Here is a 72089-nt window from a genome sequence, read left to right as displayed (position 1 = left end):
AGAAAGAACGTACATACGTACGAAAGTACGAACGTAATTACGTACGTACGAACGAATGAACGAACGAACGTACGTACGTACGAACGAACGAACGAAAGAACGATCGAACGAACGAACGTAAGTACGAACGTACGCACGTACGTACGTAGGAACGAACGAACGAATGAACGAGCGAACGAACGTACGCACGTATGTACGTACGTATGTACGTACGTACGAAACAACGAACGAACGAATGAAAGAACGTACGTACGTGCGTACGAACAAACGAACGAACGAATAAACGAAAGAAGGAACGAACTATCGAACAAACGAATTAACGAACAAACGTAGGTACATACGTACGAACTAACGAACAACCGTACGTACGAAGGAACAAACGAACGAACGAACGTACGTATGTATGTAGGAACGAACGAACAATTGAACCAACAAACGAAAGAAGTAACGAACGAAGGAACAAAAGAACGAACTAACGAACGAAAGTACGAACAAACGAACGAAAGAACTAACGAATGAGGGAACGAACGAACGTCCGAACTATGTACGTACGTAAGAACGAACGAACAAACGATCGAACAAACGAACAAAGAAACGGACGAACGTAAGTAGGTACATATGTACGTACGAACAAACTAACGAAGGAACGAACGAAATAATGTACGTACAAAGGAATGAACATACGTAAGTACGAACTCACGTACGTACGAAATAACGAATTTACTAACGAACGTAAGTACTTACAATGAACAAACGAATGAACGTACGTACGCAAGTACGAACGAACGAACTTACGATCGAACGAACTTACGTACGTATCTATGGACGATCGAAAGAACAAAAGAACGAACGTTCCTTACGTCCGTACGTACGTAAAAATGACTGATCGATCGAACAAATGTAAGTACGAACGAACTTACCGACCTACGTACGAACGTATGTACGTACGTATATACGAACTAACGAACCAGCGAAAGAATTAACGAAGGAATGAACGAATTACCGAACAAATGTACGTACGAACAAGCGTACGTACGTACGCAGGAACGAACGAAAGTAGTAAATAGTACGAACGAGCGAACAAACGTAAGTACATACTAACGAACTTACCGACCTACGGACGTGCGTACGTATATACGAACGAACGAACAAAAGAATTAACGAAGGAATGAACGGAAGAAAAATCGAACGAACGAATTACCGAACAAATGTACGTACGTACGAACAAGCATACGTACGTACGCAGGAACGAACGAAAGCATGTAAATACGTACGTACGAACGACCTAAAGAATGAACGTACGTACGAACGAACGTATGTACGTACGAACGAACATATATACGTACGAACGAAAAAATGAACAAACGATCGAATGAACGAACGTACGTAAGTAGGTACGTACGTATGAACGAACGAACAAACTAACGAACGTAAGTACGTACGAATGATCAATCCAACGTATGTACGTAGGTTTGTACGTCGGCACGAAATATCGAACGAAGGAACGAACGTACGTGCGAGCGAACGAAAGAATGAACGTACGTACGAACGTAAGTAAATACGAAAGAACGAAGGTACGTACGTATGTACGAACGAACAAACGAAAGTGCGAACGATCGTACGTACGTACGTACGTACGTACGGAAGAACGAAACAAACGAACGAAGGTACATACGAAAGAAAGGAAGAACGAGCAAACGAAAACGTACGAACGAACGAATGAAAAATCGAACGAATGAAAAATCGAACGAATGAAAAATCGAACGTACGTACGAAGGAACGAATAGCACGAACGTACGTACGTATGTACATAGGCAAGAAATATCAAACGAACGTACGCACACACAAACGTATGAACGATCGAACAAACTTACGTACGAATGAACGAACAAACGAATGAACGTACGAAAGAACGATCGAACGAACGTACGTACATAGTCTATACGTATGAACGAACGAATGGAACAAACGTATGTTCGTACGTACATATTTATGAATGAACGAACGTACGTATGTTCGTACGCACATATGTATGAATAAACGAAGGAATGTACGTAAGTACGTACGAACGAACGATCGAACAAACGTACGAACGAACAAAGGAACGGACGAACGTACGTAAGTACGTAAAAAAAAACGAGCGAACAAAGAAATGAACGTATGTATGTACGAACAAAAGAACGATCGAAAGTACGAATGAACGTTCGTATGTATGTACGTACGAACAGACGTACGTAAGTAGGTACATATGTACGTACGTACGAACGAAAGAAAGAAAGATCAACGAATAGACGAAGGTACGTACATACAACCTAAGTGAGAACGAATGAAAGAATGAACTAACGAACGAACGTACGAGGTACGTACATAAGAACGTGCGTACGAACGAACGTGCGTGCGAACAAACTACGTACGAACAAACGATAGAACGAATGAATGTACGTACGTACGTAAGTAAGTACGTACGAACGAACGTACGTCCGAAAGAAAGAACGTAACTGCTTACGTCCGTTCGTACGAACAAACGAACCAATGTATGTACGAAAGAACGTAAGAACGAACTAACAAATGAACGTACGTAAGTGCGAACGAACTCACGTACGTGCGTACGTACAAAATAACGAACGAACGAACGAAGAAACCTGACGAACATATGTACATACGTACGTACGAATGAACTTACATACGAATGAACGATCGAAAGAACGAACTTACGTACGTACGTACGTACCGAAGAATAAATGATCAAACGAACATACGTATGTACGAACGATCGAACAAACGTAAGTACGTACGAACGAACGAACAAAGAAATGAACGTACGTATGTACGAACGAACAGACGAACGAAAGAACGATCGAAAGTGCGAAAGAACGAACGATCGAATGAACGAACGTACGTATGTACGTACGAACGAACGCACGTAAATAGGTACATATGTACATACGTACGTACGTATGAACGAACGAACAAACTAACGAACGTACGTACGAACGAACGAACGATTGAACGAAAGAACGTACGTACATACGAAAAAACAAACGAACGAATGAACGAACGTACGTACGTACAAACGAAAGATCGATCAAACGGACGAAGGAACGAACGAACGTACGTACCTAGGTTTGTACGTCGGCACGAGATATGGAACGAACAAATGAACGAATGAACGAACAAGCGAATGAACGTCCGAAAGAACGAAGGAACATACGTACGCACAAAGGAACGAACGTACGTAAGTACGTACGAACAAACGAACGTACGTACGAACGAGCGAACGACAAAAATGAAGGAACGGACGTACGTCCGAAAGAACGTACGAACGAACGAAACTATGTACGTACGTACGAACGAAAGAACGTACATACGTACGAACGAACTAACGTACATACGTTACGAACAAAGGAACGAACGAAAGAATGAACGGACGTAAGTACGTACGAACGAAGGAACGAACGTACGCAAGTAAGTACGTACGAACGAACAATCGAAAGAACGAACATGCGTACGTACGAAGGGACGAACATACGTACGTATGTACGAAAGAATCTAACATACGTACGTACCTATGTACGTACGAACGAACGAACGAACGAACGAAGGTGCGAACGTACGAACGATCGTACGCACGTAAAGAAGAACGAAACAAACGAACGAAGAACAAACGATCGAACGAAACAAACAAACGAACGAACGAGCAAACGAAAGAACGTACGTACGTACGAGTGAACGAACGAACGAACGAAAGAACGAATGAACAAACGAACGAACGAATGAAAATCGAAAATACATACGTACGTACGTAGAAACGAACGATAGAACGTACGTACGTAAGTATATACATAGGCAAAAAATATCAAACGAACTTACGCACGCACAAACGAATGAACGAACGTACAAACGTACGAAGGAACGAACGATCGAACGAAACAAACAAACGAAAGAACGAACGAAAGAACGATCGAGCAAACGAAAGAACGTACGTACGTACGTAGAAACGAACGATAGAACGTACGTACGTAAGTATATACATAGGCAAAAAATATCAAACGAACTTACGCACGCACAAACGAATGAACGAACGTACAAACGTACGAAGGAACGAACGATCGAACGAAACAAACAAACGAAAGAACGAACGAAAGAACGATCGAGCAAACGAAAGAACGTACGTACGTACGAACGAATGAATGAAAAATCGAACGTATATACGTACGTACGTAGGAACGAACGAACGAACGACGCACTCACAAACGAACGAACGAATGAACGTATGTACGTACGATGGAACGAATGAACGTAGGTACGTAAGTACGTACGTGCGTACGTACGAACGATGGAACGAACGAACGTACGAAAAAACGATCAAACGAAGGAACGTACGTACATGCGTCTATACGTATGAACGAAAGAACGAACGAACGTACGTACGTACGAATGAACGTACGTACGTACGCACGTACGAACGAACGAACGAAACGAGCGAACGAACGAACAAACGACATAACGTTTGAACGAACGAACGAACAAACGTGCGAACAAAGAAACGGACAAACGTATTTACATACGTACGAACGAAAGAAAGAACGAACGAACGTACGTACGCAAAAAAAACAACAACGAACAAAGAAATGAACGTACGTATGTACGATCGAACAAACGAACGAACAAACTAACGCACGTACGTACGAACGAACGAACAAATGAACGTACGTAAGTACGAACGAACTCACGTACGTGCGTACGTACGTACGAAATTACGAACGATCGAACGAACAAAACAACGTACGTACGTACGAACGAACGTACCTACGTAAGTACGATTGAACGAAGTACGTACGTACGTAAGAACGAACGAAGTACGTACGTAAGTACGTACGATCGAACGAACGTACATACGTACGAACGAACTTACCGACCTGAGTACGAACGAATGCACGTACGTAAGTACGTATATACGAACATACGTACGTGCAAACGAACGAAAGAATTAACGAAGGAATGAACGAAAGAAAATCCAACGAACAATTTTCCGAACAAATGTACGTACATACGTACGAACAAGCGTACGTAAGTACGCAGGAACGAACGAAAGTACGTAAATACGTACGTAGAAACGAACGAAAGATCGAAAGAACGAACATACGTGCGTAGGTACCTACGGACGAACGAACGAACTAACGAACGAACGTCCGTACGTATGTACGTACGATCGAACGAACGAACGAACGAACAAAGAAACGCAAGAACGTATGTACATACGTACGTACGAACGTAAGAACGATTGAACGAACGAACGTACGAAAACAAAACGAACGAACAAAGAAATGAATGGACGAAAGAACGATCGAAAGTACGAATGAACGAATGTACGTACGAACGAACGTACGTAAATAGGTACATATGTATGTAAGTACGTACGTATGAGCAAACGAACAAACTAACGAAGGTACGTAGGAACGAACGAACGATTGAGCGAAAGAACGTACGTAAGTACGAAAGAACAAACGAACGAATGATCAATCGAACGGACGAAGGAACGTACGTACGTAGGTTTGTACGTCGGCACGAGATATCGAACGAACGTACGTAAGTACGAACAAACGAACGAAAGAACTATCGAAAGTAGGAACGAACGAACGATCAAACGAGCGAATGAACGAACGTTCGTATGGATGTACGTACGAACGAACGAACGTACGTAAGTAGGTACATATGTATGTACGTACGCACGTACAAACGAACGAACAAACGAACAAATTAACGAACGTACGCACGTACGTACGGACGTACGAACGAACGATTGAACGAAAGAACGAACGTACGTAAGAACGAACGAACAAGCGAACGAACGAAGGAACAAACGAACGAAAGAACGAACGTAGGTACGTAGGAAGGAACGAATGAAATTACGTACGTCCGTAGTACGTACGTAAGAACGAACAAACGAACGAACGTACGTACGAACAAAAGAAAGGTCGAACGAACAGATAACGGAACGTACGTACGAACGAGCGAATGAAGGAACATGCGTACATACGTCCGTACGTACGAACGAACGAACGACCGAAGGTACGTACATACAACGAACGGATGAACGTACGTACGTACGAACGAACGAGCAATAGAATGAACTAACGAATGAACGTACTTAGGAACGTGCGTACGTACGTACGAACGAACGAACTAACGTACGTACGTAAGAACGAACGAAATTAAGGAACGAATGAACGAAAGAAAGAACGAACGAACGAATGAACGAACGAATGAAAGAACAAAGAAACGAATGAACGTACGTACTTACGTATGAACGAAAGAACGAACGTATGTGCGAAAGTACGAACGAACGAAGGTACGTACGTGCGTACGTAAGTACGAACAAACGAACGTAATTACGTACGTACGAAAGAACGTACGTACGAACGAACGAACGAACGTACAAACGTCCGTATGTACGTACCAACGAAGGAACGAACGAACGAACATACGCACGTAGGAACGAACGAACGAACGAATGTACGCACATATGTACGTTCGTACGAAACAACGAACAAACGAATGAAAGTACGTAATTACGTACGTACGAAAAAAAGAACGAAAGAATTAACGAACGAACGAATGAACGAAAGAAGGACGAACGATCGAACAAACGAATTAACTAACAAATGTAAGTACATACGTACGAACAAACGAACTAACGAAAAAACGAGCGAACGAAAGAACTAACAAACGAACGAACGAACGAACGAACGTACGTACGTGCGTACGTACGAAAGAGCGAACAAACGAACGAAAGAACGAAACAACGAACAAACGAACGTACGTTTGTACTTATTTTCATACGTACGAATGAACGAATGAACGAAAGAACGAAAGAAAAATCGAAAGTACGAATGAACGGACAAACGAACGATCCAATGAACGAATGAACAAACGTACGTAAGTAGGTACATATGTACGTGCGTACGTACGAACGAACGGACAAACAAACAAACTAACGAACGTACTCTCGTACCTACGAACGAACGAACGGACGTACGGACGGACGTACGGACGGACGTACGGACGGACGTACGTACGTACGACCGAACGAACAAACGAACGAACGAAGGAACAAACGAAAGAACGAACGTACATATACACCACCACTACCTCCACCGCCTTCATACACCACCACCACCACCGCACTCTTACAACACCACCACCACCTCCGCCGCCCTCATACACCACCACCAGCACCTCCGCCGCCCTCTTAAACCACCACCACCTCCTCAGCCGCCCTCTTAAACCACCACTACGTCCACCGCCCTCTTATACCAACACCACCATGTCCACCGCCCTCTTACACCACCACAACCACATCCGCCGCCCTCATACAAAACCACCACCAGCTCAGCCGCCCTCAGAGGCCACCACCACCACCTCCACCGCCCTCTTATACCACCCTCTTACACCACCACCTCCGCCGACCTCATACACCACCACCACCTCCACCGCCCTCTTACACCACCACTACCGCCGCCGCCCTCATACACCACCACCGCCTCCAACGCCTTCATACACAACCACCACCTCCGCCGCTCTCTTACACCACCACCACAACCTCCGCCAACCTCACACACCACCACCACCACATCCGCCGCTCTCTTACACCACCACCAACTCCTCCGCCGCCTTCATACACCACCACCGCCAACTCGGCCTCACTCATACACCACCACCACCACCACCACCTCCGCCGCCCTCTTACACCACCACCACAACCTCCGCAGCCCTCATACACAACCACCACCTCCTCCGCCCTCATACACCACCGCCACCTCCGACGCCCTCATACACAACCACCACCACCGCCGCCGACGTCTTACACCACCACCACCTCAACCGCCCGCATACACCACCAACATCGCCACCGCCGCCCTCTTACACCACCACCTCCGCCGCCCTCATACAAAACCGTCAAACGACGATTTACTCCTTTCACTCGCAGGGAACGACGATTTACTCCTCGCACTCGCAGGGAACGACGATTTACTCCTCCCACTCGCAGGGAACGAAGATTTATTCCTCGCACTCGCAGGGAACGACGATTTACTCCTCGCACTCGCAAGGAACGACGTTTTACTCCTCGCACTCGCAGGGAACGACGATTTACTCTCCGCACTCGCAGGGAACGACGATTTAAACCTCTCACTCGCATGGAATGACGATTTATTCCTCACACTCAGGGAAGGACGATCTACTACTCTAAATCGCAGGGAACGACGATTTACGCCTCTCCCTCGCAGGGAACGACGATTTACTCCACTCAAACGAAAGGAACGACGATTTCCTCCCCTTGCTCGCAAGGAAAGACGATTTACTCTCCGCACTCGCAGGGAACGTCAATTTACGCTCCGCACTCACAGTGAACGACAATTTACACTCCACACGCGTAGGGAACGATGATATACGCCTCTCTCTCACAGGGAACGAAGATTTACTCCTCTCAATCGCAGGGAACGACGATTTACACTCCACACTCGCAGGAAACGACGATTTACGACTCTCCCACGCAGGGAACGACGATTTACGCCTCTAACCCGCAGGGAACGACAATTTACTCTCCGCAAACGCAGGCAACGACGATTTACTCTCCGCGCTTGCAGGGAACGACGATTTACTCTCCGTACATGCAGAGAACGACAATTTACTCTCCGCACACGCAAAGAACGACAATTTACTCTCCTCAGTCGCAGAAAACAAAAATTTACTCTGCGCACCCGCAGGGAACGACAATTTACAATCTGCACAAGCAGGGAACGACAATTTACTCTCCGCACTCGCAGGGAACGACGATTTACGCCTCTCCCTCGCAGGGAACGATGATTTACTCCTCTCAAACGCAGGGAACGACAATTTACTCTCCGCACACGCAAAGAACGACAATTTACTCTCCGCACTCGCAGAAAACGACAATTTACTCTCCGCACTCGCAGAAAACGACAATTTAATCTCCGCACTCGCAGAGAACGACGATTTACGCCTCTCCCTCGCAGGGAACGACAATTTACTCTCCGCAATCACACGCAACGACGATTTACTCACCGCACTTACAGGGAACGACGATTTACTCTCCGCACACGCAGGAACGACAATTTACTCTCCGCACACGCAAAGAACGACAATTTACTCTCCGCACTCGCCGAAAACGACAATTTACTCTCCGCACTCGCAGGGAACGACAATTTACTCTCCGCACACGCAGAGAACGATAATTTAGTCTCCGCACTCGCAGAAAACGACAATTTACTCTCCGAACTCGTAGGGAACGACAATTTACTCTCCGCACTCGCAGGGAACGACGATTTACGCCTCTCCCTCGCAGGGAACGACCATTTACTCATCTCAAACGCAGTGTACGACGATTTACGCCTCTCAAACACAGGGAACGACGATTTACTCCTCTCAAACGCAGGGAACGACGATTTACTCTCTGCACTCGCAGGAAACGACGATTTACGACTCTCCCACGCAGGGAACGACGATTTCTTCCCGTTACTCGCAGGGAAAGACGATTTACTCCCCGCACACGCAAGGAACGACAATGTACTTCCCGCACTCGCAGGGAACGCACATTTACTCTCCGCACTCGCAGGAAACGACGATTTACGACTCTCCCACGAAGGGAACGACGATTTACGCTCCTAACCCTCAGGGAACGACGATTTATCCCTCTCAATCGCAGGGAACGACGATTTACTCCCCGCACTCGCAGGAAACGACGATTTACTCTCCTCACTCGAAGGGAACGACGATTTACTGTTCGCACTCGCAGGGAACGACGATTTACTCCCCGCACTCGCAGGAAACGACGATTTACTCTCCTCACTCGAAGGGAACGACGATTTACTGTTCGCACTCGCAGGGAACGACGATTTACTCCCCGCACTCGCAGGAAACGACGATTTACTCTCCTCACTCGCAGGGAACGAAGATTTACTCCTCTCAATCGCAGGGAACGACAATTTACTCACCGCACTTGCAGGGAACGTCAATTTACGCTCCGCACTCACAGTGAACGACAATTTACACTCCACACGCGTAGGGAACGATGATATACGCCTCTCTCTCACAAGGAACGAAGATTTACTCCTCTCAATCGCAGGGAACGACGATTTACACTCCGCACTCGCAGGAAACGACGATTTACGACTCTCCCACGCAGGGAACGACGATTTACGCCTCTAACCCGCAGGGAACGACAATTTACTCTCCGCACACGTAGAGAACGACAATTTACTCTCCGCAATCGCAGGCAACGACGATTTACTCTCCGCACTTGCAGGGAACGACGATTTACTCTCCGTACATGCAGAGAACGACAATTTACTCTGCGCATCCGCAGGGAACGACAATTTACAATCTGCACAAGCAGGGAACGACAATTTACTCTACGCACTCGCAGGGAACGACGATTTACGCCTCTCCCTCGCAGGGAACGATGATTTACTCCTCTCAAACGCAGGGAACGACAATTTACTCTCCGTACACGCAAAGAACGACAATTTACTCTCCGCACTCGCAGAAAACGACAATTTACTCTACGCACCCGCAGAAAACGACAATTTACTGTCCGCACTCGTAGGGAACGACGATTTACGCCTCTCCCTCGCAGGGAACGACAATTTACTCTCCGCAATCGCACGCAACGACGATTTACTCACCGCACTTACAGGGAACGACGATTTACTCTCCGCACACGCAGAGAACGACAATTTACTCTCCGGACACGCAGGAACGACAGTTTACTGTCCGCACACGCAAAGAACGACAATTTACTCTCCGCACACGCAGAGAACGATAATTTAGTCTCCGCACTCGCAGAAAACGACAATTTACTCTCCGAACTCGTAGGGAACGACAATTTACTCTCCGCACTCGCAGGGAACGACGATTTACGCCTCTCCCTCGCAGGGAACGACCATTTACTCATCTCAAACGCAGTGTACGACGATTTACGCCTCTCAAACACAGGGAACGACGATTTACTCCTCTCAAACGCAGGGAACGACGATTTACTCCCCGCACACGCAGGGAACGACAATGTACTTCCCGCACTCGCAGGGAACGCACATTTACTCTCCGCACTCGCAGGGAACGACGATTTACGACTCTCCCACGAAGGGAACGACGATTTACGCTCCTAACCCTCAGGGAACGACGATTTATCCCTCTCAATCGCAGGGAACGACGATTTACTCCCCGCACTCGCAGGAAACGACGATTTACTCTCCTCACTCGCAGGGAACGAAGATTTACTCCTCTCAATCGCAGGGAACGACAATTTACTCACCGCACTTGCAGGGAACGTCAATTTACTCTCCGCAAAAGCAGGAACGACAATTTACTCTCCGCACACGCAAAAAACGACAATTTACTCTAGGCACTCGCAGAAAACGACAATTTACTCTCCGCACTCGAAGAAAACGACAATTTCCTTTCCGCACTCGCACGGAACGACGATTTACGCCTCTCCCTCGCAGGGAACGACAGTTTACTCTCTGCAATCGCAGGCAGCGACGATTTACTCACCGCACTTGCAGGGTACGACGATTTACTCTCCGCACACGCAGAGAATGACAATTTATTCTGCGCAGACGCAGGAACGACAATTTACTCTCCGCACTCGCAGAAAACGACAATTTACTCTACGCACCCGCAGAAAACGACAATTTACTGTCCGCACTCGCACGGAACGACGATTTACGCCTCTCCCTCGCAGGGAACGACAATTTACTCTCCGCAATCGCACGCAACGACGATTTACTCACCGCACTTACAGGGAACGACGATTTACTCTCCGCACACGCAGAGAGCGACAATTTACTCTCCGGACACGCAGGAACGACAATTTACTGTCCGCACACGCAAAGAACGACAATTTACACTCCGCACTCGCAGGGAACGACAATTTACTCTCCGCACACGCAGAGAACGATAATTTAGTCTCCGCACTCGCAGAAAACGACAATTTACTCTCCGAACTCGTAGGGAACGACAATTTACTCTCCGCACTCGCAGGGAACGACGATTTACGCCTCTCCCTCGCAGGGAACGACCATTTACTCATCTCAAACGCAGTGTACGACGATTTACGCCTCTCAAACACAGGGAACGACGATTTACTCCTCTCAAACGCAGGGAACGACGATTTACTCCCCGCACACGCAGGGAACGACAATGTACTTCCCGCACTCGCAGGGAACGCACATTTACTCTCCGCACTCGCAGGGAACGACGATTTACGACTCTCCGCACTCGCAGGGAACGACGATTTACGACTCTCCCACGAAGGGAACGACGATTTACGCTCCTAACCCTCAGGGAACGACGATTTATCCCTCTCAATCGCAGGGAACGACGATTTACTCCCCGCACTCGCAGGAAACGACGATTTACTCTCCTCACTCGCAGGGAACGAAGATTTACTCCTCTCAATCGCAGGGAACGACAATTTACTCACCGCACTTGCAGGGAACGTCAATTTACTCTCCGCAAAAGCAGGAACGACAATTTACTCTCCGCACACGCAAAGAACGACATTTTACTCTAGGCACTCGCAGAAAACGACAATTTACTCTCCGCACTCGCAGAAAACGACAATTTCCTTTCCGCACTCGCAGGGAGCGACGATTTACGCCTCTCCCTCGCAGGGAACGACAATTTACTCTCTGCAATCGCAGGCCGCGACGATTTACTCACCGCACTTGCAGGGTACGACGATTTACTCTCCGCACACGCAGAGAATGACAATTTATTCTGCGCAGACGCAGGAACGACAATTTACTCTCCGCACACGCAAATAACGACAATTTACGCTCCGTACTCGCAGAAAACGACAATTTCCTTTCCGCACTCGCAGGGAACGACGATTTACGCCTCTCCCTCGCAGGGAACGACAATTTACTCTCCGCAATCGCAGGCAACGACGATTTACTCACCGCACTTGCAGGGAACGACGATTTACTCTCCGCACACGCAGAGAGCGACAATTTACTCTCCGCACACGCAGGAACGACAATTTACTCTCCGCACACGCAGAGAACGACAATTTACTCTCCGCACTCGCAATAAACGACAATTTACTCTCCGCACTCGCAGGGAACGACAATTTACTCTCCGCACACGCAGAGAACGACAATTTATTCTCCGGACTCGCAGAAAACGACAATTTACTCTCCGCACTCGCAGGGAACGACAATTTACTCTCCGCAAACGCAGAGAACGACAACTTACTCTCCGCACTCGCAGGGAACGACGATTTACGCCTCTCCCTCGCAGGGAACGACGATTTACTCCTCTCAAACGCAGGGTACGACAATTTACTCTCCGCTCACGCAGGAACCATAATTTACTCTCCGCTCACGCAAAGAACGACAATTTACTCTCCGTACTCGCAGAAAACGACAATTTACTCTCCGCACACGCAGAGAACGACGATTTATTCTCCGGACTCGCAGAAAACGACAATTTACTCTCCGCACTCGCAGGGAATGACAATTTACTCTCCGCACACGCAGCATCGACAATTTACTCTCCGCACACGCAGAGAACAACACTTTACTCTCCGCACTCGCAGAAAACGACAATTTACACTCCACACTCGCAGGGAACGACAATTTATTCTCCGCACACGCAGAGAACGACAATTTACTCTCCTCACTCGTAGGGAACGACAGTTTACTCTCTGCACTCGAAGGAACGACAATATGCTCACCTCACTAGCAGGGAACAAGAATTTACTCTCCGCATTCGAAGGAACGACAATTTACTCTCCGCACTCGAACGAACGACAATTTACTCTCCGCACTCGCTAGAAACGACGATTTACTCTCCGCACTTACACGGAACGACAATTTACTCTCCGCATTTGCAGGGAACGACGATTTACTCTCCACACTCACAGGGAACGACGATTTACTCTCCGCACACGTAGGGAACGATAATGTACTCGCCGCAATCGCAGGCAACGACGATTAACTCTCCGCACTAGCAGTGAACGACGATTTACTGTCCGCACACGCAGAGAACGACAATTTACTCTCCGCACACGGAGGAACGACAATTTACTCTCCGCACTCGCCAAAAACGAAAATTTACTCTCCGCACTAACAGAAAACGTCAATTTAGTCTCCGCACTCGCAGAAAACGACAATTTACTCTCCGCACTCGCAGGGAACGACAATTTACTCTCCGCACTCGCAGAAAACGACAATTTACTCTCCCTACTCGTAGGGAACGACAATTTACTCTCCGCACTCGCCAAAAACGAAAATTTACTCTCCGCACTAACAGAGAACGTCAATTTAGTCTCCGCACTCGCAGAAAACGACAATTTACTCTCCGCACACGCAGAGAACAACACTTTACTCTCCGCACTCGCAGAAAACGACAATTTACACTCCACACTCGCAGGGAACGACAATTTATTCTCCGCACACGCAGAGAACGACAATTTACTCTCCTCACTCGTAGGGAACGACAGTTTACTCTCTGCACTCGAAGGAACGACAATATGCTCACCTCACTAGCAGGGAACAAGAATTTACTCTCCGCATTCGAAGGAACGACAATTTACTCTCCGCACTCGAACGAACGACAATTTACTCTCCGCACTCGCTAGAAACGACGATTTACTCTCCGCACTTACACGGAACGACAATTTACTCTCCGCATTTGCAGGGAACGACGATTTACTCTCCACACTCACAGGGAACGACGATTTACTCTCCGCACACGTAGGGAACGATAATGTACTCGCCGCAATCGCAGGCAACGACGATTAACTCTCCGCACTAGCAGTGAACGACGATTTACTGTCCGCACACGCAGAGAACGACAATTTACTCTCCGCACACGGAGGAACGACAATTTACTCTCCGCACTCGCCAAAAACGAAAATTTACTCTCCGCACTAACAGAGAACGTCAATTTAGTCTCCGCACTCGCAGAAAACGACAATTTACTCTCCGCACTCGCAGGGAACGACAATTTACTCTCCGCACTCGCAGAAAACGACAATTTACTCTCCCTACTCGTAGGGAACGACAATTCACACTACGCACTCGCAGGGAACGACGATTTTCGCCTCTCCCTCGCAGGGCACGACGATTTACTCCTCTCAAACGCAGGGTACGACGATTTACGCCTCTTAAACGCAGGGAACGACGATTTATCCATCTCAATCGCAGGGAACGACGATTTTCTCCCCGTACTCGCAGAGAACGACTATTTATTCGCCGCACACGCAGGAACGACAATTTACTCTCCGTACTCGCCGAAAACGATAATTTACTCCCAGCACACGCAGGGAACGACAATTTGCTCTCCTCACACGCAGAGAACGACAATTTACACTCCGGACTCGCAGGGAACGACGATTTACGTCTCTCTCTCGCAGGGAACGACGATTTAGTCCCCGCACTCGCAGGAAACGACGATTTACTCTCCTCACTCGCAGGGAACGACGATTTACTGTTCGCACATGCAGGGAACGACAATTTACGCTCCGCGCACACAGTGAACGACAATTTACTCTCCACACACGTAGGGAACGATGATATACGCCTCTCCCTCGCAGGGAACGAAGATTTACTCCTCTCAATCGCAGGGAAAGAAAATTTACTCACCGCACTAGCAGGGAACAAGAATTTACTGTCCGCATTCGAATCAACGACAATTTACTCTCCGCACTCCCAGGGAACGACAATTTACTCTCCACACTCGCAGGGACCGACGATTCACTCTCCACACTCACAGGGAACAACGATTTACTCTCCGCACACGTAGAGAACGATAATTTACTCTCCGCAATCGCAGGCAACGACGATTTACTCTCCGCACTCGCAGGGAACGACAATTTACTCTCCGCACTCGCAGGGACCGACTATTCACTCTCCACACTCACAGGGAACGACGATTTACTCTCCGCACACGTAGGGAACGATAATTTACTCTCCGCACTCGCAGAAAACGACAATTTACTCTCCGCACTCGCAGAAAACGACAATTTACTCTTCGCACTTGTAGGGAACGATAATTTACTGTCCGCACTCGCAGGGAACGACGATATACGCCTCTCCCTCGCAGGGAACGAAGATTTACTTCTCTCAATCGTAGGGAACAAAATTTACTCACCGCACTCGCAGGGAACGACAATTTACTCTCCGCACTCGTAGAAAACGACAATTTACTCCCCGCACGCGCAGTAAACGACAATTTACTTTCCGCACTCGCAGGGAACGACGATTTACGCCTCTCCCTCGCAGGGCACCATGATTTACTCCTATCAAACGCAGGGTACGACGATTTACGCCTCTCAAACGCAGGGAACGACGATTTACTCTCCGCACTCGCAGGAAACGACAATTTACTCTCCGCACACGCAGGAACGATAATTTACTCTCCGCACACGCAAAGAACGACAATTTACTCTCCGTACTCACCGAAAACGACAATTTACTCTCCGCACTCGCAGGGAATGACAATTTACTCTCCGCACACGCAGTATCGACAATTTACTCTCCGCACACGCAGAGAACAACACTTTACTCTTCGCACTCGCAGAAAACGACAATTTACACTCCACACTCGCAGGGAACGACAATTTACTCTCCGCACACGCAGAGAACGACAATTTACTCTCCTCACTCGTAGGGAACGACAATTTAGTCTCTGGAATCGAAGGAACGACAACATGCTCACCGCACTAGCAGGGAACAATAACTTACTCTCCGCATTCGAATCAACGACAATTTACTCTCCGCACTCCCAGGGAACGACAATTTACTTTCCGCACTCGCAGGGACCGACGATTCACTCTCCACACTCACAGGGAACGACGATTTACTCTCCGCATACGTAGGGAACGATAATTTACTCTCCGCAATCGCAGGCAACGACGATTTACTCTCCGCACTCGCAGGGAACGACAATTTACTCTCCGCACTCGCAGGGACCGACGATTCACTCTCCACACTCACAGGGAACGACGATTTACTCTCCGCACACATAGGGAACGATAATGTACTCTCCGCACTCGCAGAAAACGACAATTTACTCTCCGCACCCGTAGGGAACGACAATTTACTCTCCCCACTCGCATGGAACGACAATTTACTCTCCCCACTCGCAGAGAACGACTATTTATTCTCCGCAGAGGCAAAGAACTATAATTTACTCTCTGCACTCACAGAAAACGACAATTTACTCTCCGCACTCTCAGAGAACGACAATTTACTCTCCGCACTCGTAGGGAACGTCAATTTACTCTCCGCACTCGCAGGGTACGAAGGTTTACGCCTCTCAAACGCAGGGAACGACGATTTACTCCCCGCACTCGCTGGAAACGACGATTTACTCTGCTCACTCGCAGGGAACGACGATTTACTGTTCGTACTTTTAGAGAACGACAATTTACGCTCCGCACACACAGTGAACGACAATTTATTCTCCACACACGTAGGGAACGACGATATACGCCTCTCCCTCGCAGGGAACGAAGATTTAACCCTCTAAATCGAAGGAAACGACAATTTACTCACCGTACTTGCACGGAACGACAATTTACTCTCCGCACACGCAGAGAACAACAATTTACTCTCCGCACTCGCAGAAAAGGACAATTTACTCTCCGCACTCATTGGGAACGACAATTTACTCTCCGCACTCGCAGGGTACGAAGATTTACGCCTCTCAAACGCAGGGAACGACGATTTACTCCCCGCACTCGCAGGAAACGACGATTTACTCTCCTCACTCGCAGGGAACGACGATTTACTGCTCGCACTCGCAGGGAACGACAATTTACTCTCCGCACACGCAGAGAACGACAATTTACTCTCCACACACGTAGGGAACGATGATATACTCCTCTCCCTCGCAGGGAACGAAGATTTACTCCTCTCAATCGCAGGGAACGAAAATTTACTCACCGCACTCGTAGGGAACGACAATTTAGTCTCTGGACTCGAAGGAACGACAACATGCTCACCGCACTAGCAGGGAAAAAGAATTTACTCTCCGCATTCGAATCAACGACAATTTACTCTCCGCACTCCCAGGGAACGACAATTTACTCTCCACACTCGCAGGGACCGACGATTCACTCTCCACACTCACAGGGAACAACGATTTACTCTCCGCACACGTAGAGAACGATAATTTACTCTCCGCAATCGCAGGCAACGACGATTTACTCTCCGCACTCGCAGGGAACGACAATTTACTCTCCGCACTCGCAGGGACCGACTATTCACTCTCCACACTCACAGGGAACGACGATTTACTCTCCGCACACGTAGGGAACGATAATTTACTCTCCGCACTCGCAGAAAACGACAATTTACTCTCCGCACTCGCAGGGAACGACAATTTACTCTCCGCACTAGTAGGGAACGACAATTTACTCTCCGCACTCGCAGAAAACGACAATTTACTCTTCGCACTTGTAGGGAACGATAATTTACTGTCCGCACTCGCAGGGAACGACGATATACGCCTCTCCCTCGCAGGGAACGAAGATTTACTTCTCTCAATCGCAGGGAACAAAATTTACTCACCGCACTCGCAGGGAACGACAATTTACTCTCCGCACTCGTAGAAAACGACAATTTACTCCCCGCACGCGCAGTAAACGACAATTTACTTTCCGCACTCGCAGGGAACGACGATTTACGCCTCTCCCTCGCAGGGCACCATGATTTACTCCTATCAAACGCAGGGTACGACGATTTACGCCTCTCAAACGCAGGGAACGACGATTTACTCTCCGCACTCGCAGGAAACGACGATTTATGACTCTCCCACGCAGGGAACGACGATTTACGTCTCTGACCCGCAGGGAACGACAATTTATGCATCTCAATCGCAGGGAACGACGATGCAATCCCCGCACTCGCAGGAAACGACAATTTACTCTCCGCACACGCAGGAACGATAATTTACTCTCCGCACACGCAAAGAACGACAATTTACTCTCCGTACTCACCGAAAACGACAATTTACTCTCCGCACTCGCAGGGAATGACAATTTACTCTCCGCACACGCAGTATCGACAATTTACTCTCCGCACACGCAGAGAACAACACTTTACTCTTCGCACTCGCAGAAAACGACAATTTACACTCCACACTCGCAGGGAACGACAATTTACTCTCCGCACACGCAGAGAACGACAATTTACTCTCCTCACTCGTAGGGAACGACAATTTAGTCTCTGGAATCGAAGGAACGACAACATGCTCACCGCACTAGCAGGGAACAATAACTTACTCTCCGCATTCGAATCAACGACAATTTACTCTCCGCACTCCCAGGGAACGACAATTTACTTTCCGCACTCGCAGGGACCGACGATTCACTCTCCACACTCACAGGGAACGACGATTTACTCTCCGCATACGTAGGGAACGATAATTTACTCTCCGCAATCGCAGGCAACGACGATTTACTCTCCGCACTCGCAGGGAAGGACAATTTACTCTCCGCACTCGCAGGGACCGACGATTCACTCTCCACACTCACAGGGAACGACGATTTACTCTCCGCACACATAGGGAACGATAATGTACTCTCCGCACTCGCAGAAAACGACAATTTACTCTCCGCACACGTAGGGAACGACAATTTACTCTCCCCACTCGCATGGAACGACAATTTACTCTCCCCACTCGCAGAGAACGACTATTTATTCTCCGCAGAGGCAAAGAACCATAATTTACTCTCTGCACTCACAGAAAACGACAATTTACTCTCCGCACTCGCAGAGAACGACAATTTACTCTCCGCACTCGTAGGGAACGTCAATTTACTCTCCGCACTCGCAGGGTACGAAGATTTACGCCTCTCAAACGCAGGGAACGACGATTTACTCCCCGCACTCGCTGGAAACGACGATTTACTCTGCTCACTCGCAGGGAACGACGATTTACTGTTCGTACTTTTAGAGAACGACAATTTACGCTCCGCACACACAGTGAACGACAATTTATTCTCCACACACGTAGGGAACGACGATATACGCCTCTCCCTCGCAGGGAACGAAGATTTAACCCTATAAATCGAAGGAAACGACAATTTACTCACCGTACTTGCACGGAACGACAATTTACTCTCCGCACACGCAGAGAACAACAATTTACTCTCCGCACTCGCAGAAAAGGACAATTTACTCTCCGCACTCATTGGGAACGACAATTTACTCTCCGCACTCGCAGGGTACGAAGATTTACGCCTCTCAAACGCAGGGAACGACGATTTACTCCCCGCACTCGCAGGAAACGACGATTTACTCTCCTCACTCGCAGGGAACGACGATTTACTGCTCGCACTCGCAGGGAACGACAATTTACTCTCCGCACACGCAGAGAACGACAATTTACTCTCCACACACGTAGGGAACGATGATATACTCCTCTCCCTCGCAGGGAACGAAGATTTACTCCTCTCAATCGCAGGGAACGAAAATTTACTCACCGCACTCGTAGGGAACGACAATTTAGTCTCTGGACTCGAAGGAACGACAACATGCTCACCGCACTAGCAGGGAACAAGAATTTACTCTCCGCATTCGAATCAACGACAATTTACTCTCCGCACTCCCAGGGAACGACAATTTACTCTCCGCACTCGCAGGGACCGACGATTCACTCTCCACACTCACAGGGAACGACGATTTACTCTCCGCATACGTAGGGAACGATAATTTACTCTCCGCAATCGCAGGAACGACAGTTTACTCTCCGCACACGCAAAGAACGACAATTTACTCTCCGAACTCCCAGGGAACGACAATTTACTCTCCGCACTCGCAGGGACCGACGATTCAGTCTCCACACTCACAGGGAACAACGATTTACTGTCCGCACACGTAGGGAACGATAATTTACTCTCCGCAATCGCAGGCAACGACGATTTACTCTCCGCACTAGCAGGGAACGACGATTTACTCTCCGCACACGCAGTGAACGACAATTTACTCTCCGCAAACGCAGGAACGACAATTTACTCTCCGCACTCGCAGAAAACGACAATTTATTCTCCGCACTCGCAGGGAACGACAATTTACTCTCCGCACTCGCAAGGAACGACGATTTACGCCTCTCAAACGCAGGGAACGAAGATTTAGTCCCCGCACTCGCAGGAAACGACGATTTACTGTTCGCACATGCAGGGAACGACGATTTTCGCTCTGCACACACAGTGAACGACAATTTACTCTCCACACACGTAGGGAACGACGATATACGGCTCTCAAACGCAGGGAACGAAGATTTAGTCCCCGCACTCGCAGGCAACGACGATTTACTCACAGCACTTGCACGGAACGACGATTTACTCTCCGCACACGCAGAGAACGACAATTTACTCTCCGCACACGCAGGAACGACAATTTACTCTCCGCACAGGCAAAGAACGACAATTTACTCTCCGCACTCGCAGAAAACGACAATTTACTCTCCGCACTCCCACAGAACGACAATTTACTCTCCGCATACGCAGAGAACGACTATTTACTCTCCGCACTCACAGAAAACGACAATTTACTCTCCGCACCCGTAGGGAACGACAATTTACTCTCCCCACTCGCATGGAACGACGATTTACGACTCTCCCTCGCAGGGAACGATGATTTACTCCTCTCAAACGCAAGGTACGACGATTTACGCCTCTCAAACGCAGGGATCGACAATTTACTCTCCGCACACGCAGAGAACGACAATTTACTCTCCGCACACGCAGGAACGACAATTTACTCTCCGCACTCGCAGGGAACGACAATTTACTCTCCGCAGACGCAGAGAACGGCAATTTACTCTCCGCACTCGCAGAAAACCACAATTTACTTTCCGCACTCGCAGGGAAGGACGATTTACGACTCTTCCTCGAAGGGAACGACAATTTACTCTCCGCAATCGCAGGCAACGAAGATTTACTCACTGCACTTGCAGGGAACGACGATTTACTCTCCGCACACGCAGGAACGACAATTTACTCTCCGCACACGCAAAGAACGACAATTTACTCTTCGCAATCGCACAAAACCACAATTTACTCTCCGCACTCGCAGAGAACGACTATTTATTCTCCGCACACGCAAAGAACGACAATTTACTCTCCGCACTCGCAGAAAACGACAATTTACTCTCCGCACTCGCAGAAAACGACAATTTACTTTCCGCACTCGCAGAGAACGACAATTTACTCTCCACACACGTAGGGAACGACGATATACGCCTCTTCCTCGCAGGGAACGAAGATTTACTCCTCTCAATCGCAGGGAACGACAATTTACTCTCCGCACTCGCAGAGAACGACTATTTATTCTCCGCAGACGCAAAGAACTATAATTTACTCTCTGCACTCGCAGAAAACGACAATTTACTCTCCGCACTCGCAGAGAACGACAATTTACTCTCCGCACACGCAGAAAACGACAATTTACTCTCCGCACTCGTAGGGAACGTCAATTTACTCTCCGCACTCGCACGGTACGAAGATTTACGCCTCTCAAACGCAGGGAACGACGATTTACTCCCCGCACTCGCTGGAAACGACGATTTACTCTGCTCACTCGCAGGGAACGACGATTTACTGTTCGTACTTTTAGAGAACGACAATTTACGCTCCGCACACACAGTGAACGACAATTTATTCTCCACACAGGTAGGGAACGACGATATACGCCTCTCCCTCGCAGGGAAGGAAGATTTAATCCTCTCAATCGAAGGAAACGACAATTTACTCACCGTACTTGCACGGAACGACAATTTACTCTCCGCACTCGTAGGGAACGACAATTTACTCTCCGCACACGCAGAGAACAAGAATTTACTCTCCGCACTCGCAGAAAAGGACAATTTACTCTCCGCACTCATTGGGAACGACAATTTACTCTCCGCACTCGCAGGGACCGACGATTCACTCTCCACACTCACAGGGAACGACGATTTACTCTCCGCATACGCAGGGAACGATAATTTACTCTCCGCAATCGCAGGCAACGACGATTTACTCTCCGCACTCGCAGGGAACGACAATTTACTCTCCGCACTCGCAGGGACCGACGATTCACTCTCCACACTCACAGGGAACGACGATTTACTCTCCGCAGAAATAGGGAACGATAATGTACTCTCCGCACTCGCAGAAAACGACAATTTACTCTCCGCACTCGCAGGGAACGAAAATTTACTCTCCGCACTAGTAGGGAACGACAATTTACTCTCCGCACTCGCAGAAAACGACAATTTACTCTTCGCACTTGTAGGGAACGACAATTTACTCTCCGCACTCGCAGGGAACGACGATATAAGCCTCTCCCTCGCAGGGGACAAAGATTTACTTCTCTCAATCGCAGGGAACAAAATTTACTCACCGCACTCGGAGAAAACGACAATTTACTCCCCGCACGCGCATTAAACGACAATTTACTTTCCGCACTCGCAGGGAACGACGATTTACGCCTCTCCCTCGCAGGGCACCATGATTTACTCCTATCAAACGCAGGGTACGACGATTTACGCCTCTCAAACGCAGGGAACGACGATTTACTCCTCTCAAACGCAGGAAACGACGATTTATGACTCTCCCACGCAGGAAACGACGATTTACGTCTCTAACCCGCAGGGAACGACGTTTTATCCATCTCAATCGCAGGGAACGACGATTTACTCCCCGCACTCGCAGGAAATGACGATTTACAGCCCGCACTCGCAGAGAACGACAATTTACTCTCCGCACACGCAGGAACGACAGTTTACTCTCCGCACACGCAAAGAACGACAATTTACTCTTCGTACTCGCCGAAAACGACAATTTACTCTCTGCACTCGCAAGGAACGATAATGTACTCTCCGCACTCGCTACAAACGACAATTTACTCTCCGAACTCCCAGGGAACGACAATTTACTCTCCGCACTCGCAGGGACCGACGATTCAGTCTCCACACTCACAGGGAACAACGATTTACTGTCCGCACACGTAGGGAACGATAATTTACTCTCCGCAATCGCAGGCAACGACGATTTACTCTCCGCACTAGCAGGGAACGACGATTTACTCTCCGCACACGCAGAGAACGACAATTTACTCTCCGCAAACGCAGGAACGACAATTTACTCTCCGCACTCGTAGGGAACGACAATTTACTCTCCGCACTCGCAGAAAACCACAATTTACTTTCCGCACTCGCAGGGAAGGACGATTTACGACTCTTCCTCGAAGGGAACGACAATTTACTCTCCGCAATCGCAGGCAACGAAGATTTACTCACTGCACTTGCAGGGAACGACGATTTACTCTCCGCACACGCAGGAACGACAATTTACTCTCCGCACACGCAAAGAACGACAGTTTACTCTTCGCAATCGCACAAAACGACAATTTACTCTCCGCACTCGCAGAGAACGACTATTTATTCTCCGCGCACGCAAAGAACGACAATTTACTCTCCGCAAACGCAGGAACGACAATTTACTCTCCGCACTCGTAGGGAACGACAATTTACTCTCCGCACTCGCAGAAAACCACAATTTACTTTCCGCACTCGCAGGGAAGGACGATTTACGACTCTTCCTCGAAGGGAACGACAATTTACTCTCCGCAATCGCAGGCAACGAAGATTTACTCACTGCACTTGCAGGGAATGACGATTTACTCTCCGCACACGCAGGAACGACAATTTACTCTCCGCACACGCAAAGAACGACAATTTACTCTTCGCAATCGCACAAAACGACAATTTACTCTCCGCACTCGCAGAGAACGACTATTTATTCTCCGCACACGCAAAGAACGACAATTTACTCTCCGCACTCGCAGAAAACGACAATTTACTCTCCGCACTCGCAGAAAACGACAATTTACTTTCCGCACTCGCAGAGTACGACAATTTACTCTCCACACACGTAGGGAACGACGATATACGCCTCTTCCTGGCAGGGAACGAAGATTTACTCCTCTCAATCGCAGGGAACGACAATTTACTCTCCGCACTCGCAGAGAACGACTATTTATTCTCCGCAGACGCAAAGAACTATAATTTACTCTCTGCACTCGCAGAAAACGACAATTTACTCTCCGCACTCGCAGAGAACGACAATTTACTCTCCGCACTCGTAGGGAACGTCAATTTACTCTCCGCACTCGCACGGTACGAAGATTTACGCCTCTCAAACGCAGGGAACGACGATTTACTCCCCGCACTCGCTGGAAACGACGATTTATTCTGCTCACTCGCAGGGAACGACGATTTACTGTTCGTACTTTTAGAGAACGACAATTTACGCTCCGCACACACAGTGAACGACAATTTATTCTCCACACACGTAGGGAACGACGATATACGCCTCTCCCTCGCAGGGAAGGAAGATTTAATCCTCTCAATCGAAGGAAACGACAATTTACTCACCGTACTTGCACGGAACGACAATTTACTCTCCGCACTCGTAGGGAACGACAATTTACTCTCCGCACACGCAGAGAACAACAATTTACTCTCCGCACTCGCAGAAAAGGACAATTTACTCTCCGCACTCATTGGGAACGACAAATTACTCTCCGCACTCGCAGGGACCGACGATTCACTCTCCACACTCACAGGGAACGACGATTTACTCTCCGCATACGTAGGGAACGATAATTTACTCTCCGCAATCGCAGGCAACGACGATTTACTCTCCGCATTCGCAGGGAACGACAATTTACTCTCCGCACTCGCAGGGACCGACGATTCACTCTCCACACTCACAGGGAACGACGATTTACTCTCCGCACACATAGGGAACGATAATGTACTCTCCGCACTCGCAGAAAACGACAATTTACTCTCCGCACTCGCAGGGAACGAAAATTTACTCTCCGCACGAGTAGGGAACGACAATTTACTCTCCGCACTCGCAGAAAACGACAATTTACTCTTCGCACTTGTAGGGAACGACAATTTACTCTCCGCACTCGCAGGGAACGACGATATAAGCCTCTCCCTCGCAGGGAACAAAGATTTACTTCTCTCAATCGCAGGGAACAAAATTTACTCACCGCACTCGGAGAAAACGACAATTTACTCCCCGCACGCGCATTAAACGACAATTTACTTTCCGCACTCGCAGGGAACGACGATTTACGCCTCTCCCTCGCAGGGCACCATGATTTACTCCTATCAAACGCAGGGTACGACGATTTACGCCTCTCAAACGCAGGGAACGACGATTTACTCCTCTCAAACGCAGGAAACGACGATTTATGACTCTCCCACGCAGGGAACGACGATTTACGTCTCTAACCCGCAGGGAACGACGTTTTATCCATCTCAATCGCAGGGAACGACGATTTACTCCCCGCACTCGCAGGAAATGACGATTTACAGCCCGCACTCGCAGAGAACGACAATTTACTCTCCGCACACGCAGGAACGACAGTTTACTCTCCGCACACGCAAAGATCGACAATTTACTCTTCGTACTCGCCGAAAACGACAATTTACTCTCCGCACTCGCAAGGAACGATAATGTACTCTCCGCACTCGCTACAAACGACAATTTACTCTCCGAACTCCCAGGGAACGACAATTTACTCTCCGCACTCGCAGGGACCGACGATTCAGTCTCCACACTCACAGGGAACAACGATTTACTGTCCGCACACGTAGGGAACGATAATTTACTCTCCGCAATCGCAGGCAACGACGATTTACTCTCCGCACTAGCAGGGAACGACGATTTACTCTCCGCACACGCAGAGAACGACAATTTACTCTCCGCAAACGCAGGAACGACAATTTACTCTCCGCACTCGTAGGGAACGACAATTTACTCTCCGCACTCGCAGAAAACGACAATTTATTCTCCGCACTCGTAGGGAACGACAATTTACTCTCCGCACTCGCAGAAAACGACAATTTATTCTCCGCACTCGTAGGGAACGACAATTTACTCTCCGCACTCGCAAGGAACGACGATTTACGCCTCTCAAACGCAGGGAACGAAGATTTAGTCCCCGCACTCGCAGGAAACGACGATTTACTGTTCGCACATGCAGGGAACGACGATTTTCGCTCCGCACACAAAGTGAACGACAATTTACTCACCGCACTTGCAGGGACCAACAATTTACACTCCGCAGACGCAAAGAACGACAATTTACTCTCTGCACTCGAAGAAAACGACAATTTACTCTCCGCACTCGCAGAGAACGACAATTTACTCTCCGCACTCGCAGAGAACGACAATTTACTCTCCGCACTCGCAGAAAACGACAATTTACTCTCCGCACTCGTAGGGAACGACAATTTACTCTCCGCACACGCAGAGAACAACAATTTACTCTCCGCACTCGCAGAAATGGACAATTTACTCTCCGCACTCGCAGAAATGGGCAATTTACTCTCCGCACTCATTGGGAACGACAATTTACTCTCCGCACTCGCAGGGTACGACGATATACGCCTCTCAAACGCAGGGAACGACGATTTACTCCCCGCACTCGCAGGAAACGACGATTTACTCTCCTCACTCGCAGGGAACGACGATTTACTGCTCGCACTCGCAGGGAACAACAATTTACTCTCCGTACACGCAGAGAACGGCAATTTACTCTCCACGCACGTAGGGAACGATTATATACGCCTCTCCCTCGCAGGGAACGAAGATTTAATCCTCTCAATCGCAGGGAACGACGATTTACTCACCGCACACGCAAGAACGACAATTTACTCTCCGCACACGCAAAGAACGACAATTTACTCTCCGCACTCGCAGAAAACGACAATTTACTCTCCGCACTCGCAGAGAACGACAATTTACTCTCCACATACGCAAAGAACGACAATTTACTCTCCGCACTCGCAGAAAACGACAATTTACTCTCCGCACTTGCAGAAAACGACAATTTACTTTCCACACACGTAGGGAACGACGATATACGCCTCTCCCTTGCAGGGAGCGAAGATTTATTCCTCACAGCAGGGAACGACAATTTAGTCTCCGCATGCGCAGAAAACGACAATTTACTTTCCGCACTCGCAGGGAACGACGATTTACGCCTCTCCCTCGCAGGGAACGACGATTTACTCTCCGCAATCGCAGGGAACGATGATTTACCCACCGCACTTGCAGGGAACCACGATTTACTCTCCGCACACGCAGAGAACGACAATTTACTCTCCGCACACGCAGGAACGACAATTTACTCTCCGCACTCGCAGGGTACGACGATTTACGCCTCTCAAACGCAGGGAACGACGATTTACTCCCCACACTCGCAGGAAACGACGATGTACTCTCCTCAATCGCAGGGAACGACGATTTACTGTTTGCACTCGCAGGGAACGACAATTTACGCTTCGCACACACAGTGAACGACAATTTACTCTCCAAACACGTAGGGAACGACGATATGCGCCTCTCCCTCGCAGGGAACGAAGATTTAATCCTCTCAATCGCAGGAAACGACAATTTACTCTCCGCACACGCAAAGAACGACAATTTACTCTCCGCACTCGCAGAGAACGACAATTTACTCTCCGCACTCGCAGAGAACGACAATTTACTCTCCGCACACGTAGAGAATGACAATTTACTCTCTGCACTCGCAGAAAACGACAATTTACTCTCCGCACTCGAAGGGAACGACAATTTACTCTCCGCACTCGCAGGGTACGACAATTTACGTCTCTCAAACGCAGGGAACGACGATTTACTCCCCGCACTCGCAGAGAACGACAATTTACTGTCCGCACACGCAGAGAACGACAATTTACTCTCCGCACTCGCAGAAAACGACAATTTACTTTCCGCACACGCAAAGAACGACAATTTAGTCTCCGCACTCGCAGAAAACGACAATTTACTTTCCGCACTCGCAGAGAACGACAATTTACTCTCCACACACGTAGGGAACGACGATATACGCCTATCCCTCGCAGGGAACGAAGATTTACTCCTCTCAATCGCAGGGAACGACAATTTAATCTCCGTACTCGCAGAAAACGACAATTTCCACTCCGCACTCGCAATAAACGACAATTTACTTTCCGCACTCGCAGGGAACGACAATTTACGCCTCTCCCTCGCAGGGAAAGACAATTTACTCTCCGCAATCGGAGGCAACGACGATTTACTCACCGCACTTGCAGTGAACGACGATTTACTCTCCGCACACGCAGGAACGCCAATTTACTCTCCGCACATGCAAAGAACGAACATTTACTCTCCGCACTCGCAGAAAACGACAATTTACTCTCCGCACTCGCAAAAAACGACAATTTACTTTCCGCATTCGCAGGGAACAACGATTTACGCCTCTCCCTCGCAGGGAACGACAATTAACTCTCCGCACTCGCCGAAATCGACAATTTACTGTCTGTACTTGCAGGGAACGACAATTTACTTTCCGCACTCGCAGAAAACGACAATTTACTGCTCGCACTCGCAGTGAACGACAATGTACGCTCCGCACTCGCAGAAAACGACAATATATTCTCCGCACTCGCAGAAAATGACAATTTACTTTCCGCACTCGGAGGGAACAACGATTTACGCCTCTCCCTCGCAGGGAACGAAGATTTACTCCTCTCAATCGCAGGGAACGACAATTTACACACCGCACTTGCAGGGAACGAAAATTTACTCTCCGCACACTCAAAGAACGACAATTTATTCTCCGCACTCGCAGAAAACGACAATTTACTCTCTGCACTCGCAGAGAACGACAATTTACTCTCCGCACTCGTAGGGAACGACAATTTACTCTCCGCACTCGCAGGGAACGACGATTTACTCGCCGCACTCGCAGAAAACGATGATTTACTCTCCTCACTCGCAGGGAACGACGATTTACTGCTCGCACTCGAAGGGAACGACAATTTACGCTCCGCACTTGCAGCGAACGACAATTTACTGTCCGCACTAGCAGAGAACGACAATTTACTCTCCGCACACGCAGAAAACGACAATTTACTCTCCGCACTCGTTGGGAACGACAATTTACTCTCCGCACTCGCAGGGTACGAGGATTTACGCCTCTCAAACGCAGGGAACGTGGATTTACTCCCCGCACTCGCAGGAAACGACGATTTACTCTCCTGAATCGCAGGGAACGACGATTTACTGTTTGCACACGCAGTGAACGACGGTTTACTTTCCACACACGTAGGGAACGACGATATACGCCTCTCCCTCGCAGGGAACGAAGATTTAATCCTCTCAATCTCAGGAAACGACAATTTACTCTCCGCACTCGCAGTAAACTACAATTTACTTTCTGCACTCGCAGGGAACGACGATTTACGCCTCTCCCTCGCAGGGAACGACAATTTAATCTCCGCAATCGCAGGCAACGACGATTTACTCACCGCAGTTGCAGGGAACGACGATTTACTCACCGCACACGCAGGAACGACAATTTACTCTCCGCACACGCAAAGAACGACAATTTACTCTGCGCACTCGCAGAAAACGACAATTTACTCACCGCACACGCAGAGAACGACAATTTACTCTCCGCACACGCAGTGAACGACAATTTACTCTCTGCACTCGCAGAAAACGACAATTTACTCTCCGCACACGCAGAGAACGACAATTTACTCTCTGCACTCGCAGAGAACGACAATTTACTCTCCGCACTCGTAGGGAACGACAATTTACTCTCCGCACTCGCAGGGAATGACGATTTACTCGCCGCACTCGCAGAAAACGATGATTTACTCTCCTCACTCGCAGGGAACGACGATTTACTGCTCGCACTCGAAGGGAACGACAATTTACGCTCCGCACTTGCAGCGAACGACAATTTACTGTCCGCACTCGCAGAGAACGACAATTTACTCTCCGCACACGCAGAAAACGACAATTTACTCTCCGCACTCGTTGGGAACGACAATTTACTCTCCGCACTCGCAGGGTACGAGGATTTACGCCTCTCAAACGCAGGGAACGTGGATTTACTCCCCGCACTCGCAGGAAACGACGATTTACTCTCCTGAATCGCAGGGAACGACGATTTACTGTTTGCACACGCAGTGAACGACAGTTTACTTTCCACACACGTAGGGAACGACGATATACGCCTCTCCCTCGCAGGGAACGAAGATTTAATCCTCTCAATCTCAGGAAACGACAATTTACTCTCCGCACTCGCAGTAAACTACAATTTACTTTCTGCACTCGCAGGGAACGACGATTTACGCCTCTCCCTCGCAGGGAACGAAAATTTACTCTCCGCAATCGCAGGCAACGACGATTTACTCACCGCACTTGCAGGGAACGACGATTTACTCTCCGCACAAGCAGAGAACGACAATTTACTCTCCGCACACGCAGGAACGACAATTTACTCTCCGCACACGCAAAGAACGACAATTTACTCTCCGCACTCGCCGAAATCGACAATTTACTGTCTGCACTTGCATGGAACGACAATTTACTCTCCGCACACGCAGAGAACGACAATTTACTCTCCGCACTCGCAGAAAACGACAATTTACTCTCCGCGCACGCAGGGAACGACAATTTTCTCTCCGCACACGCAGAGAATGACAATTTACTCTCCGCACTCGCAGAGAACGACAATTTACTCTCCACACACGTAGGGAACGACCATATACGCCTCTTCATCACAGGGAACGAAGATTTACTCCTCTCAATTGCAGGGAACGACAATTAACACACCGCAGTTGCAGGGAACGACAATTTACTCACCGTTCACGCAAGGAACGACAATTTACTCTCCGCACTCGCAGAAAACGACAATTTACTCTCCGCACTCGCAGAGAACGACAATTTACTCTCCGCACTCGTTGGGAACGACAATTTACTCTCCGCACTCGCAGGGAACGACGATTTACGCCTCTCAAACGCAGGGAACGATGATTTACTCCCCGCACTCGCAGGAAACGACGATTTACTCTCCACACACGTAGGGAAAGACGATTTACGCCTCTCCCTCGCAGGGAACGAAGATTTAATCCTCTCAATAGAAGGAAACGACAATTTACTCACCGGATTTGCAGGGAACGACAGTTTACTCTCCGCACTCGCAGAAAACGACAATTTACTCTCCGCACTCGCAGAGAACGACGATTTACGCCTCTTCCCCGCAGGGAACGACGATTTACTCTCCGCAATCGCAGGCAACGACGATTTACTCACCGCACTTGCAGTGAACGACGATTTACTCTCCGCACACGCAGGAACGACAATTTACTCGCCGCACACGCAAAGAACGACAATTTACTCTCCGCACTCGCAGAAAACGACAATTTACTCTCCGCACACGCAAAGAACGACAATTTACTCTCCGCACTCGCAGAAAACGACAATTTACTCTCCGCACTCGCAGAGATCGACAATTTACTCTCCGCACACGCAGAGAACGACAATTTACTCTCCGGACTCGCAGAAAACGACGATTTACTCTCCTCACTCGCAGGGAACGACGATTTACTGCTCGCACTCGAAGGGAACGACAATTTACGCTCCGCACACACAGTGAAAGACAATTTACTCTCCACACACGTAGGGAACGACGATATACGCCTCTTGCTCGCAGGGAACGAAGATTTAATCCTCTTAATCGCAGGAAACGACAATTTACTCACCGCACTTGCAGGGAACGACGATTTACGCCTCTCCCTCGCAGAGAACGACAATTTACTCTCCGCAATCGGAGGCAACGACGATTTACTAACCGCACTTGCAGTGAACGACGATTTACTCTCCGCACACGCAGGAACGACAATTTACTCTCCGCACAAACAAAGAACGACAATTTACTCTCCGCACTCGCAGAAAACGACAATTTACTCACCGCACACGCAGAGAACGACAATCTACTCTCCGCACACGCAGTGAACGACAATTTACTCTCCGCACTCGCAGAAAACGACAATTTACTCTCCGCACTCGCAAAAAACGACAATTTACTTTCCGCACTCGCACGGAACGACGATTTACGCCTCTCCCTCGCAGGGAACGAAAATTTACTCTCCGCAATCGCAGGCAACGACGATTTACTCACCGCACTTGCAGGGAACGACGATTTACTCTCCGCACAAGCAGAGAACGACAATTTACTCTCCGCACACGCAGGAACGACAATTTACTCTCCGCACACGCAAAGAACGACAATTTACTCTCCGCACTCGCCGAAATCGACAATTTACTGTCTTCACTTGCATGGAACGACAATTTACTCTCCGCACACGAAGAGAACAACAATTTACTCTCCGCACTCGCAGAAAACGACAATTTACTCTCCGCACACGCAGAGAATGACAATTTACTCTCCGCACTCGCAGAAAACGACAATTTACTTTCCGCACTCGCAGAGAACGACAATTTACTCTCCACACACGTAGGGAACGACGATATACGCCTCTTCATCGCAGTGAACGAAGATTTACTCCTCTCAATTGCAGGGAACGACAATTAACACATCGCAGTTGCAGGGAACGACAATTTACTCACCGCACACGCAAAGAACGACAATTTACTCTCCGCACTCACAGAAAACGACAATTTACTCTCCGCACTCGCAAAGAACGACAATTTACTCTCCGCACACGCAGAGAACAACAATTTACTCTCCGCACTCGCAGAGAACGACAATTTACTCTCCGCACTCGTTGGGAACGACAATTTACTCTCCGCACTCGCAGAGAACAACGATTTACGCCTCTTCCTCGCAGGGAACGACAATTTACTCTCCATACGCAACCCTCGACACCTACGCCGCCATCGTAATCAACTCTCGTCACCACCGCCGCCATCATACATCGCCCTCGCCACCACCGCCGCCATCATACGCCACCCTCTCCACTACCGCCGCCATCATACGCATCCCTCGCCAACACCACCGCCATCATATATCACCCTCGCCACCACCGCCGCCATCATACGCCACCCTCTCCACTACCGCCGCCATCATACGCAATCCTCGCCACCTACGCCGCCATCATACATCACCCTCGCCACCACCACCGCCATCATATTCACCCTCGTCACCACCGCCGCCATCATACATCACCCTCGTCACCACCGCCGCCATCATACATCGCCCTCGCCACCACCGACGCCATCATACGCAACCCTCGCCACCACTGCCGCCATCATACATCACACCTGCCACCACCGCCGCCATTATACATCACCCTCGTCACCACCGCCGCCATCATACATCGCTCTCGCCACCACCGCCGCCGTCATACGGTTCCCTCGCCACCACCGCCGCCATCATACATCACCCTCGTCACCATCGCCTCCATCATACACCACCCTCGCCACCACCGCCACCATCACATGCAACATTCGCCACCATCACCGCCATCATATATCACTCTCACCACTACCACCGCCATCATACGCTACCCTCGCCACCACCACCGCCATCATACATCACCCTCGTCACCACCGTCACCTCCGCCGCCATCATATGCCACCCTCGCCACCACCGTGACGTATGATGGCACGGTGGTGGCGATGGTGGTGTATGATGGCGGCGGTGGTGGCGAGGGCGATGTATGATGGCGGCGGTGGTGGCGAGGGTAATGTATGATGGCGGCTGTGGTTGGGAGGTTGATGTATGATGGCGGCGAGGGTGGCGTATGATGGCGGCGGTGGTGACGAGGGTGATGTATATGTATGGCAATCATTTACTTCAAGATCGTATTCATGTCTTTAACCCTTACCTATTGCTCAAGTAAGGGATCTCTTATTCCAATGGTTTATTCATTAACAGGGGAAATGTTAACAATCTAATCACTCATAACTAAAAAGTTATCAGAGACAGCAAATGTAAACACGAAATATTTGAGCAGAAGTTGTAATTAAGGCGTAAGTGAGAGAATGTTTCGGTTCTGTCAGGTGTCTGTTACGGAAGTGAGGATCAGATCATGCGTAATGTTGAGCGGAAGAGGTCAGATGGCAACTGGATGTCATGGAAACCGAACGTGTTTGCCACGAAGAGAGGAAAACCTTCCCCTCCACATTGTCGACAGGTAAGAAGAAAAGCTCATTTCTCCTTGTTTTTTTTCACGTCAACCCTCCTGTTTCTTAATTTTCCCTTCATACCACAACACACACGCTTTTGTGAGAATCAGAGGAGTGTTTATAATCCGTATATAACTTATACTGAAAAACAAAAACAAAAACAAAACAAGAATACATTCTGGCATTTTAAATGAAGATTTCCAAGAGTCTCTTCTTCAGAGTCCATTTAATCTACCAAAACCTCGCCCTTGCCTCAGCTTCCTATCATCTTTTCATTTGTCTTATTTCTTTCATCATTTTTCAACGACGACTTCGGTCTGTGTCTGTTTTTATGTATCTATGCGTTATAGATATAACGAAATCATGCCAACAATGTCTCATTTTAAACTAGAAGAAAAAAAATGCCTTACAGATCTATTCTCACCTGCTTCAGGTGTATATGTAAAATGCAGAAAACAATCGAAGTTTTATGCATCAAATGCATCTATTTTCAGTGCATCTGTTCGAGTTTAGTTGATACAACAGAGACAATGCTTTTATGAATTTCATAAAATGCGTTAAGGCAGTAATTATTATATTGTCTAATTTAAAGTCGAAGAATGTTTTGCGGATTTTACGCAATCCATAAATACACAAAAACAAAACAGGACGAGACACCCAACCCTTTAATTTATTCTTACCCCTCCTCCCAGTTCGTTTAATCTCACTTGACACAGAAATACCCGAAGTCGTCCAGTTATATTGTTTTGTTTGCAACGTCCTGTACCCAGATATGCATATATATATATATACAGGTAGATGAGGGTATGTACATGTATATATGCATATATATATGCATATACTTGCCTATTCCCCTTCTATAGTTGATTAATTTTTTCCTTCCCAGTATTTACAGCTAAGGCTACCTCGCATCACCAACTGCTTAGCCATAGATCTGACCTTCTTCTTATGAGCATGTGTTTTGTTATTATTATTATTATTATTATTTCTCAGCTAACACCCTATACTTCGGTTTTACACTGATTAACGCTAACATAAGGATACTAATATATAACAGTGTTATATGGACTGTTGGATATGTTCGTCTGAGTACCTTGTTTCATTGTTGTCTTGTGAGACTGTCGAAGTAGAATGTCATTGATAGATATGGCGGACTTGTTTATTTACAACGAACTTCGGTGAGTGCTTTTTTTGTGAAATGGCCCTCACTTGCTTCGAAACTTATATGTAAGGACTGACCATGTAACATCTTAGCTCGTAAGTTACCCCACAATTTCGTTTTTGTCTTGCTACTTAATGTTTTATTATGTTCTCCCTTATGAAAAAACAAGTGATAATTCCAGCTACCCTTTCTTTTTTTTTTGCTCCATTTTTTGTTATTATGCATATACTTATATATTATTTGTATTTTATTGAAGGAATCCCCGTTCTTCCTATCAAGTTCACAGGTGCCCTTAACTCAGTCAGACCCATTAAACTTCACTTTTTCCCACCCCTTTTTCCGGGATAACACTTAACCCCTCTCATTTTCATCTCCTAATTATGTGGTTACCCTGTTGTCCCTTTCTACCTGAAAACGACACGACAACAGCTGATAAAAGAAGAGAGATAATTTGACTTCACTAACTATTTCAGAAGAGGTACGCATACGCATTGCCTAAGTACTAAACAATGAAATGGTTCAGTGTTTTTAATTCTGGTGACTTTCGCTTATTGGCGCCTCAAGAGATGTTCTTGATCTGCGCGGGATTTGGCTGCTATTTCTCGCTGTGGAAGACAGGTGTCTATGATCTGTGCGGGATTTGGCTGCTATTTCTCGCTGTGGAAGACAGGTGTCTATGATCTGCACGGGATTTGGCTGCTATTTTTCGCTGTGGAAGACAGATGCCTAGAATCTGCGCGGGATTTGGCTGCTATTTCTCGCTGTGGAAGACAGGTGTCTATGATCTGTGCGTGATTTGGCAGCTGTTTCTAGCTATGTAGATGTCTCCAACGACTAGAACTCTAGAGCCTCAAGAGATTACTTTACTTGCTGTTAGTTTCAACAACAACCACTGGCTTCCAGTCCGGCTATTTGCAGAGACTGAATTAGTGGTTAACAGTAATCCATGTGTCCTGTTTCTATTACTCCTTCCTTTACCATTTGTAGTCACCATGTTTCTTATAGAAAACCTTTGAAAGACCACCCATACTACCTTTACACAGAAACTTAAGTAAGATCAATATTTCTAATACACAGTTTGTCAACATCAGTTACTGAGATGTCCAGAAGAAAATGAAACAAAGTGTTTCGGCCAGAAGCAACTCAAGTGGAGGTCTCCGATGAAATTTCCCAGCTCGTTCAGGTATGGTAGTATGTTATTGCAATTTGCAATTCGTTTTCTTTCTGAATGTCAAGTTTTATTGATTTCTCTTTCTTTACTAACATTGAAAACGCTTTGATATGGTATTTTACTCACTTGTTTAAAAAAAAAAAAGAAAAGAAAAAACATCCAAAGCTTTATTATTTTTTGTTGTTGTTATTTCATTTCCACACAGCAGAAATGTTAGAAGGTAAGTTTCTATTTAAAAACCTGATATATATATAAAAAAAAAAAAGTCTCACATTTTATGAATCTTCTAACCCCCCCCCCCCCCCACACACACTTCTGTTAAACTTTAAATCACTGTGAAATAGGAAGTTAGTATTGTAGAACAAAGATCAGTTTGATCAGATATGTTGGTATCAAAATGGTGTAGAGTTTCTTTTTCTTTTCTTTTTTTCTTTTGTTGGTTTGTAATATTTTAAGCCACTTCACTGAATTTCCTTTGCAGATTCATAGCTTCTTGAGAGCCTCCGAGAAATGTGCTGTTGGTCAGACCAAACTCAAACGAGTGCTCATCTCCATAGCCGGTGTGTCCACACTTGTTCTCAAAGGAAATTCCGAGTTGACTGCAGAGACCTGCAATGGCTGCTAATATTTTTAGAGATTTAGGACGATTTTGTCTCTTGATATTTGTGTTATTTTTTGAGTCCTGTATCTATTTTGTCCTTGTCTGCATGAGTGGCTCTGTGGTTAAGAAGTTTGCTTCACAACCACATGGGCTGACCAAAACTTTCAGAGTGGATTTGCTGGATGGAAACTGAAAAAAAAAAACTCATATATATGTGTGTGTGTGTATATATATATATATATATATATATATATATATGTATATAGATATAGATATACACACACACACACACACACACACACACACACACGTGTGGTTATGTACAAGGAGTGAGAGTGAACGAGTAGACAGGCATGAAGAAGCATTGGAGATTGATTTGCAGTGCTGCTCATGGGGGTTAATTGACGATGGTGACTTTGTATGGGGTGTCTCCCCCCACCCCTCCACTAGTACCAAGACCACCATCATTCACCCTAATTTCAAAATGTTTTTAAAACTTGCGTATATGCGCATGGCCTGTTAGTAATTATGGGTTGAATGACATCACGTAAAGTTTGATAATTTAAAAAAACTTTTTCGGTGTTGCAAATTTTTATGAATTTGTGTTCTGCAAATATCTTGTACAATTATGCAAGTCCCACCCCCATAAACCCCTGTGGATCCTCAAATTAGACTTAAATGGTATCGATCCCAGTAGGAATGAAAAGGGCATTGCTGGAATTTTTGCATAGATTTCAGAGGTATGTAAATGATAAATTGTTTTGATAACATAATTATCTGTTAGTAAATATCTTTTCCTTACACACACACACACACACACACAAACAAACAACCTTTATCCTGTGAGGTGTTGAAATTTAAAATTTTTTATTTTATTTTATGTTTTAGTTATTTTAGAACTTCAGACTTTGTTTTTCTATAATTCTATTTATATAAATTACCATATTGTGTGATGTTTGGGCTTGTAGAGACTGCAGTATATTGTTGGTTACTGTTATAAAAAAAAGTGACAAGGAATAGTCCTACAAAAATTAAAGTAAATTACATGTTACCAATTCTTTTAGTCCTGCCACCTCTGTTTACCATTCTTGTATACTTTGAAATGGACTTTGTCTCTGTAAAAATTTTTTGTTTACTCTGTACGTTTTCTTCCTTTGGCAACAATTTCTCAAAGATCAATTTAATTTTTCAATCGAACATTAGATCTGCAGGTGACTTGCCTGAACTGATATTTAGAATTTATTTAGCATTTCGTCATTGCCTAATTTTTTTTTTCTCTCTAGCACTTGCTTCAAAGTATCTACAAATCATTCTGCTTGCCCATTTGACCCTGGGTGGTAGGGCGGAGTAAACATGTGCTTGATTGCATGCATTTTATACAATTTTTTGAACTCATGCTGTAATTTATGTTCCATTGTCTGATACTGTGGTGTCTGGAACATAGTATTGAGCAAAAAGTTCATGCAGGAACTTTGCTACCTTCGCGGTAGGTTGACTGCACCTACATACTTCCGGCCACATGGTAAGGTTATCAACAATGTAGTAGGCACCATTCAGTGGTCCAGTGTAGTCTATATGGACAATGGACTCAGGCCATGATTGGTATTTGTGGTGCCTTGGCTGCTGGAACACAACCTCTACAAGATTATTACCAAATTTTCAATGTCCTTGTCCAGTGTCGGCCAAGACGCATAACTCCTTGTCAAAGCTTTCATTCTCGACATCCCCAGGTGTCCACTACGAAATTCATGTAATATCTGTTTCTGTAGGGCAGTTGGTACCACCACAGCCTTTCCTCAGCTTCAATGTCCCAGGCTTTGGGATTGATGTCGGTCAGTTTTAGGCTTTGCCTCAGCTGATCCTTGTATCAGTGGCATGGATGGCCACACAGTGGTCACCAGATAAAATCTGACGCAGTAGCTTGGTTTCTTTCATTCTTGCATTTGTGGCCTGTCCATTTCAGGATGATGGCCTCGATGCTATTGTTTTAATTTAATATTGAGATCACATGTTTTTGGTTTCTTTTTACAATTATATTTTCATGTTCTTGAATTCCGGATGGATTTGACGAAAGCCTCCTTGACTCTATCCACATTTTCTGTTTCTGGTTTTCCTTCAGCATCTAATATGATTGTCTTCTCTGTTCTTGAAGATATTTTATAAGGTCCTATATAACAAGGACTTAACGAATGAGGAGTGATTTCTTTATTACCCACAAGGGGGCCAGTGGGGACATATAACAATTAGAAAAAAAAAAACTTATGATAAAAATGAATGATAATGAAAATGAGCTACTTTATTTCATTATATTGGCTATGAAAGCCGTACATAGATGGAGTAGCTGCGGGCTGGACAAAGACATTGATGAGATGAATGATGAACACGATGATATTAATGGGAGAAGGCAGAAGTCACCCACCGAACTCTGCTTCTCTAAAACATTGTTCTTTTATAATTTACATATTTGAGGCAATAAACCTCTTAGCACAGTTTCTTATTGGACTCAAGCTCCTTACAATGAGGTACTAAGCCTCTTACTGCAGACGACACCATGTCCTTAAAATGAAGCACCTGCCTCTTACAACTCTTCTCATGGGCCACATGCCCCTTCAGTATGAGGCACTCATCTTCTTACAATCTTCCGACCCAAAGCGCCACTTAGCACTCCAACAGTGCCACGATCGGAAGCACAATATATCCTCAGGGAAGGAGTCCATTCAGGCTATGTCTCCTCCCTTGACAAGCCCTGTAAAAGAGCTCTCCCAACGCCTCCTCTCACCTTCTGGAGAAAACCAAATATTGTTCCTCCATTTGTTCGAGGTTACAACTTCCTCCGTCGGTGGCACAATTCCCACCGACGGGGCTTTGGAACATGCCAGCAGCGTGTATTAGCAATCATTTTGTTTGGCCAGGACATACATTCATGGGTTACTCTGTTTCTCTGGCACTAAAAGAGTCTGGTAAAACCAGTGGATATGTCACGGCAAATGTATTGGAATCAACTGAAATTGCAATGCAGAAGAATGTGATTTACCTGTTTCCAAAGCAGACCCTGAGCAGTTTAAGTGGGCCTTTCGTCAAACAATGCTGTTGGGAGGCATTGACCTGCCCCTGCAGGTGCCAAGTGGCAAGCCGACTGATTTAGGCTGGTTAACTTTGGACCCTGCCACTGCTTCATATTTCTTTTAATGGGGTCTTCTTCACGAGGTCGCTACCCTTCATCAGACACGAGAACGGTGACATCATCCACATATGCTGTTGCTCCCTTACCATAAGCGCCCCCACCCTCACCCCGCAGTCCCCAACCTCCGCAGCAGTGGCTCAAGGGCCAATACATACAGAAGCAGCAACAGGGGCAGCCCTGGCGAATTTAATGCTTGATTGCGAATGGCTTTGAGAAGAGACCATTCACCTGGACGACTGATTCGATGTCGCTATACATAGCATTGATCCAGCTATGGAAAGTTGAGCCCAGTCTGACCCCCACCAGATACTGATGGTCAACCCTATCGAATGCTGTAGACTGGTCTAAATTCACCAGTGCCCCACCCTTGCCAGGAATTTTTCCTACCTGCTCTATGGTGAAGCAAATGAGGTGAAGGTTGTCGTAGCAAGTGGAAAAAAGGGATCTGCTTGCATCATGATGAGAAGATGGTGTAAGGAAAGTATTTCCCAGCAGCGAAAGACAAGACCTGAGTCAATCAGGTGGAAACAGCCAGAATCATCTTCCTTAAACATTGCTGGATAAAATTTGCTAAGTTGAGGCAGAAATTTAGAGCAGTGAAAGATGAAACATTGGTAAAAAATGAAGCCAATAAAGGGATGTAGTTGTTGGTGGGGGGTCATTGAAGGCAGGTCCTTAGGGGTCACAGTTTTGGTAGGGTGCCATCTTCTTCGTTTGTTTTACTATCGACTCTCAGTTTGCTGAGGGGTAATGTTGTAAAACGTGATAAATGTTTTTTGAATACTTCAAAGGTTAATCCCAAATAAGGGAGCCAAAGTATTAAAGGCGTCTCAATATGGTAGAGGTCTGATGGATTTAATTGGTGAACCTTCTTCAATTCACCATTTGCCATCTTAAAGAAGAACGTATTGGGCCATGTGGCTCTGGGTTCTTTACATTTAAGAATTCCTTCTGACTGAACGAATTTAATCCTGGGTCTCTGTTTAGTGAAGTTGCGCCTGAGACTAAAGAGTAGCAACATTTACACAGACCCCACTTCTGTCTAATGATAGACATTCAAATGCAGTGAAACACTCAGTTTCTTTAAGTGATTTGTGTGTTTGTTTTTTTGGATTACAACTTAGAAACCATTTGCACAGAATTTGGTAGCTCTGTCTTACAATGCTGAAGGGATTGTTGTGCTTGATAATTTCCAGGTCAATAGTTTTAATTCCTAAGAAAATACCAGCTTGTTACCAATTACTTCCTAACTGCTATGACACCTTCAGGAGATGCTTCTCTTCCAGGTTTTGAGAACCAACTTACTGGGATACAACCTCTAATGGCTGTGAATCAGTCTGTACTTCCTTGTTCTCATACTTTGCAGACTTGGTAGGATGTAGCCTCCAATGGCTGTGAATCAGTCTGTACTGTCTTGTCCTCAACCTTTGCAGATTCAACTGTCTGAGGACGCCAGGACCTCCTCCACACACGTTGGAGTCTCAACTGCTTCTGCCACTGTTTGAACTTGCTTCTCTTCAATCTTTGGAGTCTCAACTTGCTATGGTTTCCTTTCTGATGTAGGTGCCAACGTGGGACTCTTATAAGTAGTTGGCACCCTAGACATCATTTCAGAGGAATTTTGGAAAAGCATTCCCCACAAATCACAACATGACCACAGGGATAGAATTTCATGTTGTATTTCTTTACTTCACACAACCTACATGGTGCCTGTGCTGTGAATAATAGCTTTAATTTTTCTTTCAACTTTGCATTTTTAAGTGGAGTTAATTCTCTTGCTTTTAAAGTAAAAATTTCCACTCTCGTGGATTAGATAACTAGCAACCACCACACCAGAGAGCCTTTCTCTATTTCGCATGTTGAGCTTCATGCAATACTTAACTAAAATGGTCAAGTGTTCCTCCTCAGAATGAAACACTTTCTTTACAGCAAGGTGCAGACAATTGTTGCCTTCTTTGTTCACAGCGTTTACGTCTGCACAAAAAAACTTCTTTTAAAAAAAAAGAAATTTTTAAATCCACACCATACCTAATATCACTTTTAAATGTCATGTCATACCCTAATTCAAACACAACTATGCTTTCCCATTGGACACCTCTTAAACTTCCTATGAGAAATAATGACTTTGTGCTGATAGAAGTAAATGAAAAAGAGTTATTATATATTATTATTCATAATTTACATTTGTTTTCTTATGGTAATCATAAATAACCCATGCTAGCATGGAAAGCGGACGTTAAACGATGATAGCACAAATAAATAAATAGTTGATATACTGGAAATTCTTTCTTTCGAATATGTAGAGGCATATTTATATAATATATATTGATCTTCGCTATAATTGTTTTAATTTTGTTGTTTTTTTATGTATTTGAATTCTCAATGCAAATACTCTTAAACATACGGATTTCGAACCAATATTTTGTGATTTAGCATTCCTTGAACATAGAATTTCATGTGTCTTTTTGAAATATTGTACTCAAGTGGCTTATGTACATAGATATGTATTGTTTATCAATCAAATATTGTATATAAGTCAAAATAAATTGTCGACTTTGTCTTTTTCAAAAATTATAATGTAAATAAATTGTTAGATTGTCAATTGTATTTTTCTATTTAATTTATTATTTGTAATTTATACTCCTATGTCTGTGGTATTCAACTGCTGTATCTGTGAACTGGATGTTTTACACTCCATTTAAGGAATCATTTTTTTTTTCTTTTGTTACATTATATATATATATATATATATATATATATATATATATATATATATATATATATATATATATATATATATATATATATATATATATATATATATATATATATATATATATATATATATGTATATATATATATATATATGTATATATATATATATATATATATATATATATATATATATATGTATATATATATATATATATATATATATATGTATATATATATATATATATATATATATATATATATATATATATATATATATATATATATACACACACACACACACACACACACACACACACACAGGTAGAAAGAACCCTCGTGTGTGGTTGATGCCAGTGTTGCCTGACTGGTTCCATGCCAGTGGCAAGGAAAAAGCATTCTAGCGTGGTCATTGCCAATGCCGCCTGACTGGCTCCTGTGCCAGTGGAATATAAAAAGCACCCACTACACTCTCATAGTGATTCGTGTTAGAAAGGGCATCCAGCCGTAGAAACCTTGCCAGATCAGATTGGAGCCTGGTGCAGCCTCCTGGCTGACCAACTAGAACCTTGGACAGAGAGAGAAATGAAGTTTACTGTCAATAAGTGTGAGATAACGTCCCACAACCTTACAACTCACACTAAGCTCTAATTCTCTTCTCTTACAACAGCATTCTATCTCTCTCTCTGTGGATTACTACTAAACAACATATATATATATATATATATATATATATATATATATATATATATATATATATACACACACACACACACACATACACCTTACATACTGATTGGCAGCAAGAAGGACATCCAACTGTAGAATCAAACCACAAATGAACCCATTAGGTTGCTTACCAACCACATGGTTCCGGGTTCATTCCCACTGCGTGGCACCTTGGGCAAGTGTCTTCTACTATAGCCTCAGGCCCACCAAAGCCTTGTGAGTGGATTTGGTAGACGGAAACGGAAAGAAGCCCATCGTATATATATATAATCATCATCATCATCGTTTAACGTTCGCTTTCCATGCTAGCATGGGTTGGACGATTTGATTGAGGACTGGTGAAACCGGATGGCAACACCAGGCTCCAATCTTATTTGGCAGAGTTTCTACAGCTGCAAGCCCTTCCTAACGTCAACCACTCAGAGAGTGTAGTGGGTGCTTTTACGTGTCACCCGCACGAGGGCCAGTCAGGCGGTAGTGGCAACAGCCTTGCTCAAAATGGTGTCTTTTATGTGCCACCCGCACAAGAGCCAGTTCAGGGGCACTGGCAACGATCTCGCTCGAAAATCCTATGAAGGCCAGTCAGGCGGTACTGGCAACGGTCACGCTCAAAATGGTGCATCTTATGTGCCACCCGCACAAGAGCCAGTCCAGGGGCACTGGCAGCGATCTCACTTGGCTTGCCGGGTCTTCTCACGCACAGCACATTTCCAAAGGTCTCGGTCAGTAGTCATCGCCTCGGTGAGGCCCAATGTTCGAAGGTCTTGCCTTACCACCTCAGCCCAGGTCTTCCTGGGCCTACCTCTTCCACGGGTTCCCTCAACTGTTAGGGTGTGGCACTTTTTCACGCAGCTATCCTCATCCATTCTCACCACATGTCCATATCAGCGCAATCGTCTCTCTTGCACACCACAACTGATGCTTCTAATGTTCAGCTTTTCTCTCAAGATATTTACACTCTGATGGGTATGCACACTGATATTACACATCCAACGGAGCATACTGGCTTCATTCCTTGCGAGCTTACGCATGTCCTCAGCAGTTACAGCCCATGTTTCACTGCCATGTAGCATGGCTGTTCGTACGCATGCGTCATACAGTCTGCCTTTTACTCTGAGTGAGAGTCCCTTTGTCGCCAGCAGAGGTAAGAGCTCTCTAAACTTTGCTCAGGCTATTCTTATTCTAGCAGCTACACTTTCAGCGCACCCACCCCCACTACTAACTTGGTCACCCAGATAGCGGAAGCTATCGACTACCTCTAGTTTTTCTCCCTGGAATGAGATAGAAGTTGTTTCCTGTTTGTTTACAGTGTTTATTGCACCTGAACATCTGCCACATACAAAAACTAACTTCCTAGTTAACCTGCCTTTGATATTGCTGCACCTCTTATGTGTCCATAGCTTGCACCGGGTACATCTTATAGAGTTACTACCTACTCCTTTTCTACATACTGAGCAGGGCCATCTACCTGAAGGGGTTTGTGTTTTATCTACCTTCCTACTTATTAGGATTTTGGTTTTAGCTAGGTTGACTCTAAGGCCCTTCGATTCTAGTCTTTGCTTCCACACCTGAAACTTCTCCTCTAGTTCTGAAAGTGACTCCGCAATTAGTGCAAGGTCATCAGCATAGAGAAGCTCCCAGGGGCAACCTGTCTTGAATTCCTCTGTGATTGCCTGGAGGACTATGAAAAATAGGAGGGGGCTGAGGACGGAATCTTGGTGGTCCCCTACCTCTACCCGGAATTCATTACTGTACTCATTTCCAACCCTCGCCTTACTGGCAGCATCTCTGTACATGGCTCGCACAGCTCTCACTAAATATTCTTCTATCCCAAGTTTCCTCATTGACCACCAGATAAGGGATCAGGGGACCCTGTCAAAAGCTTTCTCCATGTCAACGAAAGCCAGGTACAGAGGTTTATCCTTGGCTAGGTATTTCTCCTGCAGCTGTCTCACTAGAAATATGGCATCAGTAGTGCTTTTACCTGGCACGGACCCAAACTGCATCCCATCTAAATTGATTCGCTCCCTAATTAGTTGGGCTATGACCCTCTCCGTAACTTTCATAACCTGATCTAACAGCTTGATGCCTCTGTAATTATTTGTATCTAAAGCATCACCTTTACCTTTGTAGCAGTTGACTATGATGCTGCTACACCAGTCATTGGGTATGACTCCTTCGTGTATCACCTGGTTCGTAATACGGGTGACTAGGCTGTATCCAACACTGCCAGATATTTTGAGCATCTCTGCAGTGATTCTTGATGGGCCGTGGGGCTTTCCCTGTCTTCATACTCTTAATTGCTTTATCTACCCTGGTACTATCAACTCGGATAGCTGGTCCCTCTGTTGGGTCGACATACGGCAGGCTCTCTTTCTCCCATTCATTCTCTTTATTAAGCAATCTATCGTAGTGGCATCTCCAGACCTCTTTCTTTGCAGCCTCATTTAGTGCAAGCGTACCATCATCCATGCGAACACATTTCTCTCCTACGACATCACTATTCTCTCTCCTACACTGTCTTGCAACATGAAATACCTCGAGTCCTCACGGTGCACAACATTGGAAAATTTTTTCTTATCTGCTTCCCCTCTGATATATATATATATATATGGTAATCTTCCAGTTTCGAGGGGTTAAATAAATTACAAGGGAAATAACTGAACGACTTACCAGTATTATCCGTACTACTTTTTCTCTAAAACAGCATGCGACGGAATTTCTTTTTATAAAAGTTTAGGGTTAGGGTTAGGGTTCAGGTTAGATGTTGTGCAGCTGGTCTTCCACGAGGCATTTTCGATTTCTCATAAGAAACTATGATATTCAATCACGTGTGTGATTTATATAGAAACAGTTAACGTCAATCAAATCACGTGATTTATTTATAAACAAAGTAGTACGGATAATACTGGTAAGACGTTCAGTTATTTCCCTTGTAATTTATTTAACCCCTCGAAACTGGAAGATTACATATATATATATATATATATATATATCTTTTACCTGTTTCAGTCATTTGACTGTGGCCATGCTGGAGCACCGCCTTTAGTCGAGCAAATCGACCTCAGGACTTATTCTTTGGAAGCCCAGTACTTATTCTATCAGTCTCTTTTTGCCGAACCGCTAAGTTACGGGGACGTAGTAAACCCACCAGCATCGGTTGTCAAGCGATGTTGGGGGGACAAACACAGACACACGAACATATACACACACATACATATATATATATATATATATATATATATATATATATATATTTATAAACATAATTAAGGGATCAGCAAGCATTTGCTTCACCATATACCGAAGTACAGAAATAGCAGCTAAAAAAGCTGAAACTCCAACAGATAGCATTACTTGTAACTCACAAAGGCAAAAACAAGAAGAAAAAACAATGAAAACTAACCATTTAAAGTTAATCATAGACGTGTTCCTGGATTATGAATGATAAAATTCAATTTCCGTCATCGGTATGATATTCCAGTAGTACATTCTGAAAGAAGCCCATCATATATATATATATATAGGTGTAGGAGTAGCTGTGTGTTAAGTAGCTTGCTTACGAACAACATAGTTCCGTGGTTCAGTTCCACTGCATGGCACCTTAAGCAACTGTCTTCTACTACAGCCTCGGGGCCGACCAAAGCCTTGTGAGTGGATTTGGTAGATGGAAACTGAAAGAAGCCCATCAGTGCCACCTTGGGCAAGTGTCTTCTACTATAGCCTTGGGCCAACCAAAGCCATGTGAGTGGATTTGGTAGACGGAAACTGAAAGAAGTCAACCTTATATATATATATATATATATATATAGATGTAGGAGTGGCTGTGTGTTAAGTAGCTTGCTTACGAACCACATGGTTCCGGGTTCAGTCCCACTGTGTGGCACCTCAGGCAAGTGTCTTCTACTATAGCCTCGGGGCCAAACAAAGCCTTGTGAGTGGATTTGGTAGACAGAAACTGAAAGAAGTCAACCTAATATATATATATAGGTGTAGAAGTGGCTGTCTGTTAAGTAGCTTGCTTACGAACCACATGGTTCCGGGTTCAGTCCCACTGTGTGGCACCTCAGGCAAGTGTCTTCTACTATAGCCTCGGGGCCAAACAAAGCCTTGTGAGTGGATTTGGTAGACAGAAACTGAAAGAAGTCAACCTAATATATATATATAGGTGTAGAAGTGGCTGTCTGTTAAGTAGCTTGCTTACGAACCACATGGTTCCGAGGTTCAGTTTCACTGCGTGGCACCTTGGGCAAGTGTCTTCTACTACAGCCTCGGGGCCGACCAAAGCCTAGTGAGTGGATTTGATAGACGGAAACTGAAAGAAGCCCATCATATATATATATATATATAAGTGTAAGAATGGCTGTGTGTTAAGTCGCTTGCTTACGAACCACATGGTTCCGGGAGTTCAGTCCCACTGTTTGGCACCTTGGGCAAGTGTCTTCTACTATAGCCTCGGGGCCGACCAAAGCCTTGTGAGTGGATTTGATAGACGGAAACTGAAAGAAGCCCATCATATATATATATAAGTGTAGCAGTGGCTGTGTGTTAAGTCGCTTGCTTACGAACCACAAGGTTCCGTGTTTAGTCCCACTGCGTGGCACCTTAGGCAAGTGTCTTCTACTACAGCCTCAGGCCAACCTAAGCCTTGTGAGTGGATTTGATAGACGGAAACTGAAAGAAGCCCATCATATATATATATAAGTGTAGCAGTGGCTGTGTGTTAAGTCGCTTGCTTACGAACCACAAGGTTCCGTGTTTAGTCCCACTGCGTGGCACCTTAGGCAAGTGTCTTCTACTATAGCCTCATGCCAACCGAAGACTTGTGAGTAGATTTGATAGACGGAAACTGAAAGAAGCCCATTTTATATATATATATTTGTGTAGGAGTGGCTGTGTGTTAAGTAGCTTGCTTACGAACCACATGGTTGCGGGAGTTCAGTCCCACTGTGTGGCACCTTGGGCAAGTGTCTTCTACTATTGCCTCAGGCCAACCAAAGCCTTGTGAGTGGATTAGATAGACGGAAACTGAAAGAAGCCCATCAAATATATATGTATAGGTGTAGGAGTAGCTGTGTGTTAAGTAGCGTGCTTACGAACAACATAGTTCCGTGGTTCAGTTCTACTGCGTGGCACCTTGGGCAAGTGTCTTCTACTACAGCCTCGGGGCCGACCAAAGCCTTTTGAGTGGATTTGGTAGACGGAAACTGAAAGAAGCCCATTTTTTATATATTTATATATTTGTGTAGGAGTGGCTGTGTGTTAAGTAGCTTGCTTACGAACCACATGGTTCCGGGAGTTCAGTCCCACTGTGTGGTACCTTGGGCAAGTGTTTTCTACTATTGCCTCGGGGCCAACCAAAGCCTTGTAAGTGGATTTGATAGATGGAAACTGAAAGAAGCCCTTCATATATATATATAAGTGTAGCAGTGTATGTGTGTTAAGTCGCTTGCTTACAAACCATATGGTTCCGTGTTTAGTCCCACTGCGTGGCACCTTAGGCAAGTGTCTTCTACTACAGCCTCAGGCCAACCCAAGCCTTGTATGTAGATTTGGTAGACGGAAACTGAAAGAAGCCCATCTTATATATATATGGGTGTATGAATGGTTGTGTGTTAAGTAGCTTGCTTACGAAGCATATGGTTCCGGGGGTTCAGTCCCACTGTGTGGCACCTTGTGCAAGTGTCTTCTACTATTGCCGTCTATACTATGCCCCCACCACTATTCCAAAGCACTTTCAACGAAATTGGAAAATACGTCTTGGAACATTCATAAATGTAAATCATTATAGTTATCTCTCTTAGAATGTGAATTATAGTTTTGAATTCAAAAATATAATTTTTTATTCTATAACAATTTACTTTCCGAAAGTTCCAAGACGTCTTTTCCAATTACCTCCCTTAGAGGACAAGAAGGACAACTCTTGATATGACTTTAAAATAGCAAGCGTTTAAGTATTATCTCCCTTTAAAACCATGGAGATAATGGCATAATTGTACCCTAAGGATTTTGGAAGGTCATAACTTTGAGAAAAATGAATATTTTTTAATGAAATTTTCAATGCAAATATTATTTATTATGGAGATTCTGAATATACAAAAGATTTCGGTGAAAGTGTTGTGGAATGGGAGTGGGGGGACAGAATAAACGGCTATATTAAAGGACACCTGCCCAAGGTGCCACACAGCGAGACTGAACCCCCGGAACCATGTGGTTCGTAAGCAAGCTACTTACCACACAGCCACTCCTGTGACAATAGGAAGCAGAACTGTGTCTATTGTCTGTTAGTGCTTTCTCTACCGTAATGTTCGCGAATTTGAGAATCCTCCTTCCACTAGCAATTACAATTTTATTCGTTGATCATTTTTTGCCTGTAACCCTTGCTTTGCTTTGTAGACGTCACGGCCCATTGGAATACCTGGCAACAGGCAACTCCTATAAAAGTCTCATCCGAGAAGGTCCGCCACCCCGTCTTCTCGCAGCTGGGTCTAGCGAAGAGTGGGCTTATTTACAATTGAGATATTCATACTAGAAACAAACCATTGGACATAGGTGTAACGGCGTTGTCTTTGAGCTTCGCGAATGCTGCAACGAGACCCTCAGAATAGATGCCACATGGATGTTCGGTGCGTTGGCCTCCAGCGATGAGCGTATAGTCCTCACTCACATTAAGTGCATGGCTGTCCACCAACAAAATGTGATAATCGCTCGTGTGCCTGGATCGGGACGATATTTGTAGGGCAAGTGTCTTCTACTATAGCCTCGGGCCAACCAAAGCCATGTGAGAGGATTTTTGGTAGACAGAAACTGAAAGAAGTCAACCTTATATATATATATATATATAGGTGTAGGAGTGGCTGTGTGTTAAGTAGCTTGCTTACGAACCACATGGTTCCGGGTTCAGTCCCACTGTGTGGCACCTTGGGCAAGTGTCTTCTACTATAGCCTCGGGGCCGACCAAAGCCTTGTGAGTGGATTTGGTAGGCGGAAACTGAAAGAAGCGCGTCTTATATATATATATATATATATATATATAGGTGTAGGAATGGCTGTGTGTTAAGTAGCTTGCCTACGAAGCGTATGGTTCCGGGGGTTGAGTTCCACTGTGTGGCACCTTGGGCAAGTGTCTTCTACTATATCCTCGGGGCCGACCAAAGGCTTGTAAGTGGATTTGATAGACGGAAACTGAAAGAAGCCCATCTTATATATATATAAGTGTAGGAGTGGCTGTGTGTTAAGTAGCTTGCTTACGAACCACAAGGTTCCGTGTTTAGTCCCACTGCGTGGCACCTTAGGCAAGTGTCTTCTACTATAGCCTCAGGCCAACCGAAGCCTTGTGAGTGGATTTGGTAGATGGAAACTGAAAGAAGCCCATTTAATATATATATATATAAGTGTAGGAGTGTAGGAATATTTTTTAATGAAATTTTCTATGCAAATTTTATTTATTATGGAGATTCTGAATATACAAAAATTTTCGGTGAAAGTGTTGTGGAATGGGGGTGGGGGGACAGAATAAACGGCTATATTAGAAGACACCTGCCCAAGGTGCCACACAGCGAGACTGAACCCCCGGAACCATGTGGTTCGTAAGCAAGCTACTTACCACACAGCCACTCCTGTGACAATAGGAAGCAGAACTGTGTCTATTGTCTGTTAGTGCTTTCTCTACCGTAATGTTCGCGAATTTGAGAATCCTCCTTCCACTAGCAATTACAATTTTATTCGTTGATCATTTTTTGCCTGTAACCCTTGCTTTGCTTTATAGACGTCACGGCCCATTGGAATACCTGGCAACAAGCAACTCCTATAAAACTCTCATCCGGTTGTCAAGCGATGGTGGGGGAACAAACACAGACACACAAACACACATACCTATATATATATATATATACATGTATACGACAGGCTTCTTTCAGTTTCCGTCTACCAAATCCACTCACAAGACTTTGGTGAGCCCGAGGCTATAGTAGAAGACACTTGCCCAAGGTGCCATGCAGTGGGACTGAACACGGAACCATGCGGTTGGTAGGTAAGCTACTTACCACACAGCCACTGCTGCACCTATATATATATATATATATATATATATATATCTTTATATATTATACTTTTACAACAAGAAGGGTGACCTGGACTTTGAAGTATCAGCCTAATGCCCTCCATCAGACTATCTAATGGGCCAGGACTTCGAAGTCCCTGTCAGCCTACTCTACATACGATATTGAGTCATTCTTCATTTTCTTGTTGAATTGTTCTTACTCTAACTTGACAGGAAAGCAAACATTTATTACACGCTTCTCTTTCCCTTTCTCTTTCTCTTACCCATTTGGCTGCGGCCATGCTGGAGCACCACCTCGAAGGGTTTAGTCCAACGAGTTGACTCCAAGAGCTTGCATTTTTTGAGCTGCTAACTTATGGGGACACAAACAAACCAACTCTGGTTGCCAAGCATTTTTGGAGGAGAATCACAATCACAAGTATGCATGCACACACACACACACACACACACACACACACACACACACACACACACACACACATGCACACACTCAAACATATATATGTGAGTGTGTGTGTGTATATATATATATATATATATATATATATAAACAGGGCTCTGTCTTAGGACCATTGCTTTTTATAGTCGCTCTCTCAGATATGCCTTCAAGTGCCCAGATAGCCACTCTTGCAAGCTACGCAGACAATACGAAAGTCTCGCATAAAATACAGAACTCCAGCGATGTTGCACATCTGCAGCAGGAGTTGGACTCAGTTTACAGATGGGCTGAGGATAATAATATGCTGTTTAATGCTGAAAAATTCCAAGCCCTGCGCTACCAACGTCCAAAACTGAATATGAAACTTACAGAGTACACTGGTCCACAGGGAATTTCAATCCCTGAGCCTAAATCAGTGAGAGACCTGGGTATCGACATGAGTGATGATACCTCTTTCCACGTGCACATTACCAGGATGGCAACAAAGTGCAGACGATTGGCTGGATGGATCCTGAGAACATTCAGAACCAGAGATAAGGAAACCATGATGATCCTCTGGAGGACATTCGTCCTCAGCCGCCTGGACTACTGCTCACAGCTGTGGTCACCCAGCAGTGTGAAATTAACAGCAGACCTTGAAGCAATCCAGAGAAGATTCACAAAGAAGATTGTCTCTTTGCAACTGCTTGGCTACTCGGAAAGGCTGAAACCGCTAAGACTCTACTCCCTGAGAGAAGGCGGGAGAGGTATGCAGTAATATACATCCGGAAGATCCTGGAAGGAATTGTGCCAAATTTTGGCATTGAAAGCTACACCAATGCCAGAACGGGACAACACTGCATAGTGCCAAAGATCCCAGCAATGCTGGACCTCTTCCTGTCGAGAGTCCCAGATGAACCTACTTCACGGCAAGAGGTGCAAATGAGGGTTGCTAAATCAAACTCCATTCTTCACCATGTGCCACATATTGTAGGAAGCTCCCTGTAATAACAGTGTAGTAACACGGCGGTGCATCAGCATGGCCGCAGCTCTAAGCTGAAACTATAAACAACAAACAACAATATTCTGTTGTGTCTGGTGAGAGTCATTTTCTTATTGTGCCTTAAAATTTAACACACTCACCGGTTAAATTTCCACTTATTTCTTATTTTTATTTTCCTAAAATTTTCGTTGTGTCTTGCGACCTTTTCAATAGTCTTGACTCTCTTGAGAAATAAGTGGAAATGTTACCGGTGAGTGTGTTAAATTTTAAGGCACAATAAGAAAATGACTCTCCCCAGACACAAAAGAATATGCTTCAACACATGAAATCACATAAAGAAATCTTGCAAACCAAATCCCAAAACGAAATATATATACATATATACATATATATATACATACATGATGGGCGTCTTTCAGTTTTTGCCTACCAAATCCGCTTACAAAGATCTGGTTGGTCTAAGGCTACAGTAGAAGACATTTGACCAAAGTGCCATGTATTGGGACTGAACCTGGAACTATGTGGTTGGGAAGCAAACGTCTTACCACTCAGCCATGTGCATGTGTGTATATAAATACGATTGATTGTGTGAGTGGTGGGGGGAAGAAATATTTGAAAACATTGTGGTGAGAGGAGAGAGAGAGGGAGAGAGAAGGTGGAAGAGATGGAGAAGAGGAGGGGCAATGACACAGGAAGCAGTTGCCTTGATGAGAAAGGAATCCTGGGGGCAGAAACACGGAAAACAATGGCATTTTCATTACACCGGTTCTAACAATATTTGTGACAACAACAACGTTAATAATAATAACAATAATAGTCACTGTACCAAAACCTAATAGTTTCTGATTTCGTTCAAATATACATGCGAATGTATATGTACACATACAGGTAAGTGGGTGTGTGTGTATGTATATATATATGTATATATATGTATGTATATATATATATATATATATTCTCAGCCCAAGAATTACAGCGTGATGTGCTGCTTGACTGGTCCCCCCCCTCTCTCTCTCTCTCTCTTTATATATATATGATGATGATGATGATGATCTTTTCTCCCGCCATGCCTCTGTCTACCCCTCCATCCTCTCTCTCCTTCGTAGTTTTCCTTAAGGTCTTCAGGTTCTGGCTATATATAAATGAGAAACCCATTCTAAATTATCTCGCTGACATACTACGACGAAATACCCAAGATGCAGATAAGATAGAGATTTTTTATTTATTTACGGCCTCAAACATCTCATAATACCTTGCGCTTTAGTTTTTGCCCCCTATTATTTATCTTGTTCCTCTCCATGAAATTCAATTGAATTCAGTTGTTGTCTTAAATTCATGCTTATTCATTTTCTAAGCTTCCTAAATTCATGCTACGTTATATTCTAATCACCCAGAATTCATTGCTCTTTTAAAAAAATTACGATTTATGCATTGTTGTCTCTCAAATATTTAAAATCTACAATTAAGAGACCTATCTACTCGCTGGCGGTAACCCGCCCTCCCACACCCTCCACCGGAAGTTCATTCCTCTGTCATCCCACCCCCTCCACCGGAAGTTCATTCCTCTGTCATCCCACCCCCTCCACCGGAAGTTCATTCCTCTGTCATCCCGCCCCCTCCGCCGGAAGTTCATTCCTCTGTCATCCTGTCAACCTCGGCTGTCTCCCGGAACCCATCTAGTGGCCTTGGCCATCCTCTCCCCTACCTTTGGGTAGCGCATTAAGGTTGAGAAATGTTTGCAGGTTGTAGGTACTGTTTTGCTTATGAATTCTTCCAATTGCAAGTTTTCTTTTCAGGTACACGACACTGCTTTTCCCCTTCCCAGGCTACAGGCCCACACCCCCAACACCCATACTGTTAGGATTGGCACTCTCAACGTCGGTACGCTGAAAGGTAGATCTGGTGAAATTGTTGAGATGCTTGAACGGAGATGCGTAGATATGTGCTGCATCCAGGAAGTAAGATGGAGAGGAGGTTCTGCAAGGTTCCTCACAGGCAAAGAACACAGGTACAAGATTTTCTGGGCAGGGAACACTGACGGGGTCGGGGGCGTAGGAATACTTCTAGCGGAGAAATGGGTGGATAAGGTAATCGAGGTCGTTAGAGTAAGTGACAGAGTACTTAAGATCAGACTAGTGCTTCATCATAGATTAGCTACTGTCATCTCAGCCTATGCACCTCAACCTGGGCTACCAGATGGTCTGAAAGACCAATTCTATGACACCCTCTTGCAAACTACCCTGTCGACGAGTGACAGGGACCTTCTCTTTGTGGCTGGAGACTTCAACGGTCATGTCGGACGTCGTGCTGGGGGCTTCCATGGCATACATGGAGGCTATGGCTTCGGTTCCCGCAACGAGGAGGGAACCAGACTGCTGGAGTTCTGTGATGCAACCAATCTTATGGTCTGCAATACCAACTTCAGGAAACCTGCCAGTCACCTAGTCACCTACCGCTCCGGCAGACACTCTAGCCAAATCGACTACATCCTCGCCAGAAATAGGGAAAGAGGGCGGCTTATAAATGCCAAAACCTACCCTGGCGAAGAATGTACCCCACAACATAGATTAGTAGTTAGCGACTTTGGGATTAAGGCAAAATGGGTGCCCAGAATTAGACAGGCTTGGAGAAGAAGGGTGTGGAAGCTTAAAGACCCTGCAAACGGACAGAGACTTAGAGACAAGTTACTTGAAGCATTTAACGAAATAGAAGGGGATATAGCATCATACAACGTGGAAGACAATTGGAGATTTCTGCGGGACAACCTGTTGAAAGCCACCGACCAGATTTGTGGGTGGTGTAAGGTCCCCTCCCAACCCAGAGTAACGTGGTGGTGGAGAAAGGAGGTAGACAGGGCTATTAGACAAAAGAAACAAGCTTGGAAGGACTGGAAGAACGGTGGTAGCAGGGAATTGTACCAATGTGCCAGAAGGGAGGCTAGGCGACAGGTTTATTTAGCCAGAGGGGAAGCAGATAAGGAAAGATTTGCCAATGTTCTGCGCCGTGAGGACCAAAGACTCGAGGTATTTCGTGTTGCAAGACAGTGTAGGAGAGAGAATAGTGATGTTGTAGGAGAGAAATGTGTTCGCATGGATGATGGTACGCTTGCATTAAATGAGGATGCAAAGAAAGAGGTCTGGAGATGCCACTACGATAGATTGCTTAATAAAGAGAATGAATGGGAGAAAGAGAGCCTGCCTTATGTCGACCCAATAGAGGGACCAGCTATCCGAGTTGATAGTACCAGGGTAGATAAAGCAATTAAGAGTATGAAGACTGGGAAAGCCCCCGGCCCATCAGGAATCACTGCAGAGATGCTCAAAATATCTGGCAGTGTTGGCTATAGCCTAGTCACCCGTATTACGAACCAGGTGATACACGAAGGAGTCATACCCTATGACTGGTGTAGCAGCATCATAGTCAACTGCTACAAAGGTAAAGGGGACGCTTTAGATACAAATAATTACAGAGGCATCAAGCTGTTAGATCAGGTTATGAAAGTTACGGAGAGGGTCATAGCCCAACTAATTAGGGAGCGAATCAATTTAGATGAGATGCAGTTTGGGTTCGTGCCAGGTAAAAGCACTACTGATGCCTTATTTCTAGTGAGACAGTTGCAAGAGAAATACCTAGCTAAGGATAAACCTCTGTACCTGGCTTTCGTTGACATGGAGAAAGCCTTTGACAGGGTCCCCCGATCCCTTATCTGGTGGTCAATGAGGAAACTTGGGATAGAAGAATGGTTAGTGAGAGCTGTGCGAGCCATGTACAGAGATGCTGCCAGTAAGGTGAGGGTTGGAAATGAGTACAGCAATGAATTCCGGGTAGAGGTAGGGGTCCACCAAGGTTCCGTCCTCAGCCCCCTATTATTTACCATAGTCCTCCAGGCAATCGCAGAGGAGTTCAAGACAGGTTGCCCCTGGGAGCTCCTCTATGCTGATGACCTTGCCCTAATTGCGGAGTCACTATCAGAACTAGAGGAGAAGTTTCAGGTGTGGAAGCAAGGTCTAGAATTGAAGGGCCTTAGAGTCAACCTAGCTAAAACCAAAATCCTAATAAGTAGGAAGGTAGATAAAACACAAACCCCTTCAGGTAGATGGCCCTGCTCAGTATGTAGAAAAGGAGTAGGTAGTAACTCTATAAGATGTACCCGGTGCAAGCTATGGACACATAAGAGGTGCAGCAACCTAAGAGTTTCTGATTTTGTTCAAATATACATGCGAATGTATATGTACACATACAGGTAAGTGTGTGTGTATGTATATATATATATATATATATATCATCATATATATCTATATCTATCTATATATATATATACACTCACACACACATGTATATATATATATATATGTATATATATATATATGTATATATATATATATATATGTATATATATATATATATATATATGTATATATATATATATACACACACACACATGAAAATATATAAATTCAATTGGGGTATTGACTTTGTAGTTTGCTTTATAAAGCCTGTCTGCAGGTATTGGCTATCAGATAACATTTTACAGGGAATATTGATCGTATCGCTCAACATGCATCTGTAATCCATAAAGTACCAATAAGGTTTATATAAATATAAATATTAACAAAGAGAATGGACAGAGAAGACTTGCCATTTGTCAATATTACTGGATTAATACTGATTCAATCTATTATTTCATATATTATATATAGTAATATTTCAGCAATGATTTTCTGGTAAAAAAATGAAACAATTGTAGCATTATGCCAAAAGATGTGTTGCTCAACCCATTCTCTTTGTTAAAACTTATATATATATATATATATATATATATATATATATATATATATAAGTTATTGCTACTAGTATTGCTACTCTAGTATTATTGCTACTCTAGTATAGCACTAGAGTAGCAATAATTGGGTACCCTCCCAGCAGTATACTGGATAGATACTATCCCTTAGTGGGTTGAACCCCCAACCCCTAACTCTCTCACGTTATATATATATATATATATATATATATATATATATATATATATATAATATATATATATATATATAAGTATTTATATATATATGTGTATGAATGTGTGTGTAGATGTATGTGTGTGTGTAGATGTATGAATGTGTGTGTAGATGTATGTGTGTATATATATATATATATATATATATATATATATATATATATATATATATATATATATATGTATATATATATACATATATATGGACACACACACACACGCACACACAAGTATAGGCACAAGAGGTTTGATTGTGAAGTTTGTGGTGAGCAATGAAAAGAGTGTGAGTGGCAAATTCTCTCTCCTCCGAACCCCCCCCCCTGCTCCACCATCACTGTCACCCCATTCCCACCACGACCCCCTCTCCTTATCACAATAACTATTTAGAGTCCTTTGATGGCTCATCTATCGCCTGCTGCATCAGTCGTAGTTGTTCCGCGATCTCAAGAAGCTGTTTGGCCATATTTTTATTCAACTTGCGAGGGGCTAGACCTGCCCCTTGCCTGTTTGAAACTTGCTTCCCCACTTGTGGCTTTTCCTCAGTGTCTTGAATGATATGTCTGGAAAATGGAGAGAGAGAGAGAGAGAGAAAAGCAGAAAATTAATATAGAAAACAAAAAACAATGAATTACGTGCCAAAAACAAAAAAAAAACAAAGAACATAAACCTTTCTACACACACACACACACACACACACAAAGTCATAAATGACAGAAACAGTTTGATGAAATTTTATTTAACAATAACAAAATTCCAATATCTTGACAAATTATTTTCTAACTTAAAAGCATGTAAATAATTTATATTATTCTATAGAATGAGAAATAAATATACACTCCTTGTTGTTTTCTCTTCTCCTATATATTCTATGTGTTTTGTAGAACGATACATTAAGGAGCTTTTCTAGCAGCTCCACACTATTACTTGAATGCCATGAAGATTCCGTCCAGATTTTCTGATTGTTGTTTAAGTTATTTGGGAATGTAATGTCGGTGGAGTTGCCTCCCCTTGACTGTCTCCCGGTTTGTTTTCGATAAGCTTGGGTTCATTTCTGTGTATGTTTTTGGTTTATTTTCCTTCAGCAAGGGCTTATCCGATGCCTATTCTACGATGAACTGTGTTTCGTAGTTAATAAACAAATTGCTTTGTCTTTGCCAGCCTTGTAGCGAGTTTGTTTCTTCAGCTTCACAAGTTGTTTGCCACAGTTTAAAGACACTTTCCAAGCGTTGACCATCTCAATGTTTCTTTAATTCGTTGTAGATTTCCTCATCCATGTTCTTCAATTTTTCTTCATTGCTCAGCGCTCTAAGCTTAAGCAGTTCTATTTCTGTCTTCATGTTTTCCAAGTGTTAGTTTCTCCCATAATTGTCTTTGTTGGTCCTGTTCGTTTGGAATACGTTTAATTTGGAATTTATGAGGCAGAATTTAACCAGTGTTCATAAATTTCTGCCTTGTGCTTGTTTTTGATCATGTTCCAGAAAGTAACCTTTCTGGCTTTAAGTTTTTCATTCTATATGTGTATAATGCGGTTTTTAATTGTTAGTGGAGGGGGATGGGCTTCTATCTTGTGTATCATCTGTAGGTGGATTTTCATTTAAGCAATTATTATGTGGTAAAGAATGAAGAGTGGTGCATAATTCGGACAAATGTTGATTGAGCTGTTCCTGGGATTGTTCTTTCTTTCATTTTCCTCTTGTGTGGAGCGAGTGAGTTCATCAGTGTTGCTAATCAAAAGTCTCAAATTCGTGTTCATCTCTCTCAGTTCCTTAAGAGTCTCTTCGTTGAGACTTTTAACTGTAGAGTTTGGTGTTTGTGGCATTTTCATTCTCACGTGTAGTGAAATATAATAGAAATATGGCACAAAATAGAAACACACACTTGGAAATATAAAAAGAAAAACAAACGTCAAGTCTTTTTATGAAAAGTAACGATAGATATATGCAATTAGATGAACTGAGGTGGGAGTAAAAGTAGTAAAAGTCATTGTTGGGAGTTGTTAAAGAGATTGAAAAGCATACTGGTTTCCTAATATACCTAATCATTGCGTTATGTAAGATTTTTTCTACTAATTTAATTCAGTTTACGTATCCTTTCCCCGCCCCGTCTAAATTGAAATCAGAACGTAAAGCGTTTTGTCCTCCTAATTTCCGTTTCTATGGCCACGAAGTCAAACATTCTCATAGAATTTCAGTCGCATTAGAACTACTCCAGAAAGACGAAGGCTTTGGTCGGCCCGAGGCTATAGTAGAAAACACTTGCCCAAGATGCCACGCAGTGGGACTGAACCCCGAACCATGTGGTTTGTTAGCAAGCTACTTACCACACATCTATTACAAAATTTACGAACGACCACACGTTTTGAGATTCAGGTGAATTTTCAAACTTCAAAACAAATCCTCCAATATATATATATATACTCTTTTAGTTGTTTCAATCACTTCACTGCGGCCATACTGGAGCACTGCCTTTAGTCGAGCTAATCGACCCCACAACTTATTCTATTAGTCTCTTTTACCGAACCTCTAAATTACGGGGACGCAAGAACACATACACATATACTACGGGCTTCTTTCAGTTTCCGTCTACCAAATTCACTCACAAGGCTTTGGTTGGCTCGAAGCCATAGTAGAAGACACTTGCCCAAGGTACTACGCAGTGGGACTGAACCCGGGACCATGTGGTTGGTAAACAAGTTACTTACCACACAGCCACTCCTGCACACACACACACACACACACACACACACATATATATATGGAACAAAAATGCAATAGAGAAGAGAGGGCATTAAAACATCTGGACAGATGGATGATTGAAAGGCGGACAAGAGAAACAACAATTAGAAGGACAGGCCAAAGAGGATGGGTCATTCGTGGCTTTCTTTCCTCAGTCAAGTTCCAGAAGTCACGACCATTTCGGGCAGTTACATATATAAGAGTGTATAAGTATTTGTACACAGAGAGGTGACCCTTGGCAGGATGCCTTACATGCAAGAAAGCGGGGCCAAAGCCAAACCACGAAAAAAAAGGTAATTCCAAAGAGAATGAAAGCAAAAGTTATTTATAGTTAACCTCTCTGTGTATAAATACTTATACAGTCTTATATTTGAAAATATGTTTCTTTATTGACTTTTATTACTCATGCTTGCCACTGGTATGAAAATTTTTCCAAATTTTCTACCCTTATAATTGTCACAGTATATATATAATACACATTCGTCATCATCATCGTTTAATGTCCGCTTTCCATGCTAGCATGGGTTGGGCGATTTGACTGAGGACTAGTGAAACCAGATGGCTACACCAGGCTCCAATCTGATTTAGCAGAGTTTCTACAGCTGGGTGTCCTTCCTAACGCCAATCACTCCGAGAGTGTAGTTGGTGCTTTTACGTGTCACCAGCACGAAGGCCAGTCAGGCGGTACTGGCAACGGCCACGCTCAAAATGGTGTCTTTTACGTGCCACCTGCACACGAGCCAGTCCGGTGGCACTGGCAACAATCTCGCTCGAATGATTTTCTAACGTGCCACTAAGGCGACGCTGGTAACGATCACGCTCAAATGGTGCTATTTACGGGCCACTAGCACGGAAGCCAGACAGCTGCTCTGGCAATGATCACGCTTGGACAGTGCTGTTAGTGCTCCACTGGCACCGGTGCCAGTCATATAAATAATATGGGTGGCTTATAAGTAATTTAGCAGCCTAAAGGCAAATTTATAGATGTCACTAGAGTGACAGAAGGTACAAAATGGTACCAGCATTGCTTGAAATAAGAGTCTTATTTCTAGCAATGCTGGTACTACTTAATACCCTGCTCTCCATTCTTTCCTGTTGAAGAGTGTCGGCTCATTTTTGCCAAGCATCAAACAAATATAACTTGCTTGTCGATCATAGACCTGTCTTTGTCTGTTGTTTTTCTATAAATTTCAACTGTATCATCATCATTATTGTTGTTTAACGTCTGCTTTCCGTGCTGGCATGGGTTAGATCGTTTGACTGAGGACTGGCGAACCAGAAGGCTGCACCAGGCTCATATATGTATGTATGTATGGATTGCTGGGAGGATAGAAAGAGGAGGTGTTTTCAATACAGCACAAAAGCCAAGCTTTAGGCTATCCACACTGTCAGATTCCAGTCATATTTTGAAATCCTTAAGGTGTAGCATTCACAACACTAAAATCATAAAAGTGTGTGTGTCTACACACACACACACATACATACATACATGCACATACATTGACATGTATATATATACACACACATCAATATACACCCCCTCAGTTGGCCAGCTGTTTTCTTTATGTACACCATATATATAATCCCTTATTGTTCTGTCTGAAATCTCAAGAACTCAAGAAGATTAAGTTTGTCCAAAGACACCTGGAAAAGGTTTAGTTTTTGAAAGCATTATATTTCGGTTGCCTGGTTCCATGAGAGTTACCTTGTCTGTTGGAATACATTTTTAGATTACTGGCGTGTACAATACATGCTCACACATGTATGTATGTATATATATATATATAGAGAGAGAGAGAATCAGTGAGACTTATCCTGGAAAATAATACGTTCTTCTTCAATGGTAAGAACTATATCCAAATTAAAGGCACGGCTATGGGGACGAGGTTTGCCCCCGTTTATGCGAATTCAGTGATGGGTTACTTGGAACAAAAACTCTACCAGGAAATAGAGGAGAGATATAACACCGAATTTAGGAAGCTTATAGAAAAAGCATGGAAGAGATACCTGGACGATTGCTTCATAATCTGGACCAAACCTCAAAGCATTGTGGAAGAATTTAACACCCTCCTGAACAACCTACACCCATCCATCCAATTCACAAAGGAGATGAACAGTAGCAAATTACCATTTCTAGATATAATGGTAATTAAAAAGAACACCGCCATTACCACAGATATATATTACAAACACGCAGACACACACCAATACTTGAACTTTAAATCGTGCCATCCACCCCATACAAAACGCAACATACCATACTGCCTAGCCAGGAGAATATGTACTATTGTAGAGGATATAGAGACCAGAAATCAACGCCTGATGGAACTGAAAGAATTTCTGGTGAAGCAAAAATACCCATCACAACTCATAGAAAATGGTATTCAGCGGGCTTCAAAAATACCCATACAACAACTGAGGACACCGCAAAGAAAAGACAAACAGGAAAAGATCATTCCATTTATAGTGACACAAAATCCATGCCACCAGAACATCTTTAATATCGCCAAAGCGAACTTACCGATCCTTGCACAAAGTAAGGAATTGAGAAATATCATTACAGATCAAAATATAACTCTCAGTAAGAGACAACCTAAAAACTTGAAAAAACTATTAACAAAGGCAAGGTTTGACCTCAGCAACAAAAATCAAACATTCACTGTATCCAAATGCAATGATAGCCGATGCGGCACATGCCGATCAATCCATACCGGCCCATATATGAACACAAAAACGGAAAATATTCACCAATGCGAACATGAACTGCAAAAGTAGAAATCTAATCTACTGCATCAAATGCCCTAATTGTGAAGAATTGTACGTTGGCCAGACAGGTAATGCACTATCGGAATGCTCACGGGTACATCGGCAACAGATTAAAAACCCAGAAGTCCGCCAAATACCACTGAGTAACCATCTAGCAACATGTGGTCATCAAACTTTTATTATATTTCCATTCCATAAACTTTATAACCGGAATGAAATTGAAAGAAAATGCAAAGAAAAGGACTTTATTAAGAAATTCAAACCCACTCTTAACAAACAATGATTAAATCCATCTTACTTGGGGTTTAAAAATCTTATCCCTGTAACCAAAACACAAAAAAATCTCTCAGATATCATCATTTCTATAAATAGATTTGGCATCATTTCTAAGAACAGCCAAACACCTACTGGGGTTTAAAAATCTTATCCCTACAACCCACACAAAACAAGAAATTAAAATATCATCATTTCTAAAAATAGATTTAACATCAATTCTAAAAATAGCCAAACACCTACTGCTGCCGTCCAAAGGAATTGGTATAAAAGACAGAAAACCAGCCAACTTATTACAGTCTGTTAAAGTCTGTCATACCGGCCATGACGAAGGGAAATAGCCCTGAAACTCGAGTCGCCTTTATATAGAAATTTATATTTATATATTTATATATTTGATCCTTTATATTGAACACTCAATATTTCATCTACATTCAATACTTTCTTTCATTGTGCCATCCATTTTTATTTTATTTTATTTTATATTGTATATTGTATATCATATTATATATTGTATATTCCATATTCTATACCCCACATTAGTTCTGCAGGAATATAAATAAAACATAAAAAACAGACAGTGTTGGAACTCTTTTAAGCAAAATAATATATTCCTCTATACACAATCATACAAAAAACCCCCACCTTTTTTGTATTTATTTTTACTCGCATATATATATATATATATATATATATATAAGAGAATGAATGGGAGAAAGAAAGCCTGCCGTATGTCGGCCCAATAGAGGGACCAGCTATCCGAGTTGATAGTACCAGGGTAGATAAAGCAATTAAGAGTATGAAGACCCGGAAAGCCCCCGGCCCATCAGGAATCACTGCAGAGATGCTCAAAATATCTGGCAGTGTTGGCTATAGCCTAGTCACCCGTATTACGAACCAGGTGATACACGAAGGAGTCATACCCAATGACTGGTGTAGCAGCATCATAGTCAACTGCTACAAAGGTAAAGGTGACGCTTTAGATACAAATAATTACAGAGGCATCAAGCTGTTAGATCAGGTTATGAAAGTTACAGAGAGGGTCATAGCCCAACTAATTAGGGAGCGAATCAATTTAGATGAGATGCAGTTTGGGTTCGTGCCAGGTAAAAGCACTACTGATGCCTTATTTCTAGTGAAACAGTTGCAGGAGAAATACCTAGCTAAGGATAAACCTCTGTACCTGGCTTTCGTTGACATGGAGAAAGCCTTTGACAGGGTCCCCCGATCCCTTATCTGGTGGTCAATGAGGAAACTTGGGATAGAAGAATGGTTAGTGAGAGCTGTGCGAGCCATGTACAGAGATGCTGCCAGTAAGGTGAGGGTTGGAAATGAGTACAGCAATGAATTCCGGGTAGAGGTAGGGGTCCACCAAGGTTCCGTCCTCAGCCCCCTCTTATTTATCATAGTCCTCCAGGCAATCACAGAGGAGTTCAAGACAGGTTGCCCCTGGGAGCTCCTCTATGCTGATGACCTTGCCCTAATTGCGGAGTCACTATCAGAACTGGAGGAGAAGTTTCAGGTGTGGAAGCAAGGTCTAGAATTGAAGGGCCTTAGAGTCAACCTAGCTAAAACCAAAATCCTAATAAGTAGGAAGGTAGATAAAACACAAACCCCTTCAGGTAGATGGCCCTGCTCAGTATGTAGAAAAGGAGTAGGTAGTAACTCTATAAGATGTACCCGGTGCAAGCTATGGACACATAAGAGGTGCAGCAACATCAAAGGCAGGTTAACTAGCAAGTTAGTTTTTGTTTGTGGCAGATGTTCAGGTGCAATAAAGACTGTAAACAAACAGGAAATAACTTCTATCTCATTCCAGGGTGAAAAACTAGAGGTAGTCGATAGCTTCCGCTATCTGGGCGACCAAGTTAGTAGTGGGGGTGGGTGCGCTGAAAGTGTAGCTGCTAGAATAAGAATAGCCTGGGCAAAGTTTAGAGAGCTCTTACCCCTGCTGGCGACAAAGGGACTCTCACTCAGAGTAAAAGGCAGACTGTATGACGCATGCGTACGAACAACCATGCTACATGGCAGTGAAACATGGGCTGTAACTGCTGAGGACATACGTAAGCTCGCAAGGAATGAAGCCAGTATGCTCCGTTGGATGTGTAATGTCAATGTGAATACCCGTCAGAGTGTAAGTATCTTGAGAGAAAAGCTGAACATTAGAAGCATCAGTTGTGGTGTGCAAGAGAGACGATTGCGCTGGTATGGACATGTGGTGAGAATGGAGGAGGATAGCTGCGTGAAAAAGTGCCACACCCTAACAGTTGAGGGAACCCGTGGAAGAGGTAGGCCCAGGAAGACCTGGGCTGAGGTGGTGAGGCAACACCTTCGAACATTGGGCCTCACCGAGGCAATGACTACTGACCGAGACCTTTGGAAATGTGCTGTGCGTGAGAAGACCCGGCAAGCCAAGTAAGATCGTTGCCAGTGCCCCTGGACTGGTTCTTGTGCGGGTGGCACATGAGATGCACCATTTTGAGCGTGGCCATTGCCAGTACCGCCTGACTGGCTCCCGTAGGATTTTCGAGTGAGATCGTTGCCAGTGCCCCTGGACTGGCTTGTGCGGGTGGCACATAAAAGACACCATTTCGAGCGTGGCCGTTTTCGTGCGGGTGACACGTAAAAGCACCCACTACACTCTCTGAGTGGTTGGCGTTAGGAAGGGCATCCAGCTGTAGAAACTCTGCCAAATTAGATTGGAGCCTGGTGTTGCCATCCGGTTTCACCAGTCCTCAGTCAGATCGTCCAACCCATGCTAGCATGGAAGGCGGACGTTAAACGATGACGATGATGATGATGATGATATATACACTCACCTTATAATTGTACATATATAAGTATCTATACATACACACACACACACATATATATAAACACACACACGCACACACACATATATATAAATACACACATGCACACACACACACATACATACACGCACACACATAATTGACATTTTTTTTATGAAGAATCCGATTCCATTGCAATAAGTCTGTTGTCTAAAATGGCTGTTCTTTGAGATTAATTTTCACCTAAATATGGCTGGCTCGCAAACAATGACAGATGAAATTAATGTTGTCTGGCCGGGGTGGGGACATTGTCAGACAATTCCCATTAGGCTGGGTACCTGGAAGTCTGCTGCAGCAGATAGAGTCTACCCTGACAGATGCAGCATGGCTGTACCTGGCGACAAAGATAACGGAACAGAAGATGGCGTAGTGTGATATGCAGACAATCACACACACACACACACATATACACATATATATAAACACACACACACACACACATATATATATATAAGCACGCACACACACACACATATATATATAAGCACACGCACACACACATATATATATAAACACACGCATACGCACACACACACACACACACATATATATACACACACACACATATATATATATAAGCACACACACACACACATATATATATATACATGCATATATATATATGTGGCTATATGGTAGTAACTTGCTTACCAACCACATGGTTCTGTGTTCAGTCCCACTTGGTGGCACCTTGGGCAAGTGTCTTTTACTACAGTCTTGGGCCATAATTAAGGGTGCCTATGCTTCAAGAATGTTTTCTGTTTGAAATAAGTAGAAAATTATTGTGAAGAGCATACATCACTTATAAATTATGTTGAAATTCCCCAAAAATATAATCAAAATACCATGATAAAATTGCATTTCAAAACACAACACTTAGAGTGGTCCCTATTTTCAGCATAACTTAATATCAGAATCTGTAAGAAGAACAGTAAAAATACATGAGGGTCTTTCTAAGAATTTTTACCATGGAACTCTTTACGTTATCCATTTTTCGACCTGATTCTGGTGCAGAAACTTTGGTTTTTCTTAAAACCTGGTTGCTTCCTCGTTAGAAGAATTCATTGACTCACATGAAAAATTTTTGAAATAAAAGCTAACATACATAGATAAATATATATAAACGCACACATATATATATATATAACATACATTCATAGATACACACACACATATATGTGCATGCATGTATGCATATACATATATATGCATACACATACATGCACAGATTTATATACATTGCACAAGTTTATATGGCATACATACCTGCATACAGAATATATTCATACATATATGTACATGTACCCACATACTTATGCATGTATATATATATATATATATATATATATATATATATATATATATATATATATATATATGTATGTGTGTGTGTGTGTGTGTGTGTGTGTGCACACATATACGTACACGTACCCACATACACACACACACCCTTTTATATATATACAGTAGTTAATGCTGTTTAAATTCCGATGAAAGAAGAGCCTTGTTCCCTAGTCAGAAAAACGGATCTTTTTCTTTTCTGTTGGTGAGAAATTTGAAACATGAAACTAGAACAAGCAAACACACAGACACACACATACAAGTGTAAGAATGAATGTTTATATATACATGCATATATATATATATGTATATACTCATATATGTGTGTGTGTGTGTGTGTGCATATATATATATGTACATATCTATCTGTCTATTTTCCATATATTCTGGTCCCTAATTCATTCAAGAGCCACCCCGATCAGTCAGTGCCACCCAACTCCACCCTTATTTCACCCTGTAGGTATGCACTAAAAGGGGTTTGTAAATGACTAAACACAGATAAGAGACACACACACACGCCCCCACGCCTCTCTCTCTCAATACCACCACCACCATCACCACCACCGTCATCATCATCATCATCATAATCAGCACCATCATTTTTATCCTCAATGGTCAGTGGTCATTATTGCATTCGCCACCCCACCCCCCACCCCCACCCCCACCGCCGCCGCCACCACCACCACCACCACCACCACCACCACCACCACCACCGCCGCCGCCGCCGCCGCCACCACCACCATCACTGCCATCACCACCACCACCACCACCCCATTTCTGAGTGTATAGGGTTCCAGTACATGGGTTCTCCATCAGTTTCGATGATTAGCCGATGATTAGCATTCGGTTGCCCCATTAACTGAAGTACATAGTTGTTAAATTAACATATTTGTGGCTGAGTATTTCATAGGCAAGTGTACTACAACTATAACCTTCATGCCGGAAGAAATGTGACATAAATGCAGCTTAACAATCTATAAACAATCTATAAACATCTACATTCATTTTAACCCTTTAGACCTGGGCCTCAGTTTACCCTCCACCTGGGCTCCTAAGCTCAAAAAATAAATAGGCAAACGAATGGGCAAAACCACACAAAATTTAGGAGACTGACAATAATAGTCCTATCTCTCCCCCTCCACAGACAAAGGAGCATGGAGTCACTCCTGAGCTTGGCACCTCCTGACGAACCATCCAACTCATGGCAGCATAGGAAACAGGCGTTAATAATAATAATAATGACAATGATGATGAGGAGGAGGAGGCTCTCTTTTACTTGTTTCAGTCATTTGACTGTGGCCATGCTGGAGCACTGCCTTTAGTTGAACAAATCGACCCCAAGACTTGTTCTTTGTAAGCCCTGTGCTTATTCTATCAGTCTCCTTTGCCGAACCATTAAGTTACAGGGACACAAATACACCAACATCAGTTGTCAAGTGATGTTGGGAAGACAAACAGACACACAGACATCATCATCATCATTGTTTAGCTTCCGTTTTCCATGCTGGTATGGGTTGGACGGTTTGAGTGAATAGATAAATAGATAGATACATAGATGGATGCATAGATAGATAGACAGAAAGGTAGATAGATAAGTAGATAAATATTTGAAGGTAGATAGATAGACAGAGAGGTAGCTGCAAATATATGTGAATAGAGATGGATAAAATGATAGAGAGACAGAGAGATAAGAAGATGAATGAAATTGCTTATTCAGTGTTAATGTTAAATGTATGGAAAAATTACTAACTAGAAATAATAAGAAGCGACAAATAGACAAATAGATAAATTCGTGTTAATATATAAAATACATAAGGTGTATTAATATGTTAAGTAGAAGTAAATATGAGAGAGAGAGAGAAAGGGAGAGGGAGAGAGAGAGAGAAGACGAGAGAGGCTGAGAGACAGTGATAAGCTTGTGTTAACAGATTTAATACAGGAAACACGACCAAATGAGAAATAAAACAATGAAAGCAAAGTAGAGATATGTATCTTGTGAGTCACGGAGATAATAAGAGACAAACAGCTGAGTTTAGTGTTAACATATTGGATACAGAAAGCGTTTAGAAGCTAACTAGAAATGATTGGGGGTGGGGCAAACAAGACAGACAAACAGGTATACCCAGAGCATCCGTAAAGCCAATGGCATCGGGATTTACGACCTCCTTCTTCAAGGTGGATGTTCGTGCAAGTGAGGGTTTTATTTTTGTTTTTGTTTGTTGGTTTGATGGAATTATGGGAAATCAGCTCAAAAACTCAAAAAGACGATAAGTACAGACGTTGATTCATTTGACTAAAATGAATCGGTAGAGAGGGTTTCAGCCAAAAGGTTTTAGGATCTGATGGTACGACATAAAGGCAAACCCCTTTATGGGCGCAAAACCTAAACCGGCCTTATCAAACTTTAATGTATATATACATATATATATATATATATAAATATATCTATATCTATATAAATATATATATATATATATAAGTGTGTGTGTGAGGGATATATATATATATATATATATATACTTTATTTAAAAGCAGCAGAAATATAACAAAAAAACCGTTACTCTGAGTTTCACGTTCCCGTTCATCGGACAGTTTTGTTAGAAATGGAGGAAGGATAACGATGCAATCGAAAGTAATATAAAATTTAAAATTTAAAACACATGGATTCGTCTGATTGGTTGTTTCAAATAAGGGCCATGGATTGGTCGTTTCAATTAACGGTCAATGATGTGTAATTCACAGACCAAATAAATTTAATACAGATTCACCCTATTAAAAAATATCGAAGAACACCTTAAATAGAAAAATGGGCTCCAAATACATATTATAGATAATTAATTATATTCGAATTAACGCTTTAAAATCAAATCAATAAAATAAAGCATACGCTGCATTCAAAATAAAATAAAAAATATATATATATATGCACAGAAAAGTTGGCAACACACTACATGGGCCAATTATGAAGGAGTGATGCTAAAATACAGTAGATAGGTTGATCGATGTATATGTATGTGTGTGTGTATGGATATAT

The 72089-nt window shown here is 44.2% G+C and overlaps 1 long non-coding RNA gene across 2 annotated transcripts; it reads left to right on the top strand.

Moving 5' to 3' along the window:
• The first annotated feature begins 34822 nt into the window (after window positions 1–34822).
• LOC149131036 (uncharacterized) lies at window positions 34823–60497 on the top strand. Of its 2 annotated transcripts, none has more exons than XR_016238455.1 (3): window positions 34823–35040; window positions 37272–37377; window positions 60349–60497. It is a non-coding gene; the product is annotated as an uncharacterized LOC149131036 (long non-coding RNA). The 2 variants fall into 2 exon arrangements; XR_016238456.1 differs by lacking the exon at window positions 60349–60497 and adding an exon at window positions 37847–40456 and having other exon boundaries at window positions 34837–35040.
• Window positions 60498–72089: the final 11592 nt, after the last annotated feature.

The sequence above is a fragment of the Octopus bimaculoides genome, chromosome 25 (assembly GCF_046866305.1).
Source record: "Octopus bimaculoides isolate indiv1 chromosome 25, ASM4686630v1, whole genome shotgun sequence".
NCBI lineage: Eukaryota > Metazoa > Mollusca > Cephalopoda > Octopoda > Octopodidae > Octopus > Octopus bimaculoides.
The sequence above is the reverse complement of the archived record's forward strand: the minus strand, read 5'-3'. Positions and strand labels throughout refer to the sequence as shown.